The sequence below is a fragment of the Bactrocera tryoni genome, chromosome 3 (genome assembly GCF_016617805.1).
Source record: "Bactrocera tryoni isolate S06 chromosome 3, CSIRO_BtryS06_freeze2, whole genome shotgun sequence".
Taxonomy (NCBI): domain Eukaryota; kingdom Metazoa; phylum Arthropoda; class Insecta; order Diptera; family Tephritidae; genus Bactrocera; species Bactrocera tryoni.
Window position 1 is genome coordinate 71795228 of NC_052501.1, and position 61331 is coordinate 71856558.

Below are 61331 nucleotides of genomic sequence, written 5' to 3' on the forward strand. Positions count from 1 at the left end.
AAAAGTTTGATATCTCAAAAATGAGGAGACTAATTTGCGTATATACCTATGGTCATGGCTAAATCGACTCCGTTCATTTATACCGGACCTTGATATTTGCAAAAATGCACGACTTACCCTTTAGTATTATTGCATATTTCCATTACACCATTATTCGAGTAAGGTTACAAGCAGTAAGTGAGCAGTAAGTGAGCATTGCTCTCAAAAATATATGCAAAGAGATCAGAAACGCTTTTATGACAGCGCATGTACCGATGGTGGTCCATCCCTGGCCAAGATTTCGCAAAGGCTAGCTATCTATTACTAGCACACAAGAGGATACGGGAGCACCGATCCACTCTCATTGTATCGATAGCGGTCTTAGGGTCCCTCTCCATGCCAGCTCATCAGCTTTGCAAGTTCCTACGATTCCACAATTGCTTTGGCACTCTTACTAGTCTTATCACAAAAATACTCGATGCAATTATTAGTGAGGTTAAGCACTCCTCGGCCAACCCTGAACGCACTGTAAATGAGTTTGAGACTAGTATCGCCGCTCTGCTATCTGAGTGAATGGTCCCTCCTCAAAAGGAGGCTGCACTACGGAACGACAGATCTACTGCTATTTTAATGGTTGCAACCTCGGCTTGGAGAACACTGCAATAGTCAGAAAGTTTGAAGCTGGAGTTGGTAGAGAGCTCCTGACAGTAAACCTCGCTATCAACCTCCCACCAAGCTTTGACCCATCCGTAGAGAAGCTCATTGCCCGTATCCTCCACTGGCTTCTTTCCATCGACAACTCGGCACGTCTTTATGTCGTAGAGCCTGAGGACCACTTTCGGTGAGAGACCCTACCTTTTCCCAATGGCTCCTCTACAACAGTATAAGTTAATCGATGATTTTTTACTCTCTCTTAGATTTTCGGATGCAGACAGATGTCACAAATTTGCGTACCGGTGCCGCCGGGATCTTATATCTTTCAGTTAATAAAACTATCTCGGTTTCACTTGGGTTGATGGCGAGACCTTTTCCGACCGCCCAATTTGATTCGACGTTAAGATACCTCTTCGTGAACTCGTACACGGTACTACGGGAAATTTCTTTTGACCATAATTGCTACATCGTCTGTACAGGAAATCACTCGACAGCCACGATTCTCAAGTTTTTTAACTTCACCTTGTGGGGCTCCCTTCGGCATCGGCATCGTCATTGTCATCAGCATCGGCATCATCATCGGCATCGGTATCGTCATCGTTATCGGTATCGTCATCGTCATCGGTATCGTTATCGGTATCGGTATCGTCATCGTTATCGGTATCGTCATCGTTATCAGCATCGTCATCGTTATCGGAATCTTCATCGTTATCGGTATCGTCACCGTTATCAGCATCGTCATAGTTATCGTTATCGGCATAGTCATCGTTGTGGGCATTGTCATCGTTATCGGCATCGTCATCGTTATCGGATTCTTCATCGTCATTGTCATCAGCATCGGCATCGTTATCGGTATCGTCATTGTTATCGATATCGTCATTGTTATCAGTATCGTTATCGTCATCGTCATCGTTATCGGCATCGTCATCTTCCTTGTTATCGACATCGTTATCGGTATCGTCATCGTTATCAGCATCGTCATCATTATCCGATTCTTTATCGTCATCGTTATCGGCATTGTGGCAGTGTGCCGATTTTGCGCATCTTCGAACTTAACCTTCCTATGGAGCCAAGAAATACATGTACCAAGTTTCGTCATGATATCTCAATTTTTACTCAAGTTACAGCTTGCACGGACGGACGGACGGACGGACGGACAGACAGACATCCGGATTTCAACTCTACTCGTCACCCTGATCACTTTGGTATATATAACCCTATATCTGACTCTTTTAGTTTTAGGACTTACAAACATGCGTTATGTGAACAAAACTATAATACTCTCCTTAGCAACTTTGTTGCGAGAGTATGAAAAGAGGCCATCATTATGGATATTGAAATTTTTAATGTTACTAAATTTGTTTTGGAGAGCTGTAAGAAGTGAAAGAACTCTATAAATCACTCATTATATTAGGTCATGTCGACCGAATGGATGAAAACGCGCCAACTCTGAAAGTATTCGACGGGGCAAGCAGAGGAAGAAGTGGAGGTCTTCGTTGTAGAGATCAGTTGGAGAAGAACCTGGCTGTACTTGGTATCTGAAATTGGCGCTAAATTGCGAAAAGAAGAAACGACTGGCGCGCTGTTGTTAATTCGAGTGACCATCCAGTTGTATTGCCTTCCAAGCTATCTAGATGCTTTGTCCTGTAGTTACAACAACACAATATTGTTAAATGTAACAACAACAAATTCCATATTTTTTACGCTTTTACTATACTTTCATTTCTATCCCCTCCCAGTTCTCATATAAACGCATATTTATTTACTTAGCACTCATCATTTGCAAAAACGATCTATTTTTAAGCGTTAATTGCTAAACTTTATTTTAATTTATTAAATTTTTTCCTTTAAAAACCGCAAACTATATTTGCAATAAAATTCCATTACAATAATAGTGGAATAATGGACTTAACAGGCGCTTAGGCCGAACAATAATAGACACACTTGTATGCGTGTATGTGTGGGTATCTGTGAAATTGCTTGCTTAATTGTTCATTTCATTGCATGTGTATGTATGTGCGCGTGTGTGTGTCAATTTGTGTTTTTATGAGCTTCAAAAAATATTGCATTAAACACCACTCAAATCTAATTAAGTGTCGATTTGTTTCATTTGCTTTTTATGCGAGCTCACACGTGTTTGTGTGCGTGTGTGTACGGCTGTGAATTTGTGGTGCTGGCCATTTGGGATTTGCCAAGCAAATAAATAAGTGAATCAATTCAGCATAACAACGCGTTGATTTTTAAAGCAAATAAATGCCACGCACACATACACACACATATCTGAGGTTATGCATAAAAATGGGTGTAATAAAAAATCCGTTATGTACTACAGGACAACACACGAGCATATGCAAATATTTGCATTTGAGCAAAAACGTTTAATTAAACAAATGAAATGGAATATGTGCTGCATCTCAAAAAAAAAAAATAACAAATCCTTGCTAAATACAACAAAAATAAATAAATAAATAAATAGCAATTACTTTAACAACAACAAATTGTTTATAATTATACCAATTTACGAACATACCGTTACTAAGTGTGTGAAAACCCAGGAATTTTTTGGAGGTAATAAACCCCCCCACAAGAGTGTACAGCTGCTGGCGCATGCCGATGATATTGATATCATTGGCCTCAACACCCGCGCCGTTAGTTCTGCTTTCTCCAGGCTGGACAAGGAAGCAAAAGAAATGGGTCTGGCAGTGAACGAGGGCAAGACGAAATATCTCCTGTCATCAAACAAACAGTCCTCGCGCTCGCGACTTGGCACTCACGTCACTGTTGACAGTCATAACTTTGCAGTTGTAGATAATTTCGTCTATCTTGGAACCAGCGTAACACCACCAACAATATCAACCTAGAAATCCAACGCAGGATAACTCTTGCCAACAGGTGCTACTTCGGACTGAGTAGGCAATTGAGAAGCAAAGTCCTCTCTCGACAAACAAAAACCAAACTCTATAAGTCACTCATACTTCCCGTCCTTCTATATGGTGCAGAGTCTTGGACGATGTCAACAACGGATGAGTCGACGTTACGAGTTTTCGAGAGAAAAGTGCTGCGAAATATTTATGGTCCTTTGCGCGTTAGCCACGGCAAATACCGCATTCGATGGAACGATGAGCTGTACGAGATATCCGACGACATCAACATAGTTCAGCGAATTAAAAGACAGCGGCTACGCTGGCTAGGTCATGTTGTCTGGATGGACGAAAACACTCCAGCTCTGAATGTATTCGACGCAGTACCCGCCGAGGAAAGCAGAGGAAGAGGAAGACCTCCACTCCTTTGGAAGGACCAAGTGGAGAAGGACCTGGCTTCGCTTGGAATATCCAATTGGCGCCACGTAGCGAAAAGAAGAAACGACTGGCGCGCTGTTGTTAACTCGGCTATAATCGCGTAAGCGGTGTCTACGCCAATTAAGAAGAAGAAGAATAAAAATAAATGCATTTTGTCTAGAATTATTTCGTATGACAGCTATTTGCTATTGTGGTCCGATATCGGTGAGCATGCTTTCGGGGAGAAAAGGACGTGTGCAAAATTTTAGAAAGAAATCTCAAACATTTAGGATGTACTATATATACAGACAGATGGATATAGCCTAGCTAACTCAGCACTTCTTTCATTTTCTTTACTGGCGTAGACACCGCTTACAAGGTTATAGCTGAGTTAACTACAACGCTCCAGTTGTTTCTTATTTTAGTAATGTGGCGCCAATTTGAGATACGAAGGGCAGCCAGGTCCTTTTCCACCTGATCTCTTCAACGGAGAGGAGGTCTTCCTCTTCCTCTGGTTCGCCCGGCTAGTACTGCGTCGAATACAATCAGAGCTGGAGAGTTTTCATCCATTCGAACAACATGACCTAGCCATCGCTAGTCGATAGCGTCGTATATTTAGTACAGCACGTCGTTTCATCGACTGCAGTACTCCCCATTACCAAAACTTTTTCTCGAACACTCCTAAGGCCGACTCATAAGATGATGTCATTGTCCATGCCTCCGCACCATATAACAGTACGGGAATGATGAGGAACTTGTGAAGTTTGGTTTTTGTTCGTCGAGAGAGGACTTACTTCTTTATTGCGTACTCAATCCAAGGAATCACCTGTTGGCAAGAGGGATTCTGAGTTGAATTTCAAGGCGAAAGTGGTGTAATGGGGTATAGTTTTGCTGTCGTGTAGGTAAGCAGTTACAGTTGTCGGTCTATACTCAATTACTATTCTTGCGCCGTCGCCGCGTACCCTGGAAACGTGAATAAGCCTTGTGTAAAATGATTAAGCCAAACCGTGTTGAATTTGGGGTCACGGCTAAAAGAGAGGAAGCTTTAGCGGAGCCAACTCATATATTCGGTTTAAGAATTTGCTGAAATTTAATTGCAGCGTCTGTTTATGAGAGTTGCGGCTGCGAGCGGACGTCGATCTTGAAACAAGCGGCTCGCTATATAAATATGTATAAAGTTTTATACTACTCATCTAGCGACAATGTGTGTTGGGTTTGAGACCCGCCACGTAGAAACCACTGTCAATGAAAAGAAAACAACTCAGTTCGTCATGCTGATCGCTTATACATATGTAAGTATGGGAAAGTCTTACAAACTGCGTGGTGAACTCAATAGCCTGGTGCGGGGTATCGAAAGTAGTTCTCCAATGTCCAACTTACAATTGGAAAACGAGACAGTTTTTACCAGCAAAATCCTTCACCATACACAGGAAAAGCTGGTAAACACTTAGTATGAGGTTTGAATTATAATATTCTTATGTGAGAAGTTCCCCATGCTCATAGAACTTTTGGCGAGCGTGTATCGAGCTGTGTGACCCGACGTTATCCTGATGAAAGGTGATTTCGCTCCCATTGGCTAAAGTCGACCGCTTCAAGCGGGTTTTCCGATAAGAGCGCTACAAAAGTACCATACTGGTTTGAGAAATCAATGAGGTTCTTTATTCCTGTGGCCACCACGGGTACGCTTGCAGAAGTTCAGGCACTGAATCGAATTTTCGATTGTTTTCAAGCATAAATCCGCCGATGCTGCTGCAATTTCACGTTCGATATTAGTGCAAAGTTCACAAATTGTCGCTGCGTTGTTGGCATAGACCATAGACTTGACGTAGCCCCACAGGCAACAGTCTAACGGATTCTAATCGCACGACCGAGGTGACCAGTTGACAGTTCGTGAGTTAACAAGTTCATCAAACTTGGTTTTTAATGAATGGTTGTCCAAGTCCATATCATCCAATTCGGGCCAACGATATTCTTTTATCATTAAGCGGTAGCGATTCCCATTCACAGTAACGTACCGGTCTTGATCTTGACGGAAGAAGTACGGTCCAATGACGCCGTAGACCACGCGCACGTAATTTTTTCGGGATGTAATGGCGGCTTATAGAGTACGTGTGAATTGCTGCTTGACCAAATGATATTTTGCGCAAATTTTACTAATTACAGAAGCCATTCAGTCAAAAATGAGCCTCATCGCTGAAGATGATTTCATGTTGTTGCTTAGCCGTGGCTTACGAACATACGACGATTCTGATTGTCGAGCGACTTCAGTGCTTACGTCAATTTGACCTTGTAAGGATGAAGGTCAAGTTCTTTTCACAAAACTCTCACAGAGATTCTCAACGCTTGAGACCGACGTGTGTGAGACTGATTTGGGTCTTCCTTAATTGATGCGCCAGCGGCAGCAATATTCTCGACACTACTGGTACTTCTATGTCTCAATGCCACAGGAACATTTTGTGCTGTGCCTCTGGATTCAAATTTTCTCAATTGTTGATTTGACAGCACGATTATGTCGATCATAAATTGGACGTAGCGCTCTTAGAATTGAGACCACTGACTCTGAGTTTCGGTAGTAAATATTAATAATTTCGACTTATTGTTGGATAGTATATCTTTCCACGATGAAATAGCTGTCATAAGAGCATGAAAAATATGGCGTAGTTTGTTATCCTTATTGGTATACTTTGATAGCGTCCCTATTGACCTTATATGTGCATTAGCCACTCTGAACGTAAAGAACAGAGTTTTAACCACTAACATAAATCTTTCGCTATAATTAATGGGGTATGAATCATAATTACCGGCGGCAATAACGAGGTATATATAGATTAATGACAGGTAGATTACTTTCTCTAGTAATAGCCGAAAATGGTACTTTTAGAGGTAAAATGAAATGAGAAAAATAGCACAACAACCTTAATTAACTCAGATAATCAAAATTGTATTATTGTGATAATTAGAAAAGTAAGAAGAGTGCAAGGCTCTCTCATATCTTTGTGCTTCTAACCTTTTAACAGACATTTTTCTCAAGAAAGATATTTTGTAGGATTCTATTATTTAGTAATAGTCATTAAGGACTAAATTTGATTTAGCCACCTTCAACGGTTCTTAATATCAAGAACCGCAATTCAACTGATTAAAAGCATTAGTCACAACAATTACTTCCATAATTTAGTGGTCTTATAATTAATCAGAGCTGTATTTTTGTACCCATGAATAACGGAGTGAATAGGGATAAAATTTGGTTCACATAAAGATTGTCTAAAATGGCAGTGGACGAAAGAGATCTAAGGTCGAATATTTTGGTTAAACTGGGTTGAAATATATTTTGGGCAGGGCTTCTGAAAACTAAGGAAAAAATTTCAAAAAATAATGTTACTTTAATGATACTAATACGATCGTAATATATAATCGGAGAGCAGTCAAACATAGTTCATCATTGCTTGCATTGTAAATTCAGTTTTGTATTCAGAAAAATGCGCTAGAGACAGAGGAGGAGAAAAAGTTTCTATGTCCCAGCTGCAGATATCATGATCTCTTACTATATATCTAAGTTAAGGATACAGGCAGAAACAGAAAGATAGCGAAAGACCGAAAGAGAGTGAACCAATTATGTTTGCAGGTCTTCAAGCATGCTCAACCGTTCCCACGACAATCGGAATGCGATGAAGAGAATCAAATGAAGATACAGGACGAAAGAGCAAGAAAGAGAGAGATATGGAGACAACGAACGAGAGGGAATCAATTATGAATGATTTTTAATGCTCAACTGTTCTCACGATAGTCGGGTCTAAGTAACCTTACGAACCCGGATTTTTATCCGCCCAAGAACTGCTTACTCGGCACTATGCCTTGAAATTATTTCAGGAATATTTTCTGTCACTACAACAACAGCATAAAATTCGGTTTTGTGTCCTTTTGTGCCACCTTATTCCTTTTATTTTAGTGCTTGTTTTACCCCTTCAGAATTTAATAAATGAAATGCCTTAATGAGAGTGCGAAAAAATGCCAAGAAAAATTGAGAAAAGTTGTAAGTGTTGATGGAAAGCAAAAACTTGTATTAAAGGTCGGTGAACAATTAGAAAAAGAAATTGCAGCAAAATGACCGACACAAAAGAAAAAAATCAAAAACAAATAGCTAACAAAAGAAATGCCCCGTAGGAAAAGTTCTACGAAGTTACCGTTATTTCGAAATCGAATACTAACAGTTATATGTAGAGGAAAAATGTCCACGATTTTCTTCAAAACCGAATATGAACAGTTAGCGGAAGAAATTGCCGACAAACAAGAAAAACGTTAACTGCGACTGCACCAAAGCTATAATACCCTACAAAGCTACTTTGCTTATGGCAAAAAAGGGTATAAAGATATATTTTTCTTGATTTTGATCGCTCGGTTTGTATGACAGCTATATGCTATAGTTGTTCGATCTAAATAATTTCTTGGGAGATTGTAGAAGTCTTTTGGTTAATGATTTGTGCCAAATGTCGTGAATATATCTTGCCAAATGTAAAAGTTATTCATACAAAGACTTGATTTTGGCCGATCAGTGTGTATGACAGCTATATGGTATAGTTGTCCGATATGTAAAATTACTTCGTAGATTGTGCCATTGCCTTGAAAAATAGTACTAGTAAAAGTTTGTGAAGATATCTTGTCAAATAAAAAAGTTTTTCCTACAAGGACTTGATTCCGATCGTTCAGTTCGTATGACAGCTATATTTCAGAGTGGTCCGATATCTGCCGTTTCGACAAATGAGCTGCTCTTTAGTGGGAGAAGTTAGTATGGAAAAGCAGCAATATTTCAAAAACCTGAGCAGTATTTGGCGTCTGTACAGACGGATTGACAGATGGATCCGTCAAAACCGACGCAGTTCATCAGCTCTTTTTTAATTTACCTTGCTTACTTCGGCGCTGAAATGGCACTAAATAAATTACTGCTTACTATGAAAAAAATAAATTACTCACTAACTAACTATGAAAGCCACTAAATACTATTGGTTCAAAATGTACCAAAACGTAACTAGTTCAAGTGCAATGCATTTCCAGCAGGGCATTAACTGGCATATCAACTGACGTGTCCTTAACTAAAAGCAAGTGGTTTGGCTCGCAGCACTTCCAAAGCTGATAGAGCTGTGAGAATGTGGCGATGGTGGGTATAAGTAGCGTAACAACAACAATAACACAAAGCAACAACTACATTGTGTTAAGTTTTCTTTGCGAACATTTTTTCTCACATTGTACAAGTAATCAAAACTTATACGGAAATAAAATTAAGCTCAACATAAAACAACAACAATAACAATAGTGACAACAACAACAAGAACAATAATAATAACAACAATAACAATAGCAACAACAACAACGATAATGATAACAACAAAAACAATAATAATAACAACAAAAACAATAATAACAACAACAACAACAACGAAAAAGTACCGTTACAAAAGCAAAGTGTGTGCTTGGTGTGGGAGAAAAAATGTTTGGTAATTCTTGTGCGCCTGTGCAAATTGGATGCTGGCAAAAGTTTTGTATTTTACGCAAACTTAATAATGAAGGCAGTGCCTTAACAGCACCTTAAGCTACATGGTTGCCGCACAACGCTTTCGTGCTTTCGTTGGTCTGGCATTAATGCGAAAGGATTGGAATGCGTGTGTTTTAGCGCAAAAGTGCGAAGTGCGGACTCATGGTCCGGTGCTGGCGTGCCGAGTGTTAATAAATATTAAAGGTGCGTAGCCGTTGAAGCAAATCATGTTGCACATTGCTGTGTGCTTTTTTTTTACCGTCTGGTTGAAAGTGTTGATAGGCGCCGCTGGCATGCCCGGCTAATGTAATCAAAAAAAGTTTCCAAATTGTAAACAACGGCTAAACAAGCAATGGAGTGGGAGGCACAAAGTGTATTTAAAAGTTTTATGGAAAAATGAAATTCAATTCAATGCAACAAGTGAGATTCCAAATGCAAAACGCTTACGGTTGGCAATGTGGGTATAAGGGCTGACGAATAAAAAATAACAGCGAACAATTTTTGGGGGAGAGTTGCCTTATGCAAATTGTCTGCTTTTGATAATAAGCCATGCCAAATTTTATGAAGGAATTGAGTTTGCTGTTCAGTTTGTATGGCAGCTATAAGCTATAGTGGTCTGATCTCAAAAATTTCTATGGGAACTGTAGTTATGTTTCCGATAATAATCCATAACAACTTTCGTGAGGATATCTTATCAAATAAAACAGTTTTCCATACAAGCACTTGAGTTTGATTTTTTAGTTTGTATAGCTATATGCTATAGTTATCTGATCTGAACGCCTTCTTTGGATATTGTAGCTATACTATAGGTAATAATTTATGCCAAATTTCGTGAAGATATCTTGTCAAATAAAACAGTTTTCCCTACGAGGATGTGAGTTTGATTGTTCAGTTTGTATGACAGCTATATGCTATAGTTATATGATCTGAACGATTTCTTTGGATATTGTAGCTATGCTTCTGATAACAATCGATGCCAAATTTTGTGATGTAATTTTGTCAAAAAAATAAGTTTGCCTTACAAGGACTTGAGTTTGATTGTTCAGTTTGTATGGCAGCTATATGCTATAGTTATCTGATTTGAAAGATTTCTTTAGATATTGTAGCTATATTTTAGATAATAATTCATGCCAACTTTCGTGAGGATATCTTATCAAATAAAACAGTTTTCCATACAAGGACTTGAGTTTGATTGTTCAGTTTGTATGACAGCTATATGCTATAGTTATCTGATCTCAACGATTTCTTTGGAGATTATAGCTATACTATAGATAATAATTCATGCCAAATTTCGTGCAGATATCTTATCAAATAAAAAGTTTTCTATACAAAGACTTGAGTTTGGTTGTTTAGTTTGTATGGCAGCTATAAGCTATACTTATCTGATCTGAACGATTTCTTTGGAGATTGTAGCTATACTATAGATAATAATTCATGCCAAATTTCGTGCAGATATCTTGTCAAATAAAACAATTTTCCATACAAGTACCTGAGTTTGATTGTTCAGTTTGTATGGCAGCTATATGCTATAGTTCCCTGATCTGAACGATTTCTTTGGATATTGTAGCTTATTTTGTCAAAGAAAAAAGTTTTCCATATAAGGACTTGAGTTTTATACTGCCAAACAGATAAGGTATGAAAAGAAATAATATGGATCCAACTTAGAAAGCGCGTACTACGCAGTCTACAACAGTTTACTTAGCGATTTCAATCTCTCACAGAAGTCTGTCGCAGGGCTTGGCCTTTATTAACAAAAAAATCGTGCTAATCGAATACGAGAGCGGGAACAAAAGGGATGTGTACAGCAATTTACCGTTTTACTATCCTTATACTATATATCCATATCGTATCGATAGCACAGTTTAGTTGTTGCACAGTGCAGAGAGATTGCCGTATAACACTTTCGCGCTTACGGAATGTTTTGGAATATGAAACAATGCTAGTAATGCTTAAGTTTACTTGGTAATTTTAAATCCTTTCGGATTTTTTAAGCTTTAGGTGATAGTCAAATCATTTTCGCATGTTCATACCTTTAGTTGTCATTTTAAGTTCATTTGGTGCGGGAATTTGAAGTGTCTTTCATCAGAGCTTCAAAATTTTTAATATTAGATTGATGAACACGAAGACAATCTGATGCTTGTAAGACGAGGAATATAATGGAATTCTAATGACAGCGCCTATTATATTGTAGAAAGCAGTATTGTGTGGTGTACGTTCTAAAAACTAAGTTCATGAGATTGTAGAGTAGGGTGGGTCGATTTCGGACTTTTTCGATTCGGGATTTCTAATAGTGCGGAAAAGTTGCCTTTGTACTTCCTGATTCCAATGCAACTTTTTGTTTTGAGATCGGATTGCATCTTCAACCCCAACTCCGGCCTTGAAAATTCGGAAATTCGCCTAAAATCGTGAAATTGTCTACCTAGCGCCTGAAATACGCATCTCATGGCAAAATGTATAAAACAAAAGTTATTTGTCACGTCATTTGCTACCGAAATGGTATATGTGATCATGGCCGTAAGACGAACCGTTCCCGAGATACGAGCGAAAATGCGGCGCGCCAGTGCGTAAGGTGAAAATCGGCTTGCGGCCACACTTCTTGGCGTTAATTTCGCCGAGTGCTATCACTCACATTCATTCACCTACGCCAAAGGACACGTTCGGATAGGTAGGTAGGACACAAATATTTTTTCATCGAGTTCCTTCACTCTTGTCGTTGATTTCGCCGAGTGCTATCACTTATATTCTCTCAACAGAACACAGAACTCAAAATGTCTGTATCTAAATTTAAATTTAGACAGAAATGTCCTGTGTTTGTGATATATAACCGTACAATCTCTCTGAGTCCCAGTTACCTACTTACCAGGATGTTCTTTTGTGTTACCAGTTTGAAAGATTTCATATAGGGCGACTCCGAGACGACAACTATGAACCTAGGAGTAAAGAGGTCACAGAAATAGTTGCAAAAAAGGTTGAAAATTCTTTCAAAAAGTCATCTATTCTGATAGTTTCACACACCAGAGTTGTACAAATGCTCACCACATACCATAAGAAATTTCTGACGGGAGGAAAGGAAAGTTTCTATCAATTAACAACCATTTCTCTTGGACCAGAGAACCAGAAGAATTGGTCGCATTGGATGTGTTGATCTACCTGAAACAAAAAAGATTACAAAGAAAAATGAACGTAAAGAAAAGCTTTCAAAGCGTCATTCAACATCAACACTTACCAGAAAAGTATCAGCTAGAACACGTGACTATTCAGATCAGCCAGACTCTCATTCAGACGACAACAATGTAGGTGCGTCGCACAATGGATTCTTCCAAAAACGATGCTGATGATGAATTTTCTCTTCCAAACAAAACACACTAGTATTAGAACACACTACTTTAGCTGCCCAAAGCTTTGGAGTAAGTGATAGAACAGCGGCCTTGATTGTTTCATCTGCTTTTCTGGATGCCAAAAAAGCAGGTTTGATAACAGAGGATCAGGCTAGCTTTGTCACTGACAAATGCAAGATTAGTCGGGCAAAAAAAAGTGTTGGAGTTAAGCTCCAAAACACCGAAAGTATTGACTTTGTATATGGGCTGTATTTTGACGGCCGCAAAGACAATACACTTACACAAGTCAGCGAAGGTGAAAAGTACTACCGCGAAACTGTCAAAAAGGAACATATTTCTCTTATAGCGGAGCCTGGTTGTCATTACACAGACAGGTAACATGTGCAAATCTCGCTGGCTCACCTGTGCAAATAGAATTCTGAGATTATACATTTCTACTGACAAACCAACAAAGGAAATAAAGATTTTGGTCAAGTACATACTTACAGTTTACTCATCTTTGTGGTTCTCAATAAGATTCAACAGTTCCATCAAAGATGGCTCACGCCATCTCTATGCTACAATTCAAAGGTCGAGATACTTACCAGCTAAACTGCGCAAGGTTGTCGATTTATCCATTCAACAGAATGCTTTCTTTGCTCTTCCAGAAAACATTCTCCTTAGTATGATGACTGACGAACGGATAGAAGTCAGAAAGTTGGCCCTTGACCGTCTTCTGGCAGCCAGAGAAGCAGAGTTTGACACTGTAAATGGAAGGGTTAGATGTAATAAAGTGCCAAAGCTGAATTTCAAAGCTAATAATTATTACGATATGATTAACTGGAAGACTATTACCTCGACTGTTCCACCAGTTCTTTGTTCAGTTTCTAACGAAGAACTCATAAAAGGGCTATCGGGAGACACTGCAGAGGAATGGAAATTTAGTGAATTCCTCTCTCACACCGCGGCAGTCGAGAGAACCGTCAAACTGGTGACAGAGGCATCTTCTAAAGTTATTGGCCCCTAATCTCGTGATCGTTTTATACGCCCTACACTGAAATCTAGGCAACAAGTGACAAAGTTTAGTACAAAATCTGATTTTATCAATAAATTTGGCACAGATTCAGACTAAAACAAGCCTAACATATGGTTGGTTGGGTTGGGCTTGGGAGGAACCCGAAGAGCAGCCACCTCCACGCGATGGGTTCTGGGTGACCAATACAGGTTAGCTGAGAGCTGCAACAATTTTCACCTTGCGCTGTGGCGCGCCGCATTTTCGCTCGTATTTCGGGAACGGTTCGTCCTACGGTCATGATCAATACCATTTCGGTAGAAAATGATGTGACAAATAACTTTTGTTTTATACATTTTGCCATGAGATGCGTATTTCAGGCGCTAGGTAGACAATTTCACGATTTTAGGCGAATTCGGTTCCTACTGCATTAGTCATTTTTGATCTGTCCATATCGTAAGCTAACTCAACTGCCCCAAAAACTTTGAATTGGAAGACTCTGCAGTATTCCGGAAGTTTGAAGGGTCGCCTGAGGTCCAGCTTCTAGCAGTAGATTATGGTTAACATTGCATTAACTATTTTCGATACGTCTGTGTAGATATTTCTCTGGCCATCCACCTTCTTTTAGTTTGACTTTCATGAAACCTTCTCCGCTAATCTTGATGCTGGTTCAGATATCGATCTTTCTACTACAACGCCAATGTGTTAGGTTGAGTAACTTTTCCAGCATAGCCGTTGGAGTAATTCTTTGTGCTCTGATTATGCGGAGAACAGCGAGTCGCTGTATCCGCTCAAACAGCTCACCACACAAAACCGCCGTAAATCAAGACTGTTCCCACGATAGTTGGGTCTACGTGACCAAAACGGATCCAAGGACTGTCAACTCGTCAGAATTCTGAAGCTCCGACAACAACAACAACAACAACCGTACATCAATAAACCTGCGAATGACTCTTATAGCGCCATTTAAAGGGTTTCTTAATTCTCAATTTCAAGGGTTTTGCATCAGCTATTCTGTTGGTCTTCTTCTAGTTAAAATACTACATTTTGTGCTCTCTTTTTCATACGGAACTGCGATAGCGAATCAGTCTCTTTTCACAGCAGTGATTGCCCCACCAGCGTTTCCTGCTTTTCATTGCGAATTCTTGTTTAATACTTCGCGCGTTTACCCAACGGTATTTTTCAGCTGTCTATAGATTTTTACGATTAGCATAATGTTAAGCTGTCTATATAGATATATACTAAGCATACTATATACATATGAGTGAATTAAAAGCTGGTCTGCTCGCAGTGCCGTCAAGCTGTCTATGTCCAGCGCAACAATGAATGCAAATGCTGGCGCTTCTTAGAACCGTCTCTCCTTCTCTTACTTTAAAATAACTTATTTGTTTGTGTGTGTGTTTGTATTTATATATAGTTTTACAGGATGCATAGTTTTTGTTGATTGAAAATACCGATGTCAACAACAATAATGTGTGGCGATTTGCATGGCATGGCAATAAATTTCCAATAGTTCAACATTCCTGGCACGAAAGCTCTGCGCACGGTGTGAAGGCGCCGTCCAATGCCAGGTTCTAACGGTATTTTCTACTGTCCTGCTATTAAGTATTTGATATTTATTGCTTGGTCGCCTTAATGCGATGTGTGTAAATATATAATGCGCTGTGTGGTTTATACTTTGTTTTTGTAAATATTTCTTTTGTGGGTTTAGCAATTTTAAAACAAAGCAGTGACAGTCACTTGATACTAGCAGCTTACGGGTATATTGTTGTAACTTTTTTAAGTTTTTTACCGATGTTTTCGTTCTAAGCTCTTCTCTGTATTATGTATGTATAGCGCGGTCACCGTGCTGCTGTGGGAAGGCATTACAAATTCCTTTATTCTACGGCGTTTGTTGGTTCACTGTTGGAACCATAAAAAATGCATTGATTTCCTGCACATTTTTATTTGTTTTTTATTTCCTTTTGCTATTAGTAAAAAGCTTCGAGTTTTCTATGCGATAGGCTATGTTTGAAAATAAAAACATAAAAATTATTAAATATATATTTTATTATTATTATAAAGTCTGAACCATTTCGAGGTTCCCTACTTTTTTTAAGAAAAAAAAACAAAGAAACTTCAAATTTAATGGGGAATATTTAATACCATTCGAAAGAATATTCTTTGGTATATATTTTTGGAAGATTATCTCTTTCAAATGTTGGCCTCGGCTTCGTCTCAGATGGTTCATCCGTTGAGTCCAATTTTGGATTACTCGTTGGAGCATTTCGACTGGTAACTGGCGAATCAGACGCGTGATGTTTTGCTCCAAGGCCTGAATCGAAGTGGGATTGTTCGCATGGACCTTAGACTTTACATGGCCTTACAATAAAAAGTCTAACGTTGTGATATCTCATGATCTTGATACCCAATAGACCGGCCTCAAACGTGAAATTATTTGCTCTCCGAACTGCTCTTTCGTTAAATCCATTGATTGATGCGATGTGGCGCTCTTTTGTTGAAACTAAAATGAGATCACGAGCTTCAATTTCAGGCATACAATTATCATGGCGCGATAACGATTATTATTAACGGTTCCGTTCTCATCGTTATCATTTTTGAAAATATTTGAACCGATGATTCCATCGGCCTACAAACGACACTAAACCGTGGTTTTTCCTGGATGAATTATCGGCTCTTCAATCTCTTCAGTTTGCTCTTTATCCAGAATGTGGCAATTTTGCTTGTTTACATACCCAATGAGCCAGAAACGGACCGCCTCACTAAAAAAAATTTGTCTCGAAACTTCGGATATTATTGGAACTGCTTAAGAGTCCATAGAGCAAAGTAATGTCGCTTGGGAAACTTTGTTCAGGCGAAAGTCTTTCCATGATGAAACGTCGAACAATATTGAACAAAAATGACATGACAGCTTGACACGACTAACGAGCGATCTGTCAAAAAAGGCAATTGAAAGTAGTACCTCAACTTAGATCCCCCTATATTTCGCCCTTTAATCGCGTTCGTTTTCGACTGCTTCAAATAAACTGATGTCGATGCCTTTATTAAATAACAGGGTTGTCAGATGAGCTGTAGCACTTTACGAGTCATGTAGATCAATGCAGTGCCTTACTGTTTCTGGGGCATTTTGCTGCTGTCTTATAGCCAAATCTCTTAGCAACTGGCCGGCGTCGTCCTTTTCAGTGTCATCTTCAGTCGCTTTGTCATTTTGGAATATCTTCATCCCAGACTTGTGGGAAAAGAACTGTTTTTTGCAAGATCTTTGAAGCCAACCGTGAGAGTGATGAGTCTCGATGAAGATGGAACCACGAACTATATGAGCTATACGGCGACATGAACACAGTTAAGCGCCAAAAATTGAATGAATGTGCTGATTTGCATAAGGATGATATTCCAGCGAAAAACTCCTTCGATTCGAGACTCATGGATAGACAACGGTAGCAAATGCGCCCATGCATCTAATGGAAGGACCAAGGGAAAAACAACATGTGTGCACTTGGGATTTTCAGATGGCCTGACTTCGCAAAGGATGGAGGCAACTGGCGATGTTTCGGGTTCCCGACCCAGACCGACCCACGGTTGTAGTGCCAAATAAGGAGAAGGAGCCTTGCGGATACAAAAGCTGATTTTACTATCAACTTTCGATTCCTTCTCGCAATCGACTATTCGTATATGGCCATAAGCTATGAATTGCAGGTTTCTTAGGTTTTTCTTCTTTGAGCTTTATCATCTGTGCCAGATATGGATTAGCTGCTCTAGAGGATGTAGCCAAATGCAAGCACGGGATCTTCTTAGAATATCTTTGGCGGGTATAAGCTTCTATTTGAAGCTATCATTTAATTTTAGCGACACCACTCGTCAGAAATCCAAAAAAGCTCGTAGCGTCTAATGGTTTTCGAGCAGTCAATCTTGGTATGGAGACCCGCGGAATTGTCGAGCCCATAACTATGACAACTTATGACAACCACGTGTAGGCTGTTCCTGGACAGATCACTGAAGTGCCTTACTTTACTGCACTATCAACTGAGGAGACTGCCTTTTGGTGGCGACTCTTTCTCACTTGATTTAGGTATTTTTTCTTTTTCTTGCGTTGAGTTTCGTATTTAAAAGTCAGTGTACTTTGGTTGGTCCCCATTGTTGCTTTGTAAATAGAGGGTTTCATTTGTGTGCTTGGTATGCATAGGGTACTTAGCTTAGCACTCGCTATTTTAACTTTAGTCTCTCGACAAATCAGACGGAAAGGTTTCCCATTAGGCGTAGTGAAGGTATTTAAAATTTCAGACCTCTCGTGGGCATCAAAGGAGATCGTTCGCGACCAGCAATTCAAATTCCGCTCACAGACCATTCAGCCATCACCGCTGGTATCTCGATATATTGGTTTAAGATGGTGTTGATGTTAGTTAGTGTTGGCTTAAAAGAGAATTATGCGGTATCTTTCTTAGTTCATAAAAGGAATGCACGTTCTCATTTGAGTTGTGCCCATTACTATTACTTAAGCCTCTTCGCCACGGCAAGTCTGCCAAGACTGAAGGACGCTAAAGGCGAGCAGCGCTTTTATGAAAGTTGTAGTTAGGCATGTCTCTCTATGAGGCAAAGTATTGTTCTCTTTTAAAGTACTAACTGAAAGATAGATGCGTGATGCAATATGATCTTTAATATTATTAAAGTAAGTTCACAGTCTCTCTTAAATAAGCAAGGAAAAAAACATATTCTAAATGTGATAAAATTTATTGAGATGCTCTTTGGCTTTACCTTTTAACCGAAGATTAACACTTTAAAGTTATATGTGCTATGCTTAACTGAGTTTCATTCAGTTGGTGTTGCCTTTCAGGGTTTTTCATACAAATAAATTCTTCGTTGCGCATGAATTTATAATGAGCACTCATGTTGCTATACAGTTAGCTCAATCGTGTGCGTTGAAGTTTCCGTTTTGAATATACACTTCAACTACAACAACAAGGTTTTATTTCGACTACTATGTAGATACATAGGTACAAATAACACGCAGTAAATAAATGCATAGGAAAATTTAAAGATAGTCGCTACACAACTTTATTCACTTCAACTTCGTTCTCTTGTCTCATTTACAGCAATAAAATATTCCGTCGAAGGGTATTATTATTTGAAAAATTTTCATAATAAAAGAAAATGGAGAGAGTAGGAAGTTTAAATAATTAATTTCATTTCATAACCACCTTCATTCTTAAAGAAAGGCAAACAAATGGAGTAGGCATCCTTACTTACTCTGATTGTATTTCTAAGAAATTTTTAAAATTTATCCGCTCTTTTTGACTTTTATGTCTCTATGTTGAACTTGGCTTCGCTGGATTGTTGGCATGGGCCATAGACTTAACGTAGCCTCACAGGAAATAGTCTAACGGCGTCAAATCTCACGACCGATTCGGCCAATTGACTATGTAGACCATTTCGTGAGACAATACGTTCACCAAACTTGGTTTTCAATAAATCGATTGTGACATTCACTGTGCGGCTTGTGACGCCGTTCTGTTGAAACCACATATTGTCCAAGTCCATGTCATCCAATTCGGGCCAACAATATTCGGTTATCATTCACAGTAACGTGTCGGTCTTGATCATCACGGCAGAAGTACTTCCCAAAGACGCCGCCGGGCGGCCCATAAACCGCACCAAACCGTATTTTTTTCGGGATCCCAATGGTGTCTAATGGAGTACGTGTGGATTGTTGCCCGAGCATTAACGCTTATTTTGTTTATTGCCTAAGCCACTCAGCCAAAAATGAGCCTCATCGCTGAAGATGATTTTGCGATGAAAATCCAGATAAATTTCAAGTTATTGCTTCGCCTAATTTACGAACATACGACGATTCTGATTGTCGAGCGACTTCAGTGCTTACGTCAATTTGACCTTGTAAGGATGAAGGTCAAGTTCTTTTCACAAAACTCTCACAGAGATTCTCCACGCTTGAGACCGAAGTGTGTGAGACTTATTTGGGTTTTCCTTAATTGATGCGCTAGCGGCAGCAATATTCTCGTCACTATGGGCACTTCTTTATCTCACTGGTACGAGAACATTTTGTGCTGTGCTTGTGGATTCAAGTTTTTCCACTAGACGCTCAATTGTTGATATGACAGGACGATTATGACGACGATAAATTGAACGTAGCGCTCTTGAGGCCACTGGCTGTGAATTTCAGTAGTAAGTTTTAATAATTTCGATTCTTTGTTAGACCCTATATCTTTCATGATGATATGGCGTACCTTACTGAAGAGAAATGTCAAAAGAGCATGAAAACCTACGGCATCCTTTGCTGTCGCTATCGGTTTAACTTTGTAGGTCCCCATTGAAAAACCCGTTATTTAACAAGTTGTCTTCATGAAATTTGGTATAGATGATTATCCAAGCCAGCGCCTCAATCTCCTAAGATATTTTACAAATCGGATTACTATAGCGCATAGCTGTCATACAAACTGAATGATCGGAACCAAGTGCGTGTATGGAAACTTTTTTATTTGATAAGGTATCTTCACGATATTTGATATGTGTTTGTATCCAAGTTAGTGCGACTATCTCTCAAGAAATTGTAAAGATGGGACAACTATAGCATATATCTGCCATATAACCTGGACGTTCAAGATCAAGTTATTGTATGAAAAATTCGTTTATTTGACGAGATATCTTCAGGAAATTTGACACAGATTATTATCTAAGCCAGAACCACAATCTCCCAAGAAATTGTTCAGATCGGATCACTATAGCATATAGCTGCCATACAAACTGACCGTTCAAAATCAAGCTAAAGGTAGTCTTATACACATTTATACCATTTAAAATGCATCTGTGTAGGGTATTGTAGCTTCAGTGCTGCCGAAATTAACGTTTTTTCTTCTTTTTAAATAATAACAGCCTAACTTTCGCCTTAGCAGTTCTTGCCTGACATTAAGTCACTCATACGCCGTGTACACATCTTTGCATGCGACAGCTCTCATCATTCGTTTAACAAGCAAAACCACAATGTTTCATGCCAAACTAAGAGAATTTAAGTAGTGTTAATGCTTTTATGCCTTCAATTTTATTTTGTGTGAAAATTTCGAATCAGTCATGCAATAAAGTCGCTTACTTTGTGTTGTGAATTGTGGTTGACTTCATAAATTTTGCTGGATAGTGAAACACGTTCAAATATTTGAGAACGCTGCAGTAAATTGTCTTCCGGCTGTGTCACTGCTTTACTTTATTGAGTACAAATTTGATGTATTTTATTAAATTTAATTAAATTTGTTCGTTTACTTTATGTGCAAATAAGATCTGTGGTTGATTTTTGATTAAATTTGGCATTTTGTTAATAGCATTAAATTGAATATCGTATTTTGTGAAGAATTTGTGCATAAAGCTTTGTAAACTTATATAGTATATCTGATGTATGATAATGCTGTGTTACGTCTTGCTTATAATGGTGGTTGGCAAAAATTCGTAGCATAATCTTCAATGTACATATTTTTCCTTAGTGAATCCTAAACGCAGTTAATTAATTATTTTTTTTAACAATGTAAATTAAGATAATTTTATCATTAAAAGTAGACGGACAGACAGACATCCGGATTTCGACTCTACTCGTCGCCCTGATCACTTTGGTATATATAACCCTATATCTGACTCTTTTAGTTTTAGGACTTACAAACAACCGTTATGTGAACAAAACTATAATACTCTCCTTAGCAACTTTGTTCCGAGAGTATAAAAGTTTCTGATTACAGGTATAGTTTAGCTTACGCTAGTTTTCTTCGCGATTAACTCTTAACCTAATCTAAGCTTTTCTCCCCTTTATGTATTCAAGCCGAAGTATGTTCTTTTTCTCTCTTTGACAGTGGTTCCAATCTTTAGATGGGAGCAATAAATATTTGAATATGGACAAGAACATTTAACATAGTTCAAATATAGTATGTGTTATTCAGTCTGAAAAGTTGCATAAATTTCAAAGAAAATCCCATTTTTTGACAATATTGCATTTAGTTACACCTAGTTGCCTTCGAGGGCAATTGGCCAATTCCTGCGGTTTTCCAACTTATCGATAAAATTTTTGTGGTACAATCTGTCTGTTGCTTCAAATTTCCTTCAGTCTCGTTGGTTTTTTCTTTTCTAAGTTAATTTTCGGTAAGTATTTTCCTGCAGTTTGAATATATGAAAAAGTTGCTTGTTACCAGATTCGAAGGAATATAGTTAGGTTAGGTTATGGGATCGATTTTAACAGGTACATATCGCACTTTGAAAACTTAGAACGCTGGGCCTTTATGGTCCTTCTACAAGTATAATAAATCCTAAGCGCCAGTGGTACAAATGGGCAAAGCGCTTTGAACCAGTCATAAATTTATTGAAACGGCTAATGCCAGTTACGGTTAGATCGCCTGGTTCAGTCTTGAAAAGGTTGGACAATGGAGGAGGAAGTGCACGGATGTTTTCATCTCATCCTTCTCCATACAATTTGTGTTCGCCAAGATGCTTAGCTTTACCGCATGAATGTTTATTGGACAATGTCCAGTAAGAACCATTACGATTGCAGCTAGATGAACTTTGATAAGGGCAAGTAGCTCAGAAAATCTCCAACGTTGTACTCTAGGCCAAAAGAAACTTGTATTTGCACAGGATCCAGTCATTGACCAGCGTTTGCTAAACGCACGCGAGGTCAATTTGTCCATTATTAAAATGCAAGACGACAATGGAGACCCAACTTAGTCTCACTGCGATGTGCACGGAGAAAGGAGACCGTTTCTGGTTAACTCATCGTCTTTTCAGTTGCTAGCGAATCCACAATGACCAGGTAGACAAACCAGTCTCTTTGACTGGCTTGGAGTGCACAGTTAGCGAGTCCAGCACTAATATTGCCACTCTACAATTGGAGTGAATGCTCATTTCTTTAAAAAAGGTCATCGTAATAGCAGCAATTTATGCCAGAAAAACTTAACAGTGATCAGGTATTCCGATTGACGGAAAGCTCCTAACAGAGAACTCGCTCTTCAACCTTCCCTCCGAACTTCGAGTCATTCATACGAGTAAAATAGCTCACAGAGGCATACCCCCAGTGACTTATCCATATTCACATATCGCTCGTTGATATGTAAGTAGTGATCCAACACACTTCCCAGTAACTCACCTGCCGGCAATGTGTACGGGGACTATGTGTAAAATGCCTTTAAGTGCTTTGTTGGCTCGTGTGCAGTGTACTGGAGATGTCGAAGAGAGTCAACATTTGGCCGCTTTGAAATCTTTCTATTAAGGATAAGCCCTATGTAATTATTTCACTTTTTTATTCTTCGTTATTGGTGTAGATACCGCTTACGCGGTTATACTATCCGAGTTTCTAACAGCCCACAAGTCGTTCTTCCTTTTCGCTGTTTGGCGGTAAATGAGTATTCCAAGTGTAGTCAGGTTCTTCTCCACCTTGTCTACCCAACGGAGTGGAGGTCTTCCTCTGATTCCCCCGGCGTGTACTGCGTCGAACTATTTCAAAGTCGTGTTATATCTCATACAGCTCATCGTTCCATCGAATGCGATATTCGCCGTGGCTAACGCGCTAAGCACCATAAACCTTCTCTCGAAAACCTGAAACGTTGACTCATCAAATGTCGTCATCGTTCATGCCTCTGCACCGTTTAGCAGTGAGTGACTTGTAGAATTCGGTCTCTGTTCATTGAGAGAAGACTTTACTTCTCAATTGCCTACTCAGACCGAAGTAGCACCTGTTGGCAAGAGTTATTCTTCTTGGACTTCCAGGCTTACGTTGTTGTTGGTGTTACTGCTAGTTCCAAGGTATACGAAATTACCTACGACTTCCAAGTTATGACTGTCAACAGTGAGAGTGATGAATGTTTGTTTAATGACATGAGATAATGATTTCGTCTTGAACTCGTTTACCGCTTCGCTTCTTTGTTCAACCTGGAAAAAGCAGAACCAATGACCCGGTTGTTATGGCCAATGATATCAATGTCATCGGCATACGCCAGCAGTTGTATACTCTTGTAGAAGATTGTACCTTCTCTATTCAGCTCTGCAGCCCGAATTATTTTCACCAGGAATAGAATGAAAAAAATTGCATGATAGAGAGTCGCCTTGTTTACAACCTTGTTTGGTATTGAATGGTTCGAAGAGCTCCTTCCCGATCCTGGTGGAGCTTTTGATGTTGCTCTACGTCTGACGCTTTCCGCTTCAACTCTCGCTATCTTTCCTATACCGTGCATGTTAAAGTTGATTGTAAGGCTGCGAGTTAGGCATTCTGCTTTCTCTTCACTGCGACACGGTACTCTTCATTGTACGAAATGAGAAGCAATGTTTTTGTGTACGTAAGGAGCTTAAAATATCTTCTAACAGTTTCCCTATACCGATACCGGCAGATGAGTGCTTTTAGAGAGCAGCACTGCAAGTCGAGCAGAGAATCGTTCGGCTGTCTGTTGTGATTGGCTGCAACAAGATAGTGGTCCGAGTCAATGCTATGGCCTCGGAGCGTTCATACGTCTAAAACATTGAAGACGTGCCTTCCGTCTATCGCAACATGGGAGCAGGATCATGTACCGCTGTTCACTATATTATTATTATCCGAGGTAACTGTTTCGGGATCACTTGGCAGAGAGTTCTCGATAACCAATTTTTGACAGTCGGTATTGAAGCAAAAAGTAACCGTTTTCGGTCCACTTGAGAGTGTTTTTTAGACAATCAGTATGAGGCCACGTGTACTCAATTTTTGATGTTTGGTGTTTAGTGTTTATAGCATCCAAGCATCGATCTTTTCAAAAAGCGGAATAAAATCAACGCCCAATCTCGCTCTTTCTCTATTATTCTGAAATCAGCAGACACGACCTTTACCAACAGCGGTCAAGACAAAATTACAGATCCAAGTGAGACTAAATTGCCATAGAACCGGTCGCGTACTTTCAAATGATTAAAAATTGCAACTCTTGGATTACTAACTACCTTAGCACTTCATGCATATGCATCCACGCGGGTGTGTATGTGTATGTGTGCGCTTATCTAAACACTACGCCAAAGGCAAAGTTCTTACTAAAGCAATTCACAAATTCACTTTTCTGCGTGACTCCAGCGTACAAACGAAAAACTTCCAAATATCTGCATATGAGTCGGGTTCCCCACCGCATATTGAGAGGTCAGTAACTCACACACACACTTAGACACTTATGTGAGTGTCCGCCTGCGCGAGTAAGCGTAAACACGACTTGCATATGCAGTGTCGGCCGCTGTGTGGTCCCCAGCTTGTAGTGAACGTGACTTTCGGCCAATTTTCGCCAAAATTTCCATGCAACAAAAAGCGCCGCCTTTGTTGCTTATGGGAAAATGGCAACAACTCGCACTTTGTACAATTCCAGAGCGGTGCTGATTGCTGGCGCGTTGCATGCAAAACTGTGTTTCGTAAATTTCAACGTCGCTTGCGCCAGTTGTTTTTGTTATTTTTGCTGTGGTGTATTTGTTGCTTCTGCTGTTGTGTATGTTTGTCGTGCTGTCATTGGCAGTAGAAGTCAACGCAACACCGCCGTGACCAGAAACGCCACTGAAGTACAAAATCAGCTGTGATATAGCTACCGTTATGTAATTGTACTTTTTCTGCTTCTCCTCGCTCTTTCCTCTACCATTTTCGCGTTTTGCACGCAGATGTCAGTACTTTTGTGGTTGTGGTTTGCTGCCTCCCATCGATTGCCAAGCTTGGTGACTTGCAGTGAGTTCAACAGTTACATACTTGTAGTTTATATGCACATCCGTCTGCCTACCTCCCGCGAACAGGTGTGCTACATTGAACCAGCTCTGCGTTAACCGCAGCGATAGTGTTGTGACTGCGAATAGACTCAACTTCTAAAGTTGGGGTTAAGTGTCGCTGCCCTGTTGTTTTCAAGATCCAAGTCAAAAAGTCGCGACAGCGTGGAAGCACAATATAGTTGAATTTCGAAAATATTTCAATGAAATTAAATGGAAATCATTTTCTGCAAATAATATAAGTAGCTACACGGTATTTCGATGTGAAAGATGCACTTCGCTCTGGTCGACCTGTCGATGAAAAAGTCGATGAAGCTATAGAACTTAAAATTTATCATCAAACGGTTTTGAACCATTTAGAAAAGTCTGGCTACAAAAAGAAGCTCGATGTTTGGGTACCACACAAATTCTCTGAGAAAAATTTAATGGACCGAATGGACCGGACATCTGCAATTCTTTATTCTAAAACGAAATGAAATCGATTCATATCTAAAGCGAATGGTAACAGTAGACGAAAAGTGCATCAAATATGACAAAAATCTGCAAAAAGCATCACGGTCCAAGCGTGGTGAAGCTCAACAAATGATCACAAAGAGCCAGGTTTGACGCCTCGAAAGCTTATGCTGTGTGTTTGGTAGGCTTGGAAAGGAATCATGCACTATGAGCTGCTTCAGCCTGGTCGAACGATTGATTTTATATTTCACTGCCAACAACTGATAAGATTGAAGCAAGCAATCGAAAAAATAGCTAGAATTGACCAACAGAAAGGGCAGAACTTCTTTAATGGAGTATTGTTGGCTTCAGGAGAAGCCTGTAAAAATTACTTGTCGCAGCTATTCACCGAGAAACCAGAAAAGTTTTCCATACAAGCTTTCGGTTTGTATGGCAGCTATATGCTATAGTGAGCCGATCTGAACAATTTCGTCGGAGATTACATTGTTGCCTTTGAAAATAATCTATACCAAATTTCGTGAGAATACATTGTCAAATGTGAAAGTTATCCATACAAGAACTTTATTCCGATCGTTCAGTTAATATGGCAGCTATATGTTATAGTGGTCCGATATCGGCAGTTCCGACAAATGAACAGCTTCTTGAAGAGAAAAAGGCGCTTGCAAATTTTCACAACGATATCTTAAAAACTGAGGGACTAGTTCGTATATATACAGGCGGACATGGCTAAATAGACTCAGCTCAACATACTGATCATTTATATACATATATACTTCATAGGGTCTCCGACGCTTCCTTCTGGGTGTTACAAGCTTCGTGACAAACTTTATATACCCTGTTCAGGGTATAAATATTCGATGAATGTACTTTCTGAGCGCAGCTGAGAAAGACAGTGAAAGACTACATAAAGAAACGATTCATTGATCGCAAATGTATGCCACAGAAACACTTTTGTTAACTAGTTAATGCCCGAACAATTAAAAGGCGAGCAGTTGTGGCCGGGTTGTTTTGTTGGCGTCCAGCTAGAAAGTTGTCTATGTACTTCAGCAAAAAATTGAAAAGCCAAATTCATAATTGCGATTGGACAAATTGAAATATAATATTAAAGATTCGGATGGCATAAGATGTGTGAGAAGGCCGAAAGAACAAGGGCTGAAACCTAAGTATTATGTTGTGACCATTAAATATGGAGGTGGTAATGTTATAAACTGGAGCTCTTTCGCTAAGCACGGGACTGGACATATTCATATAATAAATGGAATAAGGACCAATTTGTTTACACCGATATTTTAAAAAACGCTACCGTATGCTGGAGAGGAAATTCCACTGAAATTGTGCTTTCAGCAATACTATGCTACTAAGCATAGCTCTAGGCATTGCAAAACATGGTTGTGAAGTTACAGAGTTAAAGTTCTAGACTTGTAATGGGTGTAATCACTCGATGTCAAATCCACCGAGAACTTATGGAAGATCGTTAATTCCGAAATAAATACCTTAACAAATTGCTTGGAATGGCATACCACATGATAGATAATAAGTAATTATAAATAATTTCTTCTTTGCCTAAAATATGCGTTTTAGTCATCCAAATTTAGGGAGTATTCTGGTCTAGAATTAAAAAAAACGATTTTTTTGCATATTTTGAAAGTTTAGACTTTCAAAAATATGACCGTGGAAGGATTTTTCAAAATTCGACTTATTTTCGGAGATGCAGCCCATTTTGTGACGGGGCGTCCGTGTTCACTAGAATTGTCTCCTAAACTTAAAACGCGTTTTTCTCGAAACTACTTTTTTTGAGGTGGTTGACATGATATCTCAAGTTCTGCTAAACCGATTCCTTTAAAAAATTCCAAAAATTTTGATTTGAAGTATTTTTAAAAAGTTCGAAAAGGTCGAAAAAATCGGCTAAAAAAAATTTTTTTCAAGTCGACGCCATTTTGTTATTTTTTTGTTTTTGAAAATAGTCATTCCGATAATGACATCCTTACTAATGAAGAATCTTCTTGTTTTTTGTGTTTTAGATCTCTACGAGGGTTGAAATCACGTAACCCAGGACGCACCGGTTTTTTTTTAAGCCACCACTTCGCCGGCCCGCATCTCGACGAAATTTGGTTTTATTTCATGCAATTTTTTTATATTTTATCTTAGTTTAAAAAATGCCTAAAATTCAGGCGTCTAGACCAGAATACCTCCTTAAAGGATTTGCTATTATTATTTATTATATTTTTTAATTTTCAGATATTATTTTCAAACCGATGTGCTTTAGCTTTGTACAGGTAGTTGTTAAACAAAAATGCATTTGTTTTTTAAACTTATTTAATTTTGAAAATTGATAATGTAAAGCTTTATTTAATATAAGTACATTAGAAACCAACCAAGTTCGAGCTGAACCAAAGTAGGGGGTGCTTTAATTTTGTCCAATACTGTATATTGGTCAATCTGTTAGATTTCCTATAAAAATTAAATGAATTATCTTTGGTGGACGAAAATCGGCCGACTACTACCACAGACTCAATATCAACCCCTTTGTACTAACTTAGCGAAATGATTTTGATTTGTGGGCCTACAAAATCTAACTCCTTAAGAACACTTCGGTAAGAAGGTAAAGGATATCACACTGTTTGATTTTTTTCTGCGGGGCTATGTATAGTTTGAAGTCTATTGCGGGCAATCGATTAAGGCTTTTGCAAGTGCAAGTGCAAGTGTCATGTGCCAGTTATCAGTCAAAATGTCCGAAGGAGTCATTGAAATTAGTACTCAACAGATCATCACCATCAGCTTCGAAAAATAAATGTGAAAGAAAGTTCTTTTGAATGATAATGAACATTCAAACACAATGAGTTTGCAGTTTCAATGTTTTTAGATACAAAATTTTTATTAACTATAATACTGTAATTTTATATGAATATATTTAATTCGAAATCAATTATTTTGTTTAACAAAAATCTCACAAAGGTTTTAATAATATTATTAGCACTATTTTTGGCATGATACATTACATATTTTTTTTAAAAACAGGTCTAACTACACAAAAGTCTACAAAAATAATCTTATAACCAAGTAATAAAAAAACTCATCCTTAATCTATTATAAAATTCACGATTGAACTGGTGCGCATTCTACGTTCCTTAATCTATACAGTTCCACTATATCATTGACCCATTCTGCAATCGGTTCATTATGTGTAATGTCCTCATCAATTGCTGGTCTTTTCGCTGGCGGTTCGTCGTTTTCATTCTCATCATCGGAAATATCCGACAGCTCGTATATCATATTCGGATCATGGAAATTCAAGCGCCTTCTTCGGATTCTCCTATGCGATGAGGTGGGCGTGCCAACATATGGCTCCAACATAATATGTCGTTGACGTGGTGCTTGCGGAGTCGAAGTAAGTTTCTGATCTGGCGAAAACGGGGATCCAACCTCACAATCACTGTCGTCAGAACCAAGAAGCTCGGATTTCGTTAAACTTCTTGATAATGCACAAACGTCAATGTAATCACTTTCTATTACTTTAACTTCGGTGTTTGAAATCGATAATCCACAAACGTCAATAATTTGGCTGTCTACCTCTTCAGTGTATGGAACTTCAGTGTTTGAAATCGACAAACCACAAACGTCAATAATCTCGCTGTCTGACTTTTCAGTGTCCGGAGCTGGAGATCCACTAATGTTTACGTCAACTCTAGCATATAAGCTTGGTACAGTGCGTGAATGACAAAACTCCGAAGCTGGATAAGATGAGTCTCGGGGTCCACAATTCATAGCAACGTTCGTCCGTCGATATTCCTCTTCTATTAACCCCACCCCATATTCCATGGTGGCGCTAGTGTGGTATCCAGTCTCTATTTGTAAGTTATACATATTGTAGCGATTCAATATTGGAGCTGTCGGAGGTATGATAAGGTCCATATTGTTTTCATAAGTGTTAGGATGCAAATACTCTGCAGGAATAACAGCGAAACCTGGATCAGTTGAGTTTGGACGTCCGCAATCAATAAGAGCATTCTTCCTTTGATATTCTTTTTCCATTAAATCCCGCCAGGCGTGAGTATAGTTTTCAGTGCGTCTATAGAATTCAGCTTCTCTTTGTAAATTTTCCATGTAATAATAATAATTAGAGCTTCTCAGTGCTAGCGGAGGTCTGGTAATGTTAACGTTGCCTACAAAAGCTCTAGAATACAAATTCTCTTCGGATATTACCGCTGAATTTTCTGGTCTAAACTCAATGTAAGGAGCAGTCGGAGGTCTGGTAATGTCAACGTTGCCTTCAAAAGTACAAGGATACACATTCTCTGTGGGATACATATTCTCTTCGACTCGTTTTCGTCTGCCTCTAGCCTCCAAGTCCTTATCTGTTGAGTTTGAAGGTTCGCGATAAGTAACAGCATTCGTCCTTCGATCTTCTTCTAAGGACATTCCTGTTTCTGTCAAGTCGTGGGGAGTGTAGTTTCTAGTCTCTATGTTTAAATTATTCATATTGTAATAAATAGCTTATAGAATATTTTTATTTGGGGATATTTGCTCCGGATCAATGTTATCTAACTGCTAGTCCAAATGATAATGAAGTATCCCGCTGTATTACTGACCATTTTATACTATTTTATCTACCTAACGTTCAGGTGGCGAACATCTTTTACCTACCTGATTTTCAGGGACGAGAACTTACCGCTCGTTTTCCGAAGTGTGTTTAGTGTGCCGAATATGTTCGAAGATATATGGTTTTATGTTAAGTCTTAAAGTTTCGCAAGTAATCTACCTGCTCTTGACTACTAAAAAATGGAGTTATCTTTAATAAAAAATAGAGTTTTGTTAATTTTGTTGTTCGCCTTTGACAAAATTCGATTATTGATTAGTTAGAAGTTAATATATTTTGCACCTATAAAATATTGTCCTAAATTTTCAAGTTGATCCAAATAATAATTTCGGAGATACAGTCTTGAGAACTTGTACGCTCAATGATAGCTAGGTTAAAGGCGCCATCTTTAAAGGCGTTTTTCTCGAAACTGTGTTGGCATGATTTTTCCAGAAATATTCAACCGATCTGTATGAAATGTTATACAGGTCTGTGAGATACAATTTTAAAGACTTTGAAGAATGATTTTTTTATTACAACTTAAAAAAAGCTGCAATTTTTCGGTTTTTTCTCCTTCGTCCAAGATCTACGTTAAGCTTTTAACTAAAACACGTATTTTCCTTACTTTAGGTAATCTTGTAGGGAGTTATCCTACCAATGCGGGTGCATCTTTTTTCGGAGAGGTTTCATTAGGCGAATTTTAAATATTTTTTTCCAAAATTTTAGGATTTCTTTTTTAATAGTTTATGTTTGTAACAATAAAAAAATTTTGATATAGTATTTGGTTGAAAAAAACCTTTTCTACCACAGGACATCCATACAACCTCTTATTATGATTTTATATTAAAAAACAAAACTAGATTTTAACTTATTTAGTTTTTAAAAATTTTATACAGAAAAAAATATCACCATATTATCTTTTTATGGCGTTTTACATTACAAATATTTCTTAATCCTTATGCTAAATTAGTCTACAAACTTTTTTAATATTTAGGTCTTATAATATTTATCTTAAATCTAAAAATCAGCACTGAGCTGTGCTCCTTAACCTATACAATTTCATAGTATCATTGACCCATTCTGCAGTCGGTCCATTAAGTGTAGTGCCATCATCCTTTGCCTGTCTTTTCGCTGGCGGTTCGTCGTTTTCATCCTCATCATCGGAAATATCGGACAGTTCGTAAATCAAATTTGGATCATTGAAATTCAAGTGCCTTCTTCGGATCCGCCTATGCGATGTAGTGGGCGTGCCTGTATATGGTTCCAACATATAAATACGTTGACGTGGTGTTCGTGGAGTCGAAGTAGATTGTTGATCTGGTGAAAATGGGGAACTAACCTCATAACTGATTTCGCTGTCGTCATCTGAGTAATCTGAAGATTCGTGAAATGAGCAATTGCTTCCGCTGTAGTGATGTGACGTTTCTGCTTCTTTCGTTGAACTTGTCGACAATTCAGAAACGCTTTCTTCATTTTCAGTGTTCCGAGCTGTTGGTTCATCTGCCATCATAGTTTCATAACCAAGAAGGCTTTCTTTATCTTCAGTGTTCGGAGCTATTACCTCATCTGCCATCATCGTTTCATAACCAGGAAGCTCGGATTCCGTTGAGCTGGTCGATAATCCACTAATTTTAATAATCTCGCTGCGTACCACTTCAGTGTCCGAAGCTGCCGAAGGTCCAGTCATGTTTACGTTGCCATCATAACCTTTTGGATACAAATTCTCTCTGAAAGTTTCTCGTCTGAACTCAATGTTCTTATGTTCGCAAATGCTCTCTGAATTTGTCATTGGCTGATTTCCTGGTACAGTTGGTGAGTGAGTAAGTTCCGATGTTGGATCAGGTGAGTCTGGAGGTCCGCAAACGATAACAGCGTTCATCCTTTGATATTCCTGTACTGTTAACCACTTTCCTTTTTCCATCAAGGCGGGAGTGTAGTATCTAGTTTCTACTCTTAAGTTATTCATGCCTCAACAATTCGTAGAATATATGAAGTTTCAGATATTTGCTTTTCGTGAATGTAAACTAATTGCTGTTCGAAGTGCTAATGAAGTATCCGATTGTATACTGCTCCTTTTATAGCATTCCTCTAGTGGACATTTTTACCTGACTAAAAGTTAAAAGTTGCCAGTTCATAAGCGTGAACTCATTCCTCCTACCTGTTTTTAGGGGCTTTTCACTGCCGCACTTGGTTTGACGGAGTGCGGTTTTATAGTACGTTGGGAATAATAAAGCAGGTAGCTCATAATATCGAAAATTATTTTGTTTTCAGGCTACCTGTTTTTGGACCCCAGAGAGCAGGTATAAAAAATAGTAAATCAGTTTGACAAAAGTGGTCCTTCTTCAATGCCGAATTTTCGAGAGCTTTACAAGTGGGTGATGGTGCGAAAAAGCCGAGTGTTGTAAAGTAGCAAAACGTGTTAGTATTTCTCAATTTCTTTTTTTTATCCCGACTAATCGATTACTAATAGTTTATAATGTTTAAGTTTACACTCTCTAGATCTGATCTCACGTAATAGTTTGCTCAGGCCATACACACAGATAGGAGGCAGTGCCTGTTAATTCAACACTACTCTTGATAATTTATATTTCTTCTCGCATGACACAATTGCTTTGCTCCATTATCCAGTCAAAGATAGAGAGAAGAACTGTTGTTGAGTCCAATTATGTCGAAGTAATCGGCGTACGGCAGCAGTTGTACACTCTTATAGAACATTGTACGTTCGCTTTTCAGCACTGCAGCTCGAATTATTTCTCCAACAGTATATTCATTGCCCTGTCTGAAACCTCGTTTCCCTCGGAGATATCCTTTCCAATTCTGCGGTCTGTTGTTATACCAGCTTCTGGACGTCGAACCCTTCTTGTGTTAGTTGCCTTGTTTTTGCTGCATAGAGACCGGTACGTAGCTTCGCTACAATAAGAGTCCGAGTGAATACAAGGACCTCTGAACGTACACACGTCAAAAACGCTGGAGACGTGTCTTCCATCTATCACAACATCATCAATCTGTGGAGACAGCCAGGTAGTTTGATAAATTTGTCTTGGCTGGACTCTAGTAGTATAGGTAACATATGTTGGGCCCGGCGAAGTCGATCAGCTTCAATCCATTTGAATATGTTTCATCATGGAAGCTGGATTCATCGACCGTTTTGCGGGGAAGCTCTCGATACGATACAACGAGATGTTGAAGAACTTCCTTTTCGCTTTAAAAAGGGCTTCCGTTACTTGATTGCAAATGATATGGTGTTGTGGGCAATGCAATTTATCATTTCGATTAATTACGAAAACCACTCTGAGTGGTCAAGGCATTGTAAGTGGCGAATGAAATTTTTAGTACAGCCAAAAATAAAAAGGAAAATACAAGAAAACACAAAAGTTTGCACGCAAGTGGAGGAGAAAGGGTTTAAGCCAATTCACTTGCCTCCTTACATTAGAGAAGTTACAGGTAGCCCAGAGTTGTACTTCCTATTACAATTATAAAGTTGATGTGGTTGTACAAGTATTTAGAAAGAGTGAAATAATAGCAACAATGGCAAACACTAACAAAACTACTCGGCTAATCCCAATTTCATTTAGCCTTTGCTAACCCATAAATTGCAGTTAAGTGCAGAAGAACTTATTATTTTGATGATATATTACTCTTGCTTTCGGTGTTACAAATTTATGGTTTCAATTAGTAGTAATTACTTGTGTCATGAAATTTTAGCTAAGCGCTGAAGACGACCGTACCAAGACAAGTAGAGCTTATTCGGTGGTATCCAATAGTTTAAAGAAATAGCACTAGAAATATATGCTATTTCTTAAGGAAGTATTTGACAGTAGTGTGTGCCCCTAAAGTCATGATAATATATGCCCATTTTACTCAGGAATACTCTAACTCCACGGAGAGTCCCAGCAAGCATTAGTCCGAAAAACTTCTTTGCTCCATACTTTGACTCAATATCCATATTACCAAAATGTTTCGATAATTAATGTGCTCAGGTTTTCTCCGTTTTCTACGACTATTTTCGATGGTTTAATCATATCGTTATCCTCTTGCGCTCTAGAAAATAAAAAATCAACCAAAATTTGTGCAGCTGTGATATGCTTCTGGCCCAATATTAATAATTTCTTACGGTTTAGATCATATTTTTTATTAACTACTATAACTATAAATTATACTAAAAAATAATTGTATCTGAAATAATTTCTTTCGTTTAACAAAAATCTTATATTGCAAATATATAAGTAATATTATTAGTACTATTTTTTGGCTTTATACATTACATATTCTTTTTAGCCTTGGATTGGCCTAACTCAACAAAAGTTTAAAAAAGCAAACTTACAGTTATTCATTATACGTATAATAACCATTCTTAATATATTAACAAATTCAGGATTGAACGCATGCTACGTTCCTTAGTCTATACAATTCCACTATATCTTTGACCCATTCTGCAATCGGCTCATTATGTGTAATGCCTTCATCACTTGCTGGTCTTTTCGATGGCGGTTCGTCGCTTTCATTCTCATCGTCGGAAATATCCGACAGCTCGTATATCATATTCGGATCATGGAAATTCAAGCGCCTCCTTCGGATTCTCTTATGCGATGTGGTGGGCGTGCCAACATATGGCTCCAACATAATAATACGTTGTCGTGGTGCTTGCGGAGTCGAAGTAAGTTTCTGATCTGGCGAAAATGGAGATCTAACCTCACTGTCACTGTCGTCATGCGAGCATTCTGATGAGCTGTAATGCTGCTGTAAATCAGCCCGTTCTTGGGACATTATAGAGTCATAACCGGGAAGCTTGGATTTTGTTAAGCTTGTCGACAAACCACAAACGTCAATGTAATCACTTTCTACCTCTTCAATGTTTGCAGCTTCACTGTTTGAAACCGATAAACCACAAACATCAATAATATCGCTGTCCGACTTTTCAGTGTCCGGAGAGTTTGCGTTAACTCTAGTATATAAGCTTGTTACAGTGCGTGAATAAAAAAGCTCTGGAGCTGTATCAGGTGAGTCTGGCAGTCCATAATTCATTCTTCGATATTCCTCTGCCATTAACACCATCCCAAATTCCATGGAGGCTGTAGTGTATGCAGTATCCCCTTGCAAATTATTTATGTTGTAACGGTGCGTTATTGGAGGTACGATAAGGTGCATATTGTTTTCATAAGTATTAGGATGCAAATGCTTTGCGGGAATAGCCGTAAAACCCGGAACAGTTAAGTTTGGAGGACCGCAATCAATAACAGCACTCTTTCTTCGATATCCCTTTTCCTCTAAGTTCATCAAGGCTCGTCTGTAGAACTCAGTCTCCGTTCGTAAATTGTTCATGTTGTAATAATAATTAGGGCTTTCCAGAGCTTGCGCAGGTCTGGTAATGTCAACGTTGCCTTCAAAAGCTCTAGGATACACATTCTCTTCGGACACTGCAGAATTTTTTCGTCTGACCTGAATGTTCGATACTTTCTTACCAAAATCTCTAGCATCCAAGTCCTCGTCTGTTGAGTGTGGAGGTTCGCAATAAGTAACGGCATTCGTCCTTCGCTCTTTCTGTAACGACATTCCAGTGTAGTATTCAGCATCTTTTTCCTTCAACTCCTTCAAAGTCCTACTGTAGAATTCTGCCTCTCTTTGTAAATTGTTCATGTTGTAATAATAATTAGAGCTTCCCACAGCTGTCGGAGGTCTCTTAATGCCAACACTGCCTTCAAAAGCTCTAGAATAAAAATCCTCTTCGGATTTTACCATAGAATTTTGTGGTCTAAACTCAAAGTAAGGAGCTGTCAGAGGTCTGGTAATGTCAGTATTGCCGTCAACAACACTACGATACACATTCTCTTCGGGTATTTGTGCTGAAGTTTCTCGTCTAATCTCAATGTTAGAAGCTCTTATGTACAAATCCTCGTCGGTTTTTTCTGGAGGTTCGCAATAAGTAACAGTATTCGTTCTTCGATTTTCTTCTAACGACATTCCTGTTTCTGTGAAGTCGTGTGGAGTGCAGTTTCTTGACTCTATGTTTAAATTATTCATTGTAGCTTGTAGACTATTTTTATTTGGAAATATTTCCTCTGCGTCAATGTTATCTAACTGCTGGTCCAAATGATAATGAAATATCCCGTTGTATTACTAGCCATTTTATACTATTTATCTACCTAATGTTTAGGTGGCGACCATTTTTTACCTGCCTGATTTTCAGGGACATGAACTTACCGCTCGTACCTGTTTTCCGAAGTGTGTTTAATGTGCCGAACTTGTTCGAAGGATATATGGTTTTATGCTATGTATTATAGAGTCTCAGGTTAAGTTTGGATAAAAGGTTTAATTTTTGCACAAAAACTGTTTCTTCATGAAAAGCGTTTCTTTTGGGTTTTAAAGAGTTGATGGAGTCAAAAAATTATATTAATGGACTACATACGGTACGTGTGTAATACGGATTTCTGATTTCGGTAGTAAATAGGAAGTGTTCAGTTTGAACAATAAGTTCTGCTACACGAGGCAGAAATTTCCAGAGCTTGGCAAGTATTCGAAGCGAAGCTCTGGACACCCAAACTAAATTATCAAAAAATTTAGGAAAACATTATATGTCTGTCACGCTAGAAAGAGTGATTTCGATTTTCTCCATGAATGAAACTTAAAAAAATATCTAATTCAAAAATTGAGTTATTTTAAATAAAAAACGCAGTTTGGTCACATGAGCCTACGGTTTTCAAAAAATCGATTTGATTGGCTTATCTGCCATCATAGTGTCATAGCTAGGAATCCACAAACGTTAATAATCTCTCTGACTGTCTTTTAAATGTCCCCGTGTTCCCAAGTGTTCTCTGAATTTGCCATTGGTTGATATTCTGTTACAGTGGGTGAATGAGTAAGCTCCGACAGTGGATTAGGTGAGTCTCGAGGTCCGCAAACAAAAACAGCATTTAACCTTCCATATTCCTCTTCGGTTAAACGCATTCCCAATTCTATCAAAGCTGGGGTGTAGCATATAGTCTCTATTTCTAAATTATTCACATGGTAGTAATCCGTAGAGCTTTCTGGAGCTATCGGAAGTATGTTAGCTCCAGTTGCGTTGCTTTGCGAAAATCTGAGATACAAATCTTCTTCGGGTATTACCGCAAAAGTTTCTCGTTATGTTATGTCCCAAATTGATCTCTTCATTTTAAATTGGCTGATATGCTGTTACAGTGTGTGAATGAGTTAGCTCCGAAGGTAGATCAGGGGAGTCTCTAGGTCCATAAACAATAACATTAAATGCGAATCCTTTCCAGACTTCTTTTGCTTATTCTCAATGTCCCCAAGTGCTCCCAGAATTTGACAGCCTTACAGTTTGTGAATGAGTAAGCTCCGTGAATTATTTTATTCAAAATAGTCTCCTTCTACTTCAATACAGCTTTTTGCATGATCCAAAAGCATGCCGAACGAGTGTTTTAGCTCGATGGCCGATATTGTCGCCAGTATGCCGGTGCAAGCCTGTTGAATGGCCTCTACGTCTGCATAACGCTTTCCTTTCATGGGAAAATGCATTTTTCCGAAAAGGAAAAAGTCAAACGATATCATATCAGTTGAATACGGGGAGTGGTTACTGGTTAAAATGTGATTTTTGGTCAAATAATCGTCCTTCGAATGTTGGATTCTCAGCAATTTTTGTTCGTCAGTCAATTTGTGTAAAATATGAATTTTTGGATTTTCCTACTTACTACTGTTTAAACAATCAGTTCTGCTTCATGAGCAGAAATTTCCAGAGCTTGGTAAGTGGTCGAAGTCGCTTATAGCTCTAAAGCTAGACGCCCAAAGTAAATTATCACAAAATCTAGGAAAACATTAAATACGATTTCGCACGATGATCTACTTAAAAATGGAGTTTTTTCTTTTAATAAAAAATAGAGTTTTGTTAATTTGTGGGGGTATTCTAGTCAAGAGGATCGAATTTCGAGGTTTTTTTAACAATTAGTAAAAAAGAAGCACTAGATATTTTTACTATCGGTTTTTTTATCATTTGTTTATTAAACTTCAAAAAAAAAAATTGTTTCATCGAGTTATTCGTCCTTGAAGAAAAGGGGGGAAAAAAGAGGACGTGTCCTCATCGTCATGATTTCTACCCTTGTTACGAAGCAGCAAAATTAAAAAAAAAAATGTTTTCATAAATGACGGCTACTCAAAAAAAAGGTTAATTATTTCAATAATTTTTCAACTTTGTCGATTTTTTAAAATATTATAAATTTCAAATTTTTATTTTTTGTTACTTCTAGTGATAGAGATATATTTAAAGAATATTCATGCCAAATTTCAAATAAATCGACTGATTAGAACTTGAGATATTGTGACTACCGATTTAAAAAAAAGGAGTTTTGAGAAAAACGCGTTTAAAGTTTTACGATATACGATATTCGCTCAACCGGTTTAGTTGCCACGTCACTAAAATGGCTATAACTTTGAAAATAATTTGAGTTTTGAAAAATCCATTTAGGGAGGTACTATTTTTGAATATTAAAACTATCGAATTATTCGATTTAATCGATTTTTTCAAATTTCTAGACTAGAATACCCCCTTTAATTTTTTATATGAGAACAAAAAACTGGTGAAAAAGGCTACCCGAGGAAACCCATGTAACTCTATGCTCTACATTTATAGTAATTATGATTTTATGAGATATTAAAGAATTTGATTTTAAATAAGTTTTTAAAAATTTTATATAGAGAAAAAATAAATCACAATATTATATTTTTATGGCGTTTTACATTACAAAATATTTTTTAACCATTATGCTAATAGTTTGTACTATTTTAATACTTAGTTCTTATAATATTTATCTTAAATCTAAAAATCAGCACTGAGCTGTGCTCCTTAACCTATACAATTTCATAGTATCATTGATCAATTCGGCTCCATTATGTGTAGTGCCATCATCCTTTGCTGGTCTTTTCGCTGCCGGTTCGTCGTTTTCATCTTCATCATCAGAACTATCGGACAGTTCGCAAATCAAATTTGGATCATTGAAATTTAAGTGCCTTCTTCGGATCCGCTTATGCGATGTAGTGGGCGTGGCAACAAAAGGTTCCAACATCATACGTTGCCGTGGTGTTCGAGGAGTTGAGGTAGATTGTTGATCTGGTGAAAACGGAGAACTAACCTCATAACTAGTTTCACTGTCGTCATCTGAGAAATCTGAAGATTCGTGAAATGAGCAACTGCTCTCGCTGTAGTGATGTGACGTTTCTGTTCGTTTCGTTGAACTTGTCGACAATTCAGAAACGCTTTCTTTATCTTTAGTGTTCGGAGCTATTGGTTCATCTGCCATCATAGTTTCATAACCGGGAAGAAACTCTTTATCTTCAGTGTTCGGAGCTATTACCTCATCTGCCATCATCGTTTCATAACCAGGAAGCTCGGATTCCGTTGAGCTGGTCGATAATCCACAAACTTTAATAATCTCGCTGCGCACCTCTTCAGTGTCCGAAGCTGCTGAAAGTCCAATAATGTTTACGTTACCATCATAACCTTTGTGATACAAATTCTCCATGGAAGTTTCTTGTCTGAACTCAATGTTCTTATGTCCCCAAATACTTTTTGAATTTGTCATTGCAGTTGGTGAGTGAGTAAGTTCCGATGTTGGATCAGGTGAGTCTGGAGGTCCGCAAACGATAACCGCGTTCATCCTCTGATATTCCTGTTCTGTTAACCACTTTCCTTTTTCCATCAAGGCGGGAGTGTAGTATTTAGTTTCTACTCTTAAGTTATTCATGTCTCAACAATTCGTAGAATATATGAAGTTTCAGATATTTGCTCTCCGTGAATGTGAACTAATTGCTGTTCGAAGTGCTAATGAAGTATCCGATTGTATACTGCCCCTTTTATACCATTCTTCTCGCGCACATATTTTTACCTGAGTAAAAGGTAAAACTTGCCAGCTCGTAGGCGTAAACTTATTTCTTCTACCTGTTTGCAGGGGCTTTTCCCAACCGCACTCCGGTTTGACGAAAGTGCGGTTTTATTATATGTATATTAGAGCAGGTAGCCGGAAGGTATAATTTGTTTTTAGGCTACCTGCTTTTGGATCCTAGAGGGTACAAATTGTAAAGGTTTGTAAAGAGAAAAGAAAAGGATGGCCATAATGGAAATATGATATATGGAAATAAGGAACTGATCTCATATGGTGGTTTTCGCTTGCCCATATATACAGATGTGCAGACAGTCACTTAGAATTCAACTTGTCTCGTCAGCCTGACATTTAGACATAAAGTTGGTCTATCCAGATTAGTTTTAGAGCAATTTAAGGGGAAACTATTATACTCTGTACAAATTTGCGGGAGTAAGAAAAATATTTTGGTATTTCATTGCAAATTATGTATGTGGTGTTGTCGGCAATTTAATTGCATCACCTGCAATTTATCATAGCGGTTAATTACGAAGACCACACAGAGAGGTTAGCGGTTTGTAGGTGGCGAATAAAATTTGAAGTATAGCCAAAAATAAAATAGAAAATACGAAGAAAGCACAGAAGCACAGAACAAGTGAAGAAGAAAGGGCTTAAGCCAAATCACTTTCCTCGTCAAATTAGAGAAGTCACAGGTAAGAGAGTTATAATTCCAATTACAATAATAAATTTGTTGTGGTTGTATTTAGAATCACCCATGTACCTTATATTAAATATTTTGTGCGGCTTAGATAATATTTTTATTAGCTATTATAATTTTATATTAAATTAATCTTTAATTTGATTTGAAATCATTTATTTTGTTTACAAGAAATCTTATTTACTTTTTACTATTTTTTGGCGTTACATATTATTTTAACCACAAACATCGATAATCTCGCTGTCTGACTTTTCATTGTCCGGAGCTGGCGATCCACTAATGTTTGCGTTAACCCTAGCATGTAAGCTAGTCACATTGCGTGGATAAAAATGCTCCGAAGCTGAATCAGGTGAGTTTGGGAGTCCATAATTCATTCTTCGATGCTCCTCTTCCATTAACCCTATCCGAAATTCCATGGAGGCGGTTGTGTATGCATTCTTTGCTTGTAAATTATTTATGTTGTAACGATTCGTCATTGGAGTTGTCGGAGGTCTCATAATGTTCAAATTATTTTTATAAGTATTAGGATGCAAATAATCTGCAGGAGTAACCGCGAAACCTGGATCAATTGAGTTTGGACGTCCGCAATCAATAAGAGCATTCTTTCTTCGATATCCCTTTTCCTCTAAGTCCATCAAGACGCGTCTGTAGAATTCAGACTCCCTTTGTAAATGTTTCATGTTGTAATAATAATTAGAGCTTTGCAGAGCTTGCGTAGGTCTGGTAATGTCAACGTTGCTTTCAGAAGCTCTGTGATACACATTCTTTTCGGATACTGCCGAATGTTTTCGTTTGGCCTGAATGTTCGATGCTATCGGAGGACCATTAACGTTTACTTTGTTACCAAAATCTCTAGCATCGAAGTCCTCGTCCGTTGAGTTGGGAGGTTCGCAATAAGTAACAGTATTCGTCCTTCGAACATTCGACATTCCTGTGTGGTATTCAGCATCCTTTTCCTTCAACTCCTTCAAAGTCCTACTGTAGAATTCAACTTCTCTTTGTAAATGTACCATGTTATAATAATAATTAGAACTTCCCAGAACTGTCAGAGGTCTGGTAATGTTAACGTTGCCTTCAAAAGCTCTAGGATACAAATACTCCGTGGGTATTTGTCTAGGATACATATTCTCTTCGGGTATTTGTGCTGAAGTTCCTCGTCTAATCTCAATGCTAGAAGCTACCGGAGGTCCATTAATGTTTGCGTTGGGACCAAAAGCTCTTATATACAAATCTTCGTTGGTTGGTTCTGGAGGTTCGCAGTAAATAAAAGCATTCGTCCTTCGATCTTCTTCTAACGACATTCTTGTTTCTGCCAAGTCGTGTGAAGTGTAGTTTCCAGTCTTTATGTTTAAATTATTCATGTTGTAATAACTTGTAGAATATTTTTAGTTTGAGATATTTCCTCCGAGTTAATGTTCTCTAAATGTTGGTCCAAATGATAATGATTAATTCCGTGGTATTACTGCAAATTTTATACTATTCTTTACCTACCTAATGTTCAGGTGGCGGACATTTTTTACCTACCTGATTTTCAGGGACGTGAACTTACCGCTCGTACCTGTTTTCCGAAGTGTGTTAAGTGTGCCGAACTTGTTCGAAGGATATATGGTTTTATGTTAAGGATAAATTTGGATAAAAAGTTTATTTTTTGCACTAAAACTGTCTCTTCAAGAAAAGCGTTTCTTTCAGCTTTTCAAGAGTTCGATGGAGTCGAATAATTACATTAATGGACTACATCCGAAGTCTTTTTCATTTGTGTCAAAAATCGTCGTTTCAAGTCGAGAATTTTCCTCATTTAGTATATGAATTTTTTACTGGTCGGAACGAACCGAAAAGCTAAGGCTTCATAAATTAGAAGAACTGAAATTCTATGCATAAACTCTCAATGCTTTTAAAAAGAAGGAGAAGGGAAGGGAAAGCAATTATAAAATATAACGGTACAAAGAATACAATTTAAAGCTTGGCAAATAATATACCTGTTTTTGACCTTGAATGACGGGTATCAAACAGGGTAAAAATTGTAAAATATGAATTTTTGATTATAGTAGTAAGTAGGAAGTATTCAGTTTAAACAATAAGTTCTGCTCCATGAGCAGAAATTTCCAGAGCTTGGTAAGTGGTCGAAGTCGCTTCTAGCTCTAAAGCTAGACGCCCAAAGTAAATTATCATAAAATCTAGGAAAACATTAAATATCCGCCGCGAAGAGTGAAGAGGTCTTCTCCATGAATGAAACTTAATAAAAATGTCGGCTAGAAGATTTTTCGTACGTTGATCTACTTAAAAAATGGAGTTTTTATTTTAAATAAAAAATATAGTTTTGTTAATTTTTTGTTGTTCTTCTTTGGCAAAATTTGATTATCGATCAGTTCTCAAAAGGGCGAACTATACATGAAATAAGTGAAAATATATAGACTTAAGGCGTTTCATGGGTCTACGGTTTTCAAAAGATTGATTTTTTATTATCTTTGGAATTTTACATCTCTAAATATTGTCCTAAATTTTGAAGCTTCTGAGAAATAATTTCGGAAATATAGCCTGCAGAACTTGTGCCCTCGAGGCTAACTAGGCCAAGTGCGCCGTCTTTAATCGCATTTTTCTGGAAACTGTGTTTATGAAGGTGGTAGGCAAATCTTTTCCAGAACTACTCAACCGATCAACAAGAAAATTTTGCATAGGTCTTTGAGATTTAATTTTTAAAGACTTTGACGAATGATTTTTTCAATCACAACTTAATGAAACTTTCAGTTATTTCTCCTTCGTCCAAATTCTATGTAAAGGTTTTAACTAAAACACGTATTTTCTTTACTTTAGATAATCTTGTAGGTTATTCTGCCAACGCGGGTGCATCTTTTTTCCGAGTTAAAATTTTTTTTTTTCAAAAGTTTCAGAATTTATTTTTTAATAGCGTATGTTTATGACAATAAAAAACTTTGATGCGATAATTAATTTTTTATAAGAGAAAATAAACTGTCGAAAAAAGTTTTTTACTCGAGGAAACCCATATAACCTCTTAAATATCAGGTTTATGGTCTAGAGCGTATACTCATAGTTTTTATGATTTTCTATTAAAAAGATAAAATTTGATTTTAAATTATTTAGTTTTTAAAAATATTTATATAGAGTAAAATTAAATCACAATATTATATTTTTATGGCGTTTTATATTACAAAATATTTTTTAACCATTATGCTAAATTAGTCTACAAACATTTTTAATACTGGTTCTTATAATATTAATCTTAAAGCTAAAAATCAGCACTGAGCTGTGCTCCTTAAGCTATACAATTTCATAGTATCGTAGATCAATTCTGCTTCATTATGTGTAGTGCCATCATCCTTTGCTGGTCTTTTCGCTGCCGGTTCGTCGTTTTCATCCTCATCATCGGAAATATCGGAAAGTTCGTAAATCAAATTTGGATCATTGAAATTCAAGTGCCTCCTTCGGATCCGCTTATGCGATTTAGTGGGCGTGGCAACATAAGGTTCCAACATATAAATACGCTGCCGTGGTGTTCGAGGAGTTGAAGTAGCTTGCTGATCTGGTGAAAATGGGGAACTAACCTCATAACTGCTTTCGCTGTCGTCATCTGAGTAATCTGAAGACACGTTAAAGGAGCAACTGCTCCCGCTGTAGTGATGTGATGTTTCTGTTCGTTCCGGTGAACTTGTCGCCAACTCAGAAACGCTTTCATTATCTTTAGTGTTCGGAGCTATTGGCTCATCTGCCATCATAGTTTCATAACCGGGAAGAATTTCTTTGTCTTCGGTGTTCGGAGCTATTGGCTCATCTGCCATCATAGTTTCATAACCAGGAAGCTCGGATTCCGTTGAGCTGGTCGATAATCCACTAACTTTAATAATCTCGCTGCGTACCTCTTCAGTGTCCGAAGCTGCCGAAAGTCCAGAAATGTTTACGTTACCATCATAACCTTTGGGATACAAATTCTCCCTGGAAGTTTCTGGTCTGAACTCAATGTTCTTATGTCCCCAAATGCTTTCTGAATATGTCATTGGCTGATCTCCTGGTACAGTTGGTGAGTGAGTAAGTTTCGATGGTGGATCAGGTGAATCGGGAGGTCCGCAAACGATAACAGCGTTCATCTTTTGATATTCCTGTTCTGTTAACCATTTTCCTTTTTCTATCAAGGCGGGAGTGTAGTATCTAGTTTCTACTCTTAAGTTATTCATGTCTCAACAATTCGTAGAATATATGAAGTTTCAGATATTTGCTCTCGGTGAATGTGAACTAATCGCTGTTCGAAGTGCTAATGAAGTATCCGATTGTATACTGCCCCTTTTATACCATTCTTCTCGCGCACATATTTGCCAGTTCATAGGCATGAACTTATTTCGTCTACCTGTTTTTAGGGGGGTTTTGCCAACCGCACTCCGGTTTGACGGATGTGCGGTTTTATGTTAGATATAATAGAGCAGGTAGGTATAAATTGCTTTTAGGCTACCTGCTTTTGGATCCTAGAGGGTGCAAATTGTAAAGTTTTGTAAAGAGAAAAGAAAAGGATGGTCATTATATGGAGATGAAGAACTGAGTTTAACAAAAGGGTTCACTTTGACAAAACAGAATTTTCCAGAGCTTCACAAGTTACCAAAATGTCTTAGTATTTCTCCATTTTCTTTTGTCACTCCGCCTAATTGTTTAATAGTAGTTTATAATGTTTAAGTTTCTCCCCCGAGATCTGATCTCATGTGGTGGTTTTCGCTTGTCCATACAGAAAGATGGGCAGACAGTCACTCGGAATTCAACTTGTCTCGTCAGCCTGACATTTAGACATAAAGTTGTATCTATCCAGATTAGTTTTATAGCAATTTAAGGGGAAACTATTATACTCTGTACAAATCTGCGGGAGTAAGAAAAATATTTTTGTAATTGATTGCAAATTATGTGGTGTTGTCAGTAATTTAATTGCATCACCTGCAATTTATCATAGCGGTTAATTACGAAGACCATACTGAGAGGTTAGCAGATTGTATGTGGCGAATAAAGTTTTTCGTAGAGCCAAAAATATAATAGGTTATTTTGGTTGCTGGGTCACAACGGAATCGCTACTCAAAATCGAGGGGACACACTTACCCACTTTCATCAGATTGCATACGAGTCGGTATTGTGGTGTCCTCGCGCGCTAGAGATGGTTCTATGAACCAAACGTGAGTTTGGCAAACGCTGATCAATAGACCAAAATTTGTACAGTTGTGAGGTCCTTCTGGCCCTGAGTTGAACGAATGCCACAAGTAGCTGAAATTTATCATGTTTTCAAACCTTCTCAGGTTGTAAACTCTCATTAGCATTTTTGCATGCCGCATATCTATTGCTTGTGGTTTTATATGCTTGCTCTCTCCTTCGAGCAAGACAGGGTTCTGGTCCCACCATCCCAGAATGGGACGAGCGGACGATTTCACCGAATAGCTCGCTACTGAGTGCTCCTTGCTGTCCGATTGAATACTACTTGGAACTGTGTGAGTTAAAGCATGACTTCTAGTGCTTCGGTTGGACATGTGCGTATTGCCCCACAAACGCAAACGTAGGCAAGTCCTTGCGGCATTGACAGTTGACGTGCTACCAAAGTCTACAATGCCTTCGACCATATGTGACATGTTCGCCCCAAACAACCGCTCCATGTGTAACAATCGATCTCACGATCATAGTGTACAGCCACCTGATGATGCTTGGCTTACAGCTTCAGGTTCTAACTACCAGGCCTTTGAATATCATGATTGATTTTATAGCTTTAGTCTTCAGGCTTTTGACATCCTTAGATATCTCGAAATATCTGCCACCCAGGGTTAGGGTCCTTAAGTCCAGTTGCATGGAATCAGGTTAAAATACCTATAACCCTAGTGTACTGGTGTAAACATCAAGGTAGTAGAAGCTCTGGGAGGTATCTCGCAACTTTGGACGGAGTAGACAATTACGAAGTCATTATTCCCGTCCTGCTATATAGTGCGGTGGCAAGGACAATGACAAATTTGATGGGTTGATGTGACGAGTTTCGGGAGAAAGGTTCTAAGAAAGATTTAGGGTTCTTTGCGTATTGGCCATGACAAATATCGCATTCTATGGAACGCTGAGCTGTTTGAGATGTACGCCAACATTGACTTAGTTCAGCGAATTGAGAGCCAGTGAGATACGCTGGCTAGGTTATGTCGTCTGAATGGATGAAAACACTCCAGCCCTAAGGATATTCGATACTGTACCCGCCGGGGGAAGAAGAGGAAGACCTCCACTTCGTTGGAAAAACCAGGTGGTCAAGGACCTGACTACACTTGGAATCTCCAATTGGCGCCAAACAGCGAAAAGGAAGAACGACTGGCGCGCTGTGGTAAACTCGGCTACAACCGTATACGCGGAGTCTACGCCGATGAAGAAGAAGTAGTTATTAAATACAAAATATCTGGAGACAATATCGTTAAAAGTTCTGAGAAAGCACATTATCTATATTTTATTGTTGAATCACACATACTTCTGTGTCTGAAAGAGAATATCCTGATCTCCTTCTCAGTATTCTGTGTTAAGCTAACCACCCACTCAGCTCTTCGGTCACTCACGATCTGATTAAACGAGAATCGACATACAATACTGCTTTTAGTTGACAGTTATTGTGTTCCTCATGAAGTTCAAGTGATTATGTATGTATATATGTACGCTTAAAAGTCCGCACATAAGCAGTTAAGTTTGTGAGTGCTTTACGTGGCAAGCAGCGACTGCATATCACCCTGCCATGAAGCGCCAAAGTCCGCACTTCATAAAACTCAACATTTAATCCTTGCACATGAACGCCTCAACAAAGCCACACATGTAAATAAATCACAAGAACCGATATATAGAAACGCATATCTACATATATATGTATGTGAGAACTGCAAGCATTGTGTCTCTAATGCGTGCAGCAGCCGGTCACAATGGCTTTGGATTGCGCACTTGGCGCGACTTGACAGTGACGATACCCAAGCTGCCAGCCATAAGTGACTTTGTGGGCGTTCCAGCTGCACCGGAAGGGGTGTAAACATGGTATTATGTAACAATGTGTTCTTCGGGTGTATAGGTATTGATTACATCCACTACCTGCCCAACTTCCGTGCATAGACAACAGTGTGCTGGGACGGTGATGCGTATACCCCAGCGCTGATGACAATGCTGACACAATGTCTGACATTATGCCATGTGTACACGTACACGAAAACAGCAAACGCCCATCCGCAAGTGAGCAGGTGAACAGATGAGTACAAAGGCGTAGCTGAGGCAGCGACGTTTGAGCGACAGGACGTCTTGCATAAAGTGGCGTCATCATTGATTTCGCATTTGTCAGACTTAGTACGGTTATATATGTAGCTATTTGCAACGATGTAAATATGTCAGTTCGTACAGCTGGGTGGCAGACTCAAGTGGGTTTGTGGGACGCACAGTCGCGTATGTTCTTACAGCTCATTCGCACTACCCTTAAACTGAGCTCGTTGCCTTTAGCAACTCCTTATACCGCTCGCTTTGCACTTATTGCCATTCAAATATTCTATAGCATTGGTTTAAACTTCCGGCTCCACTCTCTTTACATGTAATCGATCATTCTTATAGATCTTAATTTTCCTTTTGCGTTTCATTTTCTTCTCGTCACAGCTCCGTTTGCGCGCCGTTCATCATGAGTTTCGCTTTCGTTCGATTCGCTGGCTGCGTTCAATGCATTAACTTTGACAGTCTTTTGTTGTTTACAAGCTGCATTCCTAAGCGTTTTGCTGTCACCTTCACTTACAATACCAGCACCGGCGCTCGTATGTAATATTGATTCACGTTCATTGCTTTATTTTCGCTTTTCAAGTACGTTTGCCACGTAGTGGTTTTGACTGACAGCAGCAATCAATTGATTGTGAATTTAAGCATGACAAGTTTTTTGCGCGTTTCTAGAGGGAAATACCATAAATCTGCGAGAGCATGCTTTGAAAGGTCAGTGATTGTGGATTTGTGGTCTCACAAACCGGTGTACTCTGACAGCGCTGCTGGTCTTGCAATATTAATAGCCACAGCTGTCCACATGGTTGGCTTTTAGCTGGTAGGTGGATGAGATTGAAGCTCCTTCGAGCTCACTTAGCGCCAGTTGCGCCATTTTGATCTTAAGACCTTTAAATCTTGGTATCACACTTTATTGTTGTGTTTAAACCATGTGGTGGCCTCAATGATACTACTCGTCTCCATTAGATAGACATTCAAGGTTAGTTATCTGCTGCATTCCAAGAATTCGATGTCTGGATTCTGATTGAGCTGGGCGTACACATAGCAAGTGTGGAAACATTTCCTTGAACATCGGGAGTTCGCAACTGCGGTACGTCTTGTCATAAGGCATTCCCATTCTTAACTCATGTTCTCCAAATGGCCAATGTCTCCTGATGGCAGCTATACGTCTGTATATACTTTTCCTGGAGTATCAGGGTGCCTGTATCAAGTCGTACCGCATATGGGCCATAAGCAGTAGAAAGTGTTGCCAGAAGTAATCAACTTCACTTCTACAAGGTGTCAGGTCACAAACACATCGAGCGCGACGAAATAGTGGACGAGATTGCCAAGAATGGTGTGCGGCTAACGTCTAAATATGTGATAAACATTGGAAACCCCATACATTGTCTAAACGACGATCTCGACAGAAGCATTGTAAAAAAAGCCAAAACACGATGGAACGAGCTACCTGGATGCAAGACTGCAAAAATTATGTGCAACAAAGTAGATCGGAAGTACACAAAATTCTTATTGGCACTCGATAGAAGAAACTGTGGGAAAATGAGCGGAATACTACATATGTACGTCCGCAAGATGAAGCTGACGAATCAAGAAGACTGCAGAAAACATCTAGAACAAGGCACCAGATAAATAATGGAGCATGTCTTGTGCACTTGTCCCGCATTGGCAAGATTACGGTGTGAGCATTTGAGGTCCCCACTGTATGATACACTAGAAGCGGTACCGATTGTGAGACCGCACAGTGTGTTAAAATTTGCGTCAAGCGCACGTATTCTAAAGGATTACTACTTCTCTTGGACCTAGGAACTGAACTCCGTCTGGTAACGCAAAGGGCCAAAATTGGTCTATGAGTGGCTTATTGCATATCAGTTTAACCTAACCGACCTACGTTATAAGTTTTTAGTTTTATTTTGTCATATTTTGGTCACATCTGCTCCACTATTCTGCATTTGATGGATCTATTTTGAGCCATGTGTGATAAAATTGTGTATTGGGCCCAGTCTTGATCATACCAATCGAACACTGTATTATACCTGCCTCATATTCATCTAGAGGCTACCTACTTGGCCGACTTGTCTGTTTCTTCGCTGCCAAAAATGCTCCTGTGTCCGGGAACGGAAATATTGAAGTTGAAGTTAAGTGCCGTTGATGTGCCAGTGAACTTACAGCCTTCCTACATTTGTTGAGTTCTTTGGAATTGATCTTTGGTGGAGACAAGGCTAATAGTGCCACCTGGCTATCTATGAAAATGGTTGCTTTTTGTATCCTCCCGTAGTTGCTCTGTAGAACTCCTCAGAGCTGCTCTAGACCAAGTACTTCCACTTGGAAGATGCTAGCTGAGTTTGGTAGACGGAGAGATACAGAGATATCAAGATCCAACGTTTATGGGGAACTGAAACTCTGCTACTAGATTGGTGACCTTTGCGGGAGCTCAAAGTTGATCACAATAATTCTAGAAAGCGATACTAGTGATTTTATTGCTTCTTGGGAGGATGGAGTCATGTGTAGAAGTTCACGCAAGTGAGGAAAGTTTTCTGATCGCCATTCACTTGGGAGTGGCCAGAAACGATTCCTTTACATACATATGACTCAAGCAGCTCGCGACTTCCGGTCTTTGACCAAGTATCCTCTGGGTGGCCTAAGAACATCCGTTTGAAGGCGAGCTAAATGAGAAGGCGAAACATCCCCTTCGCCGGGTTTTGCGCTGGGTTTGGGACCCGCCAAAAAACACACCCAATGAAAGGAATTTTTGATTTTATTGCTTCGCTAAGGCCGATTTTCGATAACTCGTTCGAGCATTTCGACTGGTAACTGACGATTGACTCCCGTGATATTTTGCTTCAAGGCTTGAATCGAAGCGGGATTACCATAGACATAGACTTTATACTTTAAATAGTCTGACAGGAAAACGTTGTAATATCACACGATATGTGGGAAGTAGTACCGTCCTGTTGAAACCAAATGTCGTCCAGATTATGAGCTTCAATTTCGGCCCACAAACCACACCAAATCGTTGTTTTTTCTGGATTAAAATGCAGCTCATGGATCTCATCAGATTGCTCTTCATTCCAAATGCGGCAATTTTGCTTGTTTACATACTCATTGAGCCAGAAATATGCCTCATCGCTGAACATTTGGCTCGGAAACGTCAGATCTTCTTGGAACTTTTCAAGAGCTCATAGAAAGCGATATCGGTTGGGAAGGTCTAGCGGTTTCAGTTCTTGCAAAAGCTTTCAATTTTAAATACGTCGATCCATACGTCAGTGTGCGATTGGTTCTGAATCGACTATCCACGGTCTTCGTGTACACTTTCAGCTTCGTTGCTGGACGTGGTCTGTTCGGTTGGTATAAGTGTATTGCAGCGGGAGGGGATTACTTTGAAGAAGATGAAATGAACAAAATTCACCTTTCAGATTGATCATTCACCTTTCAATTTGATCATTCACCTTTCAATTTGATCACAGTTGTATAATTGTTTGCGCCTGCATCTTCCAATCTCTATGATTTACTGCTGGGCTTCAAGAAACAATACAAAAAGGGGTTAAATACGAAATATTACATCAATCAAATTACAAAATATTTACAAATTGACTGACGTCATTGAAGGTAAGCTGTTGTTGAGATGACAATAAGAGCTACAACAATAGGATGAGTTGAGAGTATCAACTAATAGCTGTCAGAAGCATTGTTTCCGAACGCTTGTGTGCCTTCGCTCCTAAGTGTATGCTATTATGTAAAACTTTACATTACACATGACGCCTGCAAAACGATTTGAGTAGAACAAATGATGACGGCATTTGAGCCAGTGAAATGCTGAAACCTCAAGGAGGCATGAGCAATACGTCGCAAAAGCACAACTGTAAATAGACGCGTGCCAAAGTACGCCCAGCGCTGTGTTGTTGCTGACTGTGAGTACTATGACACACGGCTAAGCATGGGAATGGCGCAGGGTGGCAACATAGATGGCAAGTCAAATATTAAATGTCACGCTCAAGTGCCAAGGTACACACGAATTTAAGGTGTTGCGCTAACATAAATTCGTCTGTGTTTATTAGTAAATAGTTGTGCACAACAACAGCAAAACATATTGACTGAAAGTTGTAATACATAAAGCATTACACGATAAATCGATCGTCTGAAAGCTTCTGCGTTTCAAGTGCGCATGTAAACAACTTGGCAGGATGAGCGAATACAGGTGAGCGGTTAACAAGAGATGGTGTTTTTATATGAATTTTTAAGTGTTTACATGGGACTACTAAATTTTGATAACGTTTCCTTCAAAACTTGTTCCCACCCTCGCTTTACTGGAATCCGCATAGAAACAGAAATCGCGGCCGAACAAAATTAGCATAGAGAAGATTTGAACTGATGGAATTATTCGGTCCAAAACTCAGCTGGAACAAAGCAGATATCATAACCCTCTATGATGTGCGATTACGCACCTTTGTGGGGCTCCAGTTCTTTAGCTGTGGCATTACAACCGTGGGTTGGTCTGGATCGAGAACATGAAACTTCGCCAGTTGCCTCTATCCCTCGCGAAGTTACGCCTCTTGTACATCCCAAGTGCAGACTGGTCGCTGTTCACTTGGTCCTTTCTATAAATAACGTGGGTTGAAAGAGCTTTTCGTTGGAGCATCACCTTTCATGCGAACGAGTAGTTAGGCCACCTACTGCGTTGGATTTTTAAGCATTTGACTAAATCCGCGTCATCCTAGAGCTCATATATTTCGTAAATTTATTTTCTTCGGTATTATTCGCCCGTGCGGACAGTTCTACAGACCTTGTGGGGAACAGTAATAATGCTTCGGGTGCTTTTCCATCTCGGTTCGTCATAGTCCATGTTTCTGTGCCGTATAATAGGACCGGCATAATGAGAGACTTACAGTGCGTAGTTTTCATCATCGGGAAAGGGATCTGCTCCTCAATTGTCTACCGATTCCAAAACACCTGTTGACATAACTCATGCGTGCTTTATCTGCAGGCTTAGACTGTTGCTGGAATTTATGCTGGTTCCGTGATATATAAAGTTCTCAACTGGCTCAAATTTATAGCTGTTAATAGTGACGTAGTTCGGAAGAAGCGAGGAATATTGTTGTTGTTGGGACTGAAATAGATAACCGTTTCAAGTCCCCGTTAGGATGATAAGGTTCAGAATAGTTGTCATCGAGATCATCAAACGGTAATCCCCGGGAAACGTGCTGTTTCGACGGTGTCGGACCATAAGAAGAGGGGTGCCAGATGTGTATAGTTAGCTGGGTGTGCAAATATTTGATATGAACGAAGAACGAAGCGGCGAAAGGGAGATGCAAGGCAGTCTCACACCAACCGGTTCTACGTTAACAGAACTGACCCGGATTTTATACGGTCAAGGGCTGTACTTTCGAAGATCTAAGCTCGTTTAGATCGGTAAGTTTTAGACGCAAGAAACTCTGGTGTGTGGTCTTCTGGTCCTTTGTCCTGACCTCGTTCCCTACAGGACCAACTTTTTTCGCTTTTTTTCTAGCCTGGAAAAGTCTGCGCTGATGGCTGCTGTTGCTAAGGCCTACGAAGTCAATATCTACGCCGATAATGAAGAGAGATCTTTCGTAAATTATTTACATAGGTCTCTTTGATATAAGCGGGCAATGGTTTCTGGCGGCGAGAGGAACTAAATATGATCCGATATGAGTGGCGCATCATTAGTACGATTTTGGATATGCTTTTATTACAAAAACAACGTAATAAAACTTTGTTTTTACAGACATGAGAGTAAGTAGGCGCTTACAATGGGTTTCCGGAAGAGGAATGTATGCATTATGAGAAGGAGACACTATCTCCGAGAATATTCTCTAAGCAATAAATATCTCGCTCTCTTTTCATCTTCTATCTTTTATGCGCAGATTAAAGACTTTGTAAATGATAATCAGATAATCAGCAACACTGTTTTCAAAAGTCTTCATATTCACGTAAATTTCTGTTGTTGTGGGAATAATTTTATCCTTCCATTTCCTCTTCACCATGAGCAAAATTTAAGTTAGAAGATCTCTACAGGGTGTTATTACATGATTGAATATGCGATTATGTAGACAACAATGTGTCAGTAGTATAATGGTGATAACAAAAACAAATACAACGCATGACAAGCGAAAGTGTTAATACAAAGACGCTGAGCTTGCCGTGCGTAAACTGGGTAGTATGAGGTGAGAGCTGCTGTAAGCAACTAAGCATACATAAGTAATCTGCTTATTCCTTGGAGTATGAGGTAGGTGTGGGCACATAAAAGACCGCGAACACGTGTGTTTAAAATATGTGTGAACATAATGTAAAATTTATTGTATGAGACAAGTCATAGTACTCTTATTTGATGAATTGGGCCACCTCAAACAGGTTCGTCATGAGCCAAAGGGAAATGAGGCTCTTAAATCAGGTGAATGCGGACATATTTAATGTTATTGCACTCTCACTTCCACAAGACAATAAAAATAACTTAAATATATAGTGAAGATATATATATATTATGTATGTATCTACTACTGTGATCAAATTGGAAGGCGAATTTTGTTAATTTTATCTCCTTCAAAGTAACCCCCTCCCGTTGCAATACACTTATGCCCACGAATTTCCCAGTCATAAAAAATCCTCCATTGTGATTGCCATCACCTTGAGGTCAAATATCTTTCTGAGGAGCCACAGTTATTACTAATTTATTATCAGCTATCCCTTACTTAGGAATTGATCTAGTTCAATGAGTATGGGGAGGATTCGCTGTAGATAACGCCACACTTACACGATTCTTCACATTCCACTTCATCACGAACAACATTACGTTTTATAATTCCCTCATTATTCCCGTCCTTTTATACGACGGTTAAGAAGAGTAGTCATCCTTTGGGCCGCGAATTTCAACAGACTCTGCGGCCTCTCTAGCGGAGGTATCGATCCAGTGCATTATACCGGAGAGACTCCATATGCTTACATCGTAGTTTGCCATTGCGTGGCAAGTGCTCTAGACATTTCCCGTAATCTTCTCGTTTTGTCAGCGCCATCCTGCGGGCGTGCGTCCCCACCAGAGTCCAGTTAGTATTACCATCATGTTCCTACAGTCTGTTCTATCGAGTGCATATAGGAATTTTGTGTACTTCCGATCTAACGTTTTGCATATGACTTTTGCAGTTTTGCACCGAGGTAGCTCGTTCCATCGGATTTTGATTTTCTTTAGCATGCTTCTGTCGATATTTGTCTATACGACGACAACGCATGGGTTGTTGATCACTTTTTCGGATGTTAGCCGTAAACCATTCTTGGCAATCTCGTCTATTAATTCATTGACCTTGATGCATTTGTGGCCCGGCACCCAGTAGAAGTGAAGTTGTTTGCATCTGGCAACACTTTCCACAACCACCATGCTTCCCAAGACACTTCTGGCCGATATGCGATACGAGGTTACTGCCTTGATTGCTGCTTGGCTGTAGACGAAGATGTTAACTCTGGAATTGCCTGTAGGTGCATTAGGGGTCAGCTCCGCGGCTTCCGCAATAGCAAAGAGCTCATCTTGAAGTATAATGCATTAGTTTGACAACTTAAGAGGTTGGCTCATGTCTAACTCTGGACTGTATATTCCTGCACCAACTCCATCATAGTACAGTAGTATAAATTTCACCAATAACCTAAGCCTGAGGATCCTGCGTAAAATAACTCTTGCAAACCGGTGCTACTTTGGGATCGTTAGGCAGTTGAAAAGCAGATCGCTTTCTCGACGAAGAAAACTACACACTGTAAATCACTCATTATTTCCGTTGTTGTTGTTGTTGTTGTTGTTGTCATCAATCCCCGCCGGAATGGTAAGGGTTATCCAGGTTGCCGTCGACTTTATCTAGCGGGAGGCCCAGGACACGTGCTTTTCCGACGGGGTCAGACCAAATGGAATGAGTAGGGTTGGCAGGGCATGCAAACAGCTGGCCAGTGTCATGCGGAGACTCATTGCATGCAGAACATATATTGGGGTCTATTCTGGACAAGTAAGAGTTTAACCTGCTACAGTATCCAGAACAAAGCTGCGCTAAGGTCACTCGCGTTTCTGGCGGTAACTCGACCTCTTCATCTGCGATGAGTCTCAATTCCCACGACAGCCGGTTCTACGCAATTTCCACGACAGCCACTTCTACACATCGGAATTGATCCGAATTTTATTAGGCCAAGGGCTGTTATTTCGGCGATCTAACCCCGTTTGTATCAATAAGTGTACTCATTATTCCCGTCTTATTATATGGCGCAGAAATATGGACTATGACGAACCCAGATGAGAAATCACTCAGAAAATTCGAGAGAACTGTTTTCTGCAAGATCTGTGGAACCGTCTGCGTGAGCGATGAATATCGAATAAGATGGTACCATGAACTGGATGAGGTTTCAGCGCAATAGTTAGGCCTTGCCGTTCGCATGGAAGATGATGCTCCAGTGCAAAGCTCTTTCGATTCGAGATCCATGGTTTGAAAGCGGAAAAAAGACCGTCCATGAGTCTAATGGAAGGACCAAGTGCATAGCGATGAAGAGTTTAGTGTTCTTAGTGTGAATTAGATTATCTTGGTATATTTTTTTTATGTGCTGGGGATAGGCCAGGGAAACCATAAACGCGATACCCCTTGAGTAGTTTTATAATAAGCAAACACATAAATGAATAGCGAAGTTTTTAAAGTTACCGATAAGTCAGCGTCACACCTAGCTTCCAACTTTCCAACTTCGCCTTTATCTCTTACCCCACTAATTGTTGGTCTCAAATTATCACCCAGTAAGTACCGCTAATTCCTTTAACATCTTTATTTATCTTCCACTCGATCTTTCATGACAAATTTTACTACCCCGTCAGCAAATACTTATAAAGCTCGCGAAGTATCTGCGTGTAATGGAGCGGCATGTTGATGCTCGAAATTTTACAATCCTCAAAAATACCCACAGAACCAAGCAGCTTTTATGGGCTCGCAATAAAGTAGGAGCATAAAGTCGATATACATTGCAATAAAAATGAAATTCGTTGCTGAAAGTTCGTGGATGAAAGCCATAAGAAAGCGCAAGCGTGCGAAGAGGAGCATAAAAATTAAATTACTAATGCTTTCGTGGGAAGAGAAGATTGAAAGTAACAAAATAAAATATCAGATTCCAATAATAGTAAAGAATGTGAATGCAAGAAAGGTTATGCAGCCGAGAGAAATGCGGACAAATTAAAGGAAAGGATGCGAAATAAAATAGTAATATAATTATGTGGGGTAGTAAGGTCACGCGAAATGTTCAAGTAGTAAAATTAAATATTTAAATTCGAAGGATGATTTAAAATTTGCAAGAAATAAGTACTTATGTGAAGTCCAGCAAGGCTGGTTATAAAGCAGAAGGGTTGCAAAATCTTGGGGACTTGGCGAGGCTCGCACGCCTTTAATAAAATGAATTTTCTTTAATTATTCGAGCTCTGATACGAGTAATAAACCAGGAAATTTAGAATAAGATCCATCAGATATTGGAAGGAAATATCAGATTTTTACGGAAGACCCTTCATACCTTCAGAAAAGCTGACAACCTCAGCCTACCAAACCGCTATATTTAGCAGAGTTATTGCGGTTCGGAGAACAGTCTTCTTCAGACACCTAAGCATTCCTTTTAATAGCAAAGCTAACCTTCGGGGAAGCTCACTAATTAAAGGTCAAAACCAACCATTAGTGGGTTTTCGAAATCCTTCAGCTTAAGAGTACATCGCAAGTTATGTTGGCCTAGTTGAAGTTGCATATTGTATTTCCATAATGTTTCCAACTGCCGAATGTCAAATTGCCTGAAAAGAGCCCTCACAGGTTTGGTTTGGTTAGGTTTGGATCAAAAAGGACCGTCGCATATTGACGAAACGCCTAGAGGCTGCCACAAATTTATTGGTAAACAACTTATCAAATTGTGCCTAGTTAGGACTTCTATAATTGTGGCCATGTGAGACTTCCTAAAAGCTAGTAGTTCAATGGATCTAGTTGTAGTTCCAGTATGTATTTCCATATTTGGCTTTTACCAACGCTGCCAATGTCAAATTGCCTGAAAGAAGCCTTCACAGGTTTGATTTGGTTAGGTTTGGATCAAAAAGGACCGTCGCATATCGACAAAACGCCTAGAGGCTGCCACAAACTTGATGAGGCGGCTAATATCAACTCCAATTTGGCGATGTGAGACCTGCTAAGTGCAAGTAGTTAAGTGGATTGTTTGCGTTCCATTCTGGTCCAGAAGGCTTCCGAAACTTTACCAATCTGCGCTGCTAGTTCTGCTTTCTCCAGACTGGATATGGAAGCGATGCAACGCACTCGCGGCTTGGCTCCGACGGCATTGTTGATGGTCATAACTTCGAAGTCGTAGATAATTTCGTCTATCTTGGAAGCACTATTAACACCAGCAACAATGCCGAGATCTAAGGCAAAATAACTTCTGCCAACAAGTGCTACTTTGGATTGGGTAAGCAATTGAGAAAGCAATTGAGAAGTAAAGTCTTCTCTTTGTTGGTAAGGGTGCCCATTCTTGCAAGCATAACGGGCTGACGATTTCGCTGTGGTCAGGAATCCAGTCAATCCAGCTTTTTGGTATAGTATCGATTTTGGTCTACCCGAGCGTTGTATAGTATTAATGATTTCCGTCATTGAGGTTAACTTCAGTACCTAATCTCGAGGTATATAGTACAATAGAACATCACAATTACATGTTTCCATGGATTCATACTTTGAGAAACTGCTGGAAATCAAGTAACAGCTGATAAATCCGGGGTACATAGGTTTATATTACGACTGTAATTTCTTCGGTTGTTTGAAGTCCAGCTGCCAAACGTTGGCCAAAGCCAGATGTGAAGTTCGGAAAGTTTTTGCATTAGCTGGGGTTACCAGCGAATAATCTACTATGAGAAGCTCAGCTATGGCCAGAGTCTTAATTCTGATCTGTACGGTGAAAAATTGGACCCTCTGGAATCGCGTTTTAGCGACCAAATTTTGGACTCTATGAAGGAGAGGTCAAATGGGTCTGGCAGTAAACGAGGGCAAAAAGAAATATCTCCCTGGCATCAAACATCGGCGCATATTCACCGCAGTTGAAAGTCATTGGGATTTTGCAATGCGTTTAGTGGGATAGGCGGCGAAACATCTACTATGAGCTGCACCTCCACATCCCGACTCTTTATTTGAACTTGTACGGCGAATATCGCATTCGATGGAACGATGAGCTGACATATATTGACATAGTTCAGCGAATTAAAAGACAGCGGATACGCTGGCTAGGTCATGTTGTCCGGATAGATGAAAACACTCCAGCTCTGAAAGTATTCGACGCAGTACCCGCTGGGGGAAGCAGAGGAAGAGGAAGACCTCCACTCCGTTGGAAGGACCAAGTGGAGAAAGACCTGGCCTCGCTTGGAATATCCAATTGGCGCCACGTAGCGAAAAGAAGAAACGACTGGCGCGCTGTTGTTAACTCGGCTATAATCGCGTAAGCGGTGTCTACGCCAGTTAAGAAGAAGAATGTCAACAGTTAGAGTGTCTGAAGGAAGCATTCGGCTAAAGGCGATCAGTTTTAGATCGTAGGAGAGGAATTTGTAGCGTCAAGACAACACCAGTCCACACACATCGACAATGATCTGAAAGAAGGTTCGGGTGCTTGGTTTGGTGATTCTTATGTATCCATCTTATCGTCCAGACCTAGCACAAAGTGATTTCTAGCTGTTTGTGCCTACAGCGAATGATTTAGTTGGTAAAAAATCTGTCTCAAGAGCAGCTTGTGAAAGTCACCTATTCCAGTTTTCTGCTAAATTTTTAGTAGCAAGGGTTTCGATGAGCGCATAAAGTTTCGAAGACATAGTAATTGCAATTGCATATCTTGAGATTATCTTTATTATATTCTGACATTTGATTGATAATGAAAAATTCCAGGGATTGCAGTGAAAAAATATTCGCAAAAACTTTCCGTCACAGCGTAAAGATGTGGGCAAAGTATGTTATTTTGCGACTGCCGTTAAAGCTGTGAGCCCATTATCCCACCATACAAGTATTTACCAATGATGCTGTTTTTGCTTGCCGAACTACTGGATGACAGTTGTAAATCTGCTACAGCTGCGTGTTATCCACGAAGCTCAGCCGACAGCTGCCGGCAGTCATACGCTCACTCACTGCGAGAGTGAAGCAAATTTTATGACATTTCAATTTCGTGCATAAGACTTTTGTGATGGATAATGGCGAGTGAATGTGGATATGTATGTGCTTATGAATACGGTATATGTATATATATATAAGTATATAGTTTTGTTTATATATAGGGTCCGTCACTCGAAGTGTAACCAACTTCAGACCATTCGCGCAGTTGTTTCGCTTGGCCAAAAGCGGTCAAATTCCGAACATTGTGTTTTCTGACGAAAAAATTTTTCCAATTGAGCAATTCGTAAACTCTCAAAACGATAGGGTTTACTTGACCGACCGTTCACACGAGAATCTAAGTCATCGGTTGGCCACCAGGAGGCAGCACCCACCACAAATAATGGTTTGGCCTGCTGTCACCGCAGATGGGCGCTCTCCAATTGTTTTCATCGAGCTTGCCGTCGAAGTAAATGCGACAAATTATCGGAAAAGTGTTCTGGAGGCTGCTTTGAAGCCGTGGCAAACAAACATATCGGTTGCAAACCATGGACGTTTCAACAAGACTCAGCACCGTCTCACAAAGCGCGAGTGAACCAAGAATGGCTGAAAAACAACGTTCCGAACTTCATTACGACCACACAATGGCTCTCGAATTCACCAGATGCGAATCCAATGGATTATTCTCTCTGGGCCATTTTGGAGAGCAAGATCCGAAGTAAAAAATACACCAGTCTCGAGATGCTGAAGAAAGCCATTGTCCATGAGTGGGCCAAAATACCGGAAAGTCACATTCGGGCAGCTTGCGATTCGTTTTTTGACCGTCTCAAGGCCATAGTTAAGGCAAAAGGTGGTCATATCCAAAAGATCCTAATGCCACATCCTTT

At 39.2% G+C, this 61331-nt stretch overlaps 1 protein-coding gene across 1 annotated transcript; it reads right to left on the reverse strand.

Annotated features, from left to right (window-relative positions):
- Positions 1 to 1151: 1151 nt before the first annotated feature.
- Positions 1152 to 30372, reverse strand: LOC120770753. Its single transcript, XM_040098340.1, has 3 exons — positions 29093 to 30372; positions 4738 to 4874; positions 1152 to 1627 (listed from the first exon to the last, which is right to left on the reverse strand). Exons 1-3 carry the CDS (start codon positions 30370 to 30372, stop codon positions 1152 to 1154), a joined length of 1893 nt encoding a protein of 630 aa, XP_039954274.1.
- Between the last annotated feature and the right edge of the window lie 30959 nt (positions 30373 to 61331).

Bases quoted from the DNA above. Each gene is read 5' to 3' on its own strand.
- LOC120770753 (XM_040098340.1), bottom strand. From the start codon at position 30,372: ATGTCCTTAGAAGAAGATCGAAGGACGAATGCTGTTACTTATCGCGAA. The intron at 4,875-29,092 runs GTATAGATTAAG...TCACGTTTCCAG, and splicing joins GTCAATGATATAGTGGAACT to GGTACGCGGCGACGGCGCAA. The intron at 1,628-4,737 runs GTGATTCCTTGG...ATGACGATAAAG, and splicing joins AGAATCCCTCTTGCCAACAG to AATCGGATAATGATGACGAT.